Raw genomic sequence first — 72,089 nt, forward strand, 5'->3', positions numbered from 1 at the left:
GTTTATCACTAAAGGGGCAAGAAATGTTTTTCTTTATGTATTATTCAACTGCTCACCACATATGTATACCTATTTAATAACACATATATTCTATATCACATACACAAAACATTACACAAAGCTCTTCTACCTCTGCAGCCGCGGCACTTTCACACTCACACACACAAAAAGAAAAAAAGAAAAAGAAAGATATGTCTGACCAGCAGAACATCTAATCCCCAGAGACTTCAACAGCGCTTAGCTTTATGTTTTACGTCGACTCATTTATACTTTTCTAATTTCATCAAAATTTTCACTTTGGCCAGACTTTTAAAATTTTACTTTGGCCACACTTTTAACAAATTCTTTTTAATCAGATTCTCTCATCATGCATGGGGATGGTAGCTCAGGAGGTAGAGCTGGTGGTCTAGTGATCCAAAGGTTGCTGGTTCGATCCCAGGCTCCTCCTGCTAGCATGCTGTAGTGTCCTTGAGCAAGACACTTAACCCCTAATTGCTCCTGATGGCTGCGTCCGTCGGTGTTTGAACAATTGTAAGTCGCTTTGGATAAAAGCGTCTGCTAAATGACTAAATGTAAATGTAATGCATGTTCACTAGTTCTCCAGAGCAGGTTCTGCCCTGTTTTTCCTCACTTTTCTTTACAAACTTTATTTTTTCATCTTTTGAGCCTTTAACTTGTAACTGTTTTTATTTCACTTTATCCTTTTCATCTTACTTTAGCTCAAACTTTATTTTTCATCTTTAGCCTTTAACTTGTAACTCTTTTTATTTGCTTTTATCTTTTTCATCTCACTTTAGGCTTTTAACTTTTATCTCTTTTTCACTTTTCATCTTACTTTAGGCTTTTAACTTTTATCTCTTTTTTCACTTTACTTTCTTCTTTTTCATCTTTATTCATATAATTTTATTTTGAGTCAATTCCCCTGGCCATGGTTATTTCCTCTTGTTTTTTCCTACCTAGATTTGACTATATTATATCTTCATTCGGCCAACTTTCACACAGCATTTAATGTACACGTCTTACTGTTTAACAAGATACGGGCCCTGTCTTCGTTTATCTTGCATGGTTATTTAAATAACTTTTGGCTACTAGTTCTGCCATTCTACAATTACTTTTTATTTCTACTTTCTCAACATCTTTTAAGCCTTTAACTTTTACTTTTAACTTCATTTTTCATTTCTCTCGTCCCTATTCTCTATTTCAAGTTTTAACTTTTAGCTTTTATTTCTCTCCTCTCTATTCTCTATTTCAACTCTTAACTTTTATTTCTCTCGTCTCTATTCTCTATTTCAACTTTTAACCTTTAACTTTTATTTCTCTCGTCTCTATTCTCTATTTCAACTTAATTCTCTTTTTCTTCACTTATTATTCTCTTATTCCCCTTATTTACGTCTTTTACATCTTAATTAACCCCAATTTAGATGGAAACTCACTTCACACATCAACACATCATCTCCATCACCGCATAATCTCAGTGTAGCCTCCCTGCCAAAAACATAACTGCTCCTAGCCCACATAACAGCTCAATTTTGTGAGAGGTCACTCACCCTGAGAGCGGCAGTTCGCTGGAGCAGGCAGCATCGGCAGATGAGGCCCAACAGATCCTGATTCGTGACGCCACTTTGTAGTTTAGTTTCTTGATGGGTGTGATGTGCTGAAGAATGAAGGAGTGACCGCTGACACTGACTTGAATAAAATAATAGTTTTATTACACAAATCAGCATCAAACCAGACTTGCCATGGATGTCCTGGGAGAGACCCGAGCCGGATGTAATCTCTGCCAAGTGACGCTCTGCATTCGCTTTTAAAGCTATACAAAGATAACATACCACATCTGGTTCCAATCCATAGGTGCCGCTCAGCCTATATCCTGTCCTAAATGTAAACCTTTCCTCCTCTGGTCGAGCTGGAAGAATCAACAAAATTCCTCTCCCATAGGACCTCTCAATAGACCCATTGTTGTTTTCGTTCTTCGTATGACATCGAAGCAATAAATCTAATAGTAACATAGTTAATATTATGACCGCACTATATCTCAGCTTTGGGAGCTCAGTGACCTATTCACCTCAAACCTTCCAGACACCTCACTTCTCCACAGCTTGCTGAGCTTGTGGGCCTGATCTATATATTGTCACTCGCTTGCCTTCGGCCAATAGACAAGCTTGTCTATTGCAGGTGGGGACTTCCAGATCGCATATCCTCAGATAATGGGAAAGAGTTTGTGGATAGAACAGTAAAATTAATTCTGCAAAAATTGGGAATCAAACAACGACTAGGAGCTGTTTATCATCTGCAAAGCCAAGGTGTTTGTGAAAAAATGAATGGTGTGCTGAAAAATCGTATTGTTAAAATCTGTCAGCACACAAGTCTGAATTGGGTAGAGACACTTCCGTTGGCATTAATGGTGTGTCGTTCAAGTGGGCTCCGTGATATACGCATGACACCCCATGAGTTGACTACGGGTGGACGAATGCCAACACCATGTTTGAGCACAAGTGGAAAGGGTCCAAGCTTAGCCCTTTTAGAACATGAAATGCGAGTGTATGTTGGCTATATGGCTGCACTGCATAAGAGAATAAAAACATATGTATCTGACAGGCAAAAACAAGAGGTGCTAGCACTAGTAGAGAAATATCCATTTTGAATATCTGATTCCGTCATAGACTCAATACTATTTTTGACTGGGAAAATGTATGGACAAAGGGGGGGAAAGGAAAATGTTAATCATATATTGGAATAATGTTAAAGTATAATGCAAAAGTGAAATTATTATACTGCATTTGATGTTTGTGCAAGATACTGGCTGGTTCTTTCAGAACCAGTCAGAGGGTGGCTGTGTCCAGAGATCCCAACAGCGTAATGGACTTGAACACTCAAACATGGACATTCAAAAATGGAGGATGAAAATGGACGGCGGACCCTGAATGAGGACATCATGATCAGGGGTGTCGAGTAAAATATCATTAAAAGTTGGTGTTTAAAAGCAACAGTTCATACATACATACGTATGTGTCATGCATGTTTTTATAATATAGGAGTTTGTTTATTACAATGTAACCTGTATTATTGATGAATATTCTGTAGTCTACACTAGATTTTCTGCAAGACTTATTACTTTGATTTAGTATTGTTTTCTTTGGAGGTTTCTGTAACAGAGTGAAGTGAATACATTGGGAACTCAGGTGTTTTCTTTTTTTGCGGTCTTGAGGGACATTGGTGTGAGGTAGGGAAAGGTCCACTGTTTTCCTGTTGCTCAGCACTTTTTTTCACTGGGAGTCTCACAGGATTGGGTTTGCGTGAAAACTTCACATGCGTGCTGCAATCATGACTACAGATCTGGTTATTGCTGTTAAAGGTTGTCTTGCCAGCATATTTATATCTACAGTACTTATACTGCAGTACATTTTCTGTCTGGAATTCAAGACCTCATAATTATTTCATGATGTGTGTGTGTGTGTGTGTATATATGTATATATATATATATATATATATATATATGAGGACCAAGCGCAGGAAGATAAGAAAATGTGTCATGATCATGTCTTGGAGCATGTCTTTGTGAATATAATGTGGTGTAGAAGTGATGGACATTAACATTTTGCATTTATTCACACACATTTTGTGTGTGTGGAGGCTCATATAAAACCCTTTCTACATACATACAACTCATTTGACCCATATTTGTATTACAGCATGTATGTGTGCAGGTTCACCAATGGGCTTGGTAAGGGGAATTAACCATGGTGTACACAGTACCTCTAGGACATGGAAAAAGGGCTGATGTAAGGGTTCTTAAAGGGGCAAATTCCTGTTATGAACAGGGATAAGGGATAAGAAGTAAGCTAGAGATAATAAATATAGCTGCAGGCAGCAATACAATCTTACAAGGTGGCTGTCTACTACCTATATCCACGAAGTCCTGCCCCACCGCCTGTGGAAGGAAATCAGCATGGAGCAACAACACAGTTCCATTCAAATGGATTTAACACTTCATATCCCTCAGAGGCATTCCATCAACTTTCTCGTATTAGATCTACAAGGCCTTATTTAAAGTTTGTTCCGATTTTCGTGGGCGGGCTTCTAGCTTGTGGGGGATACTGAAGCCAAGCACACAAGTCCACATGTATGTAACATTAGCAAAATATTACTTTTGTCATCAAATATTACAATAACGCTGATAATGTATTCATATTTGTATTCAGAATAAATGCTGTTGTTGAAAATGCATTTACGGATCCAACTGCTAGCCTATTAGCTTACTATAATTTCCCATCCAATTTACTTTCAGCACTAATGGGAGGCTCATGATTAATTCCTCAGTGTTCTATCATGCTGATCAAGTCAACAATCAAATGAAAATAATTTTGTCATGAGTGCTGTGAAGATGAAAATGTCATAATCTTACTTGCCCAAGAGAGAGCTATAAAACCTACACCAGGCTATCTAATCTTATTCAATCTAAGTTTAGTTTTAAATGCCTTTACTCTGTGAGGGAAATACAGCACGTCGACTGGCTGCTGTCTAGCAATTTTTAGGATATTTTTTGTTTGAGGTTGAAAATCAAGATGATATAAAACAATACATCCGCCGACCAACAGGAGCGTTGGCTCACAGAACTCGGGGCCTCAGGAGGGTCTCGAGAGAGGTCGGCAGCTGGACCCTCTTAATGAAATTAGGAATAACTGACAGCGATAACACTGAAGAGACTAGAAACAGGAACTAGTGCCATTTTACGTATTATATTACTTTAATGGCATAACGGGACAAATGTTCAGGTTTGTGTCAATTAAGTTTAGAAAGACACCATCCCACTAGGCACAATTTGTCATGGTTTGTTGCAAGATTATAGGTGTTAATACCCCATAATATATTACATGTAATATTTCATGACAAGCAACAACGGAATATGAAAACTGAACATTCCTTTAAGGTTTGAAAACATTTATTGATAATATTAAAAATAAACATTTTGTTAACGGTGTTCTAGCATTTGCCAGTTTTGATGTGCAGTAACTAGCTGTGCATAATTTTGATTAAAATATTAAAAAAAAACGCTATTCTTAGGGAAACGTGTTCCGCTCGCATTCGCCATGTGGTGTAATGCAGTGTCGTCATTGGTTGATGCAATGGAGAGAAATTCTGAGCGCTTGTTTTGATGTAGCTGATCTCCCCGATGAGAATGTTGCAGAATCTTCGTCTCGTCGAAATGTGATGGCATATGCGTGCTAATAAGAGATGGCGATTCTAAAACATTTAATCTCGGGGCCCTAAGATGCAGCGTGCCGGTTCAGGATGCTGCTGCTATGGTGATCGCTTCTGACTTGCCACTGCTCTGTTCTACGCAGGAAACATGGAGGGAGCCATCCCTGGAGAACACACACACACACACACCATTATTGCAAATAACTTTTTTTAGGCCATTAGAAAGCAAGAATAAAATATTGGGCAAAATTGGACAATTTGTGACAATATTGAACAGTGCGCAGATCATGAAACATGTCATCAGTCTCAAAATAGATACTAGAGCTTTGCTAAATTCATTTATTTACAATCATTCAATGTAAATATTTTTTCAAACAAACAGCAAAGCACCTTTTCATGGTCAGCACTGTGTCAATGTCATGCCTTTCCTCTTTGGGTTCCAGGTCCCTGAGGATGATCTGCAGAACACAGTGAAAGGCAAGTTTACACCCACTCCAAGTGGTTTCACTCAACAGATAAAACAAAAAGCTTTGTTTAGATATTTCAGACAGAATTACCATCATACGAGTCAGAAAAATGAATCTGGTTAAATGTTCCAACACAAATCAAACCCACACTATGGCAAGCCATTTTAACATTTAATCCATCACATGCTCTACTTTCATGATATAATATCACTGTCGCGTGAACTTTTTACATTTTCCAGAAATTTCACCTGAAAGCCAAATATTCCTAACTTTTTGTGAGTTGAGTGAAAACCTCCTTCCATCAGCAAGGGCATTGAAGATGAAACGTGGCTGGGTCTTTCAGCATGACAATGATCCCAAACACACCGCCCGGGCAACGAAGGAGTGGCATTGTAAGAAGCATTTCAAGGTCCTGGAGTGGCCTAGCAGGTCTCCAGATCTCAACCCCATAGAAAATCTTTGGAGGGAGTTGAAAGTGCGTGTTGCCCAGCGACGGCCCCAAAACATCACTGCTCTGTGTGTGTGTGTGTATATACACACACACACACACACACACACACACACACACACACACACACACACACACACACACACACACACACACACACACACACACACACACACACACACACACACACACACACACACACACACACACACCAGCTGGCATTTCATACCTACGTATTTTGGCAAAGAATTGCATGGTTGGTACACAAAATGTGTGCAGGTTGGCAGGTCTGTAACTGTTGGCATACATACAATAGCAACTAGTAACTAAAACATAAGAACTAGTCACCTTTAAAAAGTGACTAGTTCCTCCTAAGGATTTAATGTTAAAATGGCTTGCCATAACTACACTGCGATTTTCCACAAACTTATTTTTAGTGCCGATCTCGCCATTGCTTTAAACAAATGGACACAATTGGAATGATTTAGTAATTTACTCATCGTGTTTACCATGGCCAGTTTCTCTGGCTGCTGAGCAGCTCTCTGGTAGAGCTCCAGGCACAGTGACGACAGCCGGCCCTGGCCCCTCAGGGTGTGATGGCGGCGGGCAGGGAGCGGGGTGCCCGACGGAAGGAGGACATTGAACACCTCGGTCCCCGATTGGTCTACCTCCTAGTTTGGCCAATCAGATCGTAGTGAGAACAAAGTGATGCATATTGCATATTCAGCATTTGCTCACTGTCCAGATGTTTTGTATGTGTGAAAAGAGTTCACTTAAAGGACAGTGTTGCCATTTTGTAAGGCAGGCTTTGTTAGATACGGCCTGCTAATAAGGCAGGCCGTATTAGAAATTTTAGAATTTATTATAAAGCTGCTGTAATTTGGACAAACTTAAATTAACAATTTGTTTTACCTTCACCAGGATGTCTGAGGCACAAGCTTCCACTGTGAGCGTTTCATCCTCGAGGGATGGTTCGTCCCTGCCAACCAATAAACCCGCCTCTAGGGCGGCACCCACAGCAATAACTTCGTCGGGCGGAGCCGAGGAAAGCAGCTCCACGTCTGGGAAGAGCTCACCAATCAGCTGATGGAGGCGGGGGATCCTGGCCGAGCCGCCGCAAAGGACCACCTAGAAATCAGGAGTTTCAAAACGACAGTTCCCTATAACAATGGAATTTCTATTAGGTTGATAAAAGGGGAAGGGCTGAATGATTTGTAAAAATCATCGAATTGCGACGTTTTTAGTGTGCAATTTTTTATTTTTAGTATGCAATTTTTTAAAGTTCCTTATCTTCTGTATTATTCACTAAACACAAGCATAAATCATTCTATAGCAATAGTACTCAACCTTTTCGAGCTCGGGAGCAAAAATATATTTTCGCAAGAGCCAAATTTCTGAAACGTTCCTTTCCTCCATCAAGTCATGATGCATTTTAAAATAAGGCTACTCGTAATATATAATTAATGAATGAAAAGTATGATGTATGCAATAATTGCAATGTATTCTTATATTGCATTGCACTGCTGCCTCACAGCAAGAAGGTCCTGGGTTAGACTCCCGCCTGGGGCGCTGTTGGCACTGTGCTCCGGGTGGGTTATCTCCCAAATAGGAGCCTTTCTGTGTGGAGTTTGCATGTTCTCCCCATGCTCACATGGGGTTTCCACCACCTAACGTCAGTCCGGACCACCACCAAAAACATGCACACATCATCGTCTAACCAGCGATGGACACTCATCACCAGGTCCCCGGGTGCGTCCACGAATGCTGCCCACTGCTCCTGGCTGTGCCCCCGGAGGAAGGACAAGCCAAGGATGGGTTAATTGCAGAGGCCTCATTTCACCGGTCATCATCCAAAGCATGTGCACGTGTGTGTGTGTGTGCGTGCAAGCCGTGCTTGTTTTTTTGATCAACAATATATTTCCGAGGGCTTTATTGTCAGATCAGATCATGATCAGAACCAACCGAATGGGACATTGACGAGCACCACTACTGTTTGGTTCCCAGCCAAAAGTTAGAAGGTGAGATGCACGGGAGAGTAGAGGAATACGGAGGATTTCAAGCGGAGAGCTCCAATTTCCAAGTACCAAGGGGGGATATTTCAATTGGCAGCTCGGGCATGGCACCGAAATCTGCGCTGCAATTGGATGCCGATCGTACAGGAACCGGTGCAGTACCGTGTTTTGGTACCCAAACTTATAAACACCCCGTGCATGATTGAGAGCGGGCAGGGAGAGGAGGGGCTACTGGTCCCTTGGGTGAGTGTGTGTGTGTGTGTGAGAGTGAGTAGAAAGAAGGGGGTCAGCACTTCAATGAGTTATGCGCAGCTCTTTAATTGGTATCACACGTCTTTGATCTTATAATCAGTCATTCAGCCTATTTAAATGGAGAAAAGTTGTCACTCTGCTGTTTGGTATCATTGTTGCACCACACTGAACATGGACCAGAGAACGCAAAGGAGAGAGTTGTCTAAGGAGATCAGAAAGAAAATTATAGAAAAGCATGTTAAAGGAAAAGGCTATGAGACCATCTCCAAGCAGCTTGATGTTCCTGTGACTAGTTGCAAATATTATTAAGAAGTTTAAGGTCCATGGGACTGTAGTCAACCTCCCTGGACGCGACCGCAAGAGGAAAATCGACTCCAGATGGAACAGAAGGATAGTGGGAATGGTTGAAAAAGAGCCAAGGACAACTTCCAAAAAGGTACAAGCTGAACTCCAAGGTCAAGGTACATTGTGTCTTATCACCCCATCTGTCGCTTTTTGAGCGACAGTGCGCTTCATGGAAGAAGACCCACTTTTGAAAGGAAAACATAAAAAAGCCAAACTAGAATTTGCTCAAATGCATATTGACAAGCTACAATGCTTCGAGGAGAATGTCCTTTGGACAGATGAGTCAAGACTGGAGCTTTTTGGCAAGTCACATCAGCTCAATGTTCACAGATGAAAAAAATCAAGCTTTCAAAGAAACAAACACCATACCTACTGTGAAACATGAAGGAGGCTCGGTTATGTTTTGGGGCTGCTTTGCTACGTCTGGCACAGGATTTCATTGTGCAGGGCACAATGAAATCTCAAGACTATCAAGGCATTCTGGAGCGAAAAGTACTGCCCAGTGTCTTAAAGCTCTGTCTCAGTCGCAGGTCATAGGTCCTCCAATAGGATAATGACCAAAAACACAGCTAAAAGCACCCAAGAATGGACAAGAACAAAACATTGGACTATTCTAAAGTGGCCTTCTATGAGCCCTGATCTGAATACTATCGAACATCTACGGAAAGAGCTGAAACATGCAGTCTGGAGAAGGCACCCAAACGAGACACAGCTGGAGCAGTTTGCTCAGGAAGAGTGGGTCAAAGTACCTGTTGACAGGTGCAGAAGTCTCACTGAGAGCTACAGAAATCACTTGATTGCAGTCCTTGCCTCTAAAGGTTGTGCAACAAAATATTAGGTTATGGGTCCCATCATTTTTGTCCATGCCATTTTCATTTGTTTTATTATGTAAAATATTCTGTTGAATCAAAAATCAAAAGCATGTGTTTAAAGGGAAATTCCATTCCGATTTCTGCAGACAACACTTTAAAGCCTCGAATAGTCATAAAAGAAACGAATGCGGCTTACGAGTCGCAGGATGAGTATAACTGCTTTAGATTGTGTAACAAAAAATATATATATTTTATTTATGTTTTAATCGCAGCCATTGTGATCTGAAAATTGCGTTCTATTACATTGCGATTTTGGTTTGAATTTTCAGTCCTACAACAGAAGTTACATACCAATCTTACTTATTCTGAGTCTCTTTGGAAAAAAACGTCTGCTCAACGACCTAATGCCATTTTCAATAAATAAATCCATGCTTTAGGGAGAACAACGAAATACAATTATAAAGCAGGACAAAAAAAGTGTGTGTGTGTGTATATATATATATATATATATATATATATCCCCTACCTTGTTTATGTCACTGGCAGAAAGTCCAACATGTTCCAATAGGACTTTGATTGGCCGGATGCTCTTGTTGAAGAGAGGGGAGCAGAGTAGCTCAAAGCGAGCTCTGAGAGAGAGATATATTAGCTTATAGTCTTTCAGTGGATTTGTATTACTGTGAAAATAACTAATTGTCATACTGGGTTCCCATTTTTGTCAAAGGAAATTTCTAAATGATTGTCATTATAAATTCTTTCATACACCCAAGACAAGGGTTAAGATAACTGAATTGAGAATTGTTAACTGTTCTATTGCAATGGGTCTAATCTGTTGGTTATGGTATGTGTATACTGTCCCATTAAATTGGCAATAAAATATAGATATACAGTATAAGAAAGAAAGTAATAAAGTAAATAAAATCCAGCCCCCAGAATGCCCTCTAAATGGAGTCCCAATTAAACTCTTTGAGACCTGGAGACGTTGCAGTCGAAGTCCATGCCGTCGTGCAGGGAGTCCACAAAGCAGTTGGCGGACCCCAGTGTGGACAGGGAGTGCTTGGCCATGTCTGCCCCATTCATCAGCTTCATCATGGCCCTAGCGCTCGAACTCACGTCCTGCTTGAAGGATCTGTGCAGGGACAAAAGGCAGCAAGCTTAAACCCGGGGGATTCCTTATACGGGAGACGAGGTAAGATTCATTCAACTCAGTCGCGGACCTTGCATTTATTTATTTTTATTATATTTTTTTTTTTAAACGGTGCTGTCAGCATGCTGGGCATACAACACAGCGTATGTGTATGCCATTGCAGCTAGGACAGAGTTAATCTGCGAGTAAAGTTCAACTTCTCAACCTGCAATGCAACTCTTTATTCATTCTTTAATCATCAAGAACCGCTGCAATAACTTTGCACTCTGGATGACCTGTGGGATGACAAGAGCAAAGTTTTTGAGGTTTGGAGATCTTAGTGTTTTGGTCTATAAACAGCTAATCACTACTGGAAGACGAGGATAATCACCATGGGTGAGACAAAAATTGTAGAACCAAGCCACATGCACCTGGAAAAACAAACACAGAAACATCCGACGAAAACATGTATTGGAAAAACAGAATTAATTAAGTCCAGGAAAACTGGAACAGCAATTCAGCACTTGGCCTCTTCCCATCATAGTTATGGTCGTAAATGAGAGGGGAAAGGAGAGGGATGTAACCAGGAGGGTGTTGGGGGTGTATTCAAAGCAGGTGCTGGTGGTGTGTGTATGCCTCAAGAGATCACCTGTGTGTGTGTCTGTGGAGTGTCCACCGGTGAGTGTACAGGAATTGTCCCAATAGGTTCTGGTGTATAAGGTCGGAATTATATCGTAGCACATCCAATCAACTGAAAAAGCCCCGAAGCCACTCCTGAAGCCCGCGCCCGTACAGACATCCCAAAGGCCGCAGGAAATTCCCAACACCCCGCCCTGCAGCCACAGAAGACCTCCCAGCCCACAGAGAAGCCGGAAGCCCGCGGAGCAATACCCACGCCCGGCCCTGAGGAGCATAATCCAGTCCTGGAGTGCGCGTGAAGACCCTGCACCCCTGAGGCGCACACATACAACCCATTTCCATGTGCAGGCATAAGACGCAGCTGCAGGAGCAGAAACCAGGCCGCAGACACTAAGCACTGACTGCAGGCCTGGAGCCAGGCCCGGCGCTGACAGACCGACCCCCACACCCCCCCCGAGCCACCTAGCCCACAGGCAAGCCAGTGGGGCCCCCACACCCACCCGTGCCCCGCGCAAGGATGAGGCCCGCTCTAACACAACCAGTCAGACGCCTGTGAGCCCCGAGCGCCCATCCACGTAGCCAAGTGTGTACAACTCAGCGCAGGGCAACTTTATGTCAGCCCCCAACACAGACTCCTGCAGACTGCCAGATATGTGGGCCTTCCATCACATCTGGCAGCCACGCGGCGCACCCCCACACCCCAAGAACGGCAAATAGCCTCCTAGGGGACGCAGAAGGCACCCGTCGATGCTCTCCACAGCCTTTGGGGTCGCAGCACACCAGAAATCACCAGGGGCAAGCCCATTTTGGTGGGAGGTAGCCAGCAGGGGGCCCAGCCAGCCGGGGGCCCACCCACCTACTCTAACCCATGAGCGCACCGCCATCCCGGAAAACCCCAGTGCTCAATGTGTGCCGTTTTCGGCAATTGCAGTTAGAATTGCAGGATGTGGGGGTGTGAGTCCTTTAAGCAAGTCGAACCGGAACACTTGCACCCCTCCTGCCCCGCAGACCCTGGTCTGGTTGAGTGTTGTTCAGAGTAAGATTTGTGTGCGAGTGTATGTGTTCTGAGCTAATATGAGTGGTATTCAAATTTAAGGATGGACGTGAAGCACGTCGAGGCAGGAGCGTGATGGGCAAGATCACAGTCGCCCACCACATCCCATATACAGTAGAAGCCACTTGGAGAGGGCAGCTGGAGCATGACAGAGCCTAGGTAAATCAGTGATTGAGGCGTGGCTGACCCACGCAAGAACTGGGACAGGTTCGCACTTGGACCCTGGCTGTAATTTCATCCCCCTTGATGATGTAATTTTGTGCCGGCACCTGGGTACGACTTCAGGCTGCATTTATGGAAAAGCAGTTGCAAGGCTTTCTGTCCACCAGATGAGCAGTGGTTCAAAACATAAAGCAACTCAAGTATGCAAGATAGTCCTGCGTTTATGTAATGAAAAATATACATGTTTTGGAACAGAACATATGTTCTGAACATTAATACAATCACTATATACATTTGATTTTAAAGAACGAATGGTTTGAAAGAATGAATCCATGTTTTGTTTATTTGTAGATGTATTTAATTGAATGAAACGAATGAAGACACTGTGCGTAACTGTGTGTAATAGGTGTCATAATTTACCTAAAAGAAATGTGAAATATTACAACAAATTTAATCGCAATACTTAATCTATCGCAAAACTCGCCAACTTTTTCCATTGTTCTAAGTAATTTCCGGAAGAACCGTCCCTTTTATTGTGTCCACACTGCAGGCACTACTGTAGGGACGATCGTAGTTCTTAGAACTCCGTTTTGAGCAACTCATTCAGCTCCTGCTCCAGGCCAGTGACAGAAGCTTCAGTGATGGGACGGTGGTGATGGGACAAATAAAATAAAAATTGTATTTTTATTGTCAATGTATTTATTTCGTTTTACGAAGTGAATTGAGTTTTCAGTTTGCCCATTATGCCTTCTGACATCTAGCGCAGGAATGAAGGTTATCCATTCCTGTCTGTGTTGGCTGTTTTCTGGACACTTCCCCAGGTCAAGTTCATAGTTCTCATTTCGTCCTCGACGACACCAGGTAGTTTTGGGTCGTCCTCTTTCTTTTCCATCTGGTGTCCTTGGATTGCAACCTTGTCGTGGTCGGGAAGCTTGTGTGTGACTCCTAGAGCTATGCCAGCGGGAGATTTATCTCCTGGTAGGGCCTCCCATGCTGGACAGGTCGGAGGGTAGAGGCGAGACAAAAAGCAATTCACTGATCTTCCAGGTTGGGGGTTGACGACAGGGCTAACAACCCTGTCCCGTAAAACAAACTCTGTTACGGAAATAGCAACTGAAAGAAGTGAATTGAATGAAACAGAAAATCTCTGAGGGAGCGAGCGAGCCCATGCTTTATGAAAGTGGGAACCAATTTTTAAATTATATTGTGTAAATCTAATATGAGTGAAGATTCAGCAACTGGGTTGATTATTTCTCACCAAACTTTTTCCAGAAATAAATTTTACTGGATTGATAAGGTGAAATAAGTGAAAGTTAAAGAGCAAACACAACACGGATTAGTGCTAAAAACCCGCTGGATGATGTCTCAGCCGCGTCACCAGTGCCAGGTTTTCGGGGCGCTCCCCCCAGGTTCTAGTACCCCTCAGGGAGTCCCCTCATTTGCAAAAACACATCGCGTTGTATGTTGAGGTTCCAGATGATAGAATGATGGAAAAATGCAATTCCCCTGTTGGCTACCCCCACAAATCTGACTTTTAGGGTAGCTACTAGCTCTCTCTCTCTCTGTTTTCACCATACTAGTTTGAATGACACCCAGACAGAAGTTGGATTTAAAATTCATAATTAAATATGGTAAATGGACTGCATCTTATATATCGCTTTTCCAATCTTGTGACCACACGAAGCTCTTCACAATACGTGCCTCACATTCACCCATTCAAACACACATTCATATATCGATGGCAGTGGCAACTGTGCAAAGCGCACACCAGCTCAACAAGAGCCGTTCAGTGTCTTGCTCAAGGGCACTTCGGCGCGCTGCTGGGGATCGAACCAGGAACCCTCTGATTACTGGATGACCCGCTCTCCCGCCTGATCAAAATATGATCAATATATACTTACACCGCCTCTAATATAAGGCTGCTTCCAATAAAGACCTGGTACCCACTGCAGTTGAGATAAATAAAGGTCCCGGTCACTATGACGAATTACTAAGTTTGTTTCCTTTTGCAGACCTGCCGATCTTGGAAAAATATTTTGAGTAGCACAATAGTGTAACAGGGAGTCTCAGTGGCATTTGGGTCACTGCAGCTAAATGACGCCATCAGTAATTCACACCGTAGCCGTCTTGTAGCGAACGTATGAACAAACGACGTAACAAACTAACGTTTGTGAGCTACTACGGCTAACAATACATACAAATTGATCTTATTAGGATATATCCCTTGAAATGCATCATCTTGTAAAGTTACCTAACATGTTTACCAGCTAGAGATGCACCGATTACACCAATTTTTCTAAAAATCTGACCTGCCGATTCTGATTGAGGGCTATTCAGAATTTCATTAAATTGAATGTTTATAATAAAAAATTGACTATTAAATACCTTTTACATTGTCGTCCAATCATTTTGAGTTTATATCCGTGGTGGGAGAAATCAAATTTTCTTATCATTTGGTCTCTCATTAGGTATATCTGCTGTCCATCAATGACAAATACATCACCTGATCTGATCACTCTCACATGATAGGACAGCTGCACTGACTACCGCTGCAATTTTCAGTTACCATAATAGTGAGATTTCGACACTTCATTATTGTTCATTATTCACTATGGAAAGTTAATAGAAAATGGAACTGTCACTCAGTTCCAATAAAATAGAATATGGGACTGTCACCAAGTTTCAGTATAATGCAACCTGTAACTGGAAACAACATATAACTAACATGGAAATGTTGAGTTCAATCTTCAAATTAAAGTCCTTTACTTTTAAGTGCAAATAAACCTTTCTATGTATATGGTACTTGCCAGTCCAAAATGCAGTCTAACCTTTCATCACAAGCAGAGCTTGTTCACTAGGAACAACCAGAGCAGATGCTCCTCTGTAGTGACGACGATAGAAACGCAGTCTGCACAATGTTGGAATATGGTCAGGCGATGAATAATTTCTATAATCTTATTTGTTTACCTTGAAGTACCACCCAACAGCCGACATTTTCTTTCGCTCTTTTTTTTGAGCATCAACTATGCAACTACATTACATGGTATCAGGTTTGAGTATCGAAACATTTTTGCGTGTAAATTCCACTGGCACAAAATTGGATATATCTGGCACTGATCGGCCGGTCACCGGTCAAGCAAGCTGAAAACCAGCCGATTCCTGCCACTGGCCAATCGGTGAGTCTCACGTTTTACATGCTGAAATTATGGTCACGTTTTTTGTGCTTGATTACTCCCCCACTTCCCATCTTACCTCAGCAATGCAGCATTACGGCTCGTGGAGAATAAAGTACCGTTGCAGATGAGTGGAAGTTGAGTGAGTGAGAGGGAGGGGAGGGGTTACAGAACCACAAGGTTGTAGCATCTAGTCCAATCTGAGGGATGTACTTTAAATACTGAATAAATGTACGGTACTGTTTAGTATTGATTGATTGTTTTCCAAAATTAAATTACAATAATATATATATATATATTTTTTTTGCGCAGTTTCAGCTGGCATTTCATTCATTCATGTATTTTGGCCAAGAATTGCGTGGTTTTTACACAAATGCATGCAGGTTAAAGGTAAACAAATCTGACAGATTGGTGGAGATATCAATACCAATGCATCTAATGTTGCACTTTGTGATGGGTGAGTCTCACGTTTTACATGCTGAAATTATGGTCACGTTTTTTGTGCTTGATTACTCCCCCACTTCCCATCTTACCTCAGCAATGCAGCATTACGGCTCGTGGAGAATAAAGTACCGTTGCAGATGAGTGGAAGTTGAGTGAGTGAGAGGGAGGGGAGGGGTTACAGAACCACAAGGTTGTAGCATCTAGTCCAATCTGAGGGATGTACTTTAAATACTGAATAAATGTACGGTACTGTTTAGTATTGATTGATTGTTTTCCAAAATTAAATTACAATAATATATATATATATTTTTTTTTGCGTAGTTTCAGCTGGCATTTCATTCATTCATGTATTTTGGCCAAGAATTGCGTGGTTTTTACACAAATGCATGCAGGTTGGCAGGTCTAATTTTGATAAAGTTAGCGCCATCTCATGGTGACACTTCAATTGAAAAAATGGGCATGCATGGTGATTGGCTGGAAACTGGCTAAAACTTGGTTGCAAAGGAATGGAAGAGGCCTTTCAAGTGTTTATTTTTGGTAGAACATTCATTTTCACTGCTGCTATCCTACCAATTAGGGAGATGGGTAGGTTGTTCCATCGAGTGAGGTCTTCTTCAATGGATTTGAGCAATGGAGTAAAGTTAAAGGTAAACAAATCTGACAGATTGGTGGAGATATCAATACCAATGCATCTAATGTTGCACTTTGTGATCGGTGAGTCTCACGTTTTACATGCTGAAATTATGGTCACGTTTTTTGTGCTTGATTACTCCCCCACTTCCCATCTTACCTCAGCAATGCAGCATTACGGCTCGTGGAGAATAAAGTACCGTTGCAGATGAGTGGAAGTTGAGTGAGTGAGAGGGAGGGGAGGGGTTACAGAACCACAAGGTTGTAGCATCTAGTCCAATCTGAGGGATGTACTTTAAATACTGAATAAATGTACGGTACTGTTTAGTATTGATTGATTGTTTTCCAAAATTAAATTACAATAATATATATATTTTTTTTTTTTGCGTAGTTTCAGCTGGCATTTCATTCATTCATGTATTTTGGCCAAGAATTGCGTGGTTTTTACACAAATGCATGCAGGTTGGCAGGTCTAATTTTGATAAAGTTAGCGCCATCTCATGGTGACACTTCAATTGAAAAAATGGGCATGCATGGTGATTGGCTGGAAACTGGCTAAAACTTGGTTGCAAAGGAATGGAAGAGGCCTTTCAAGTGGCTCCTACTGTAGCTCGCACCTCACCTGTCCCGAAAACCCTAGGCCTATTGTGTGGTGTATATACTAAGTATGAGTTTTGGCACTGGAAGAGATAGGCGAAGCACAACGAGATCAATGCAGGGGTGCAGCAGGCCGGGCAGCGGCCACGCTGCTGCCACCCCCCACACCCACCCCGACCATGCCCCTGCATGCCCGGAGTCCGGTCCCCACCAAGGAAGACCTCATGGAGGTAACCTCATCAGGTCCCCACCTGGGTCACAGGATCAGATGGAACATCTAACCAGCCCTGGCACGACGGACCGCCACCCCCCATGAAACACAGGACACGCAAGCCCCACCATCCTGCCCTGGCGGGCAATCCCAGCGGTGCACCGACCACCGGGCCAAGACCGAACCTGCAACAGGTCCCCGACCCAAGTCCCAAACCCATTTGTATTGGGTGATAGGAGCTCTGTGCAAAATCTTATATTGGATGAGTTGCATTTTGGAATTGCAGGTCATAGAAAAGATGTTGTTGCAAATAACAAATAAAGCTTCCACAGGTTGATATCGGTGGAAACAGCAAGGTCTCTTTCCCATGGTAGGTAAAGATGAAGTGTCAACTGTTTTTAATAAAAGTTTGTAAATTCTGAAATAGGGATTTTTTTAAATTACCTATATGGGTAAGATGTTCAATCATCGGAGGTGGTTTTAGGATGTTCATTAATTTGATTTGAACTTTTAGAGACTGCTGTAATTTAAAGAATTGCAGGAAACTGTGACCACCGATATAAAACCTTTGGGTTAACGTTGGGAAGGATACAAGCAAATTGTTTCACAAATATGTTCAAGATGAGTAATTCCATGTCTTTGCCAAGACCTGAAGATTATTGGTCTGTTTTTAAACCAGAAAATAAAGGTTGTGCCAGATTGGAGTGAGTTTGTTTGGAGACAGAGTGTGACCATTGAGTCTGTTGAATCTCTACCAGGCTGACAGAGTCGTTGCAATGAATGGGCTTTAAAAGCAATTATGTTTTTTTATTAAATTCAGTAAGGAATGGGAGATCAAATATTGATAAATCCTGAAATTCTGTTTGTTCAATGTCTCGCCATCCATGGCCCAATTGTTGCTCTGGTTGAAACCATTTAATTATAAACTGAAGATGGCTCGCTAAACTGTAGTATCTGAAGTTTGGGGCTGCTTGGCCTCCATAGGCCTCCATAGTCTTTGTTTTTCTGTGTCGTTGCCAGTTTAATTCTTGGTTTCTTGTAATTCAAATATAATATGATTGAGTCTAGAATATGAACCAATTTACTCTTGGTTGGACTGAGATCATTGAAAATATATTGTTTATTTTTGGTAGAACATTCATTTTCACTGCTGCTATCCTACCAATTAGGGAGATGGGTAGGTTGTTCCATCGAGTGAGGTCTTCTTCAATGGATTTGAGCAATGGAGTAAAGTTAAAGGTAAACAAATCTGACAGATTGGTGGAGATATCAATACCAATGCATCTAATGTTGCACTTTGTGATGGTTAAGGGAAGTTTCTGGGTTACAGCATTCTCTTCCCTACTGAGTGGCAAAACCATGGTTTTAGTCCAGTTTATTGAATAGTCTGAGATGGCTGAAAATGTAGAGATAAGATTGAACACTTCTAGGGATGATAGTAGGTTCTGTAAATATCAGGCATGCAAACTGTTGAGGGGTGAAAAAGGTGAGAAGGATGCATGAGTGGAGAAAAACAGACCCACTTCGGGGTTCCGGGGGTAATGTTCTTGGGGTGTTTCTTATTTGAAATGTAAGTTACAAAATGCTCATTTGTGATTACTTTTAGGATTTCTTTAGGGTTGACTTGATCACAAGTTAAAAGAATTACAAGACTGTGTCAAATTAAGTAGAAATTATGAATTTATTAAGTGCAAAAGGCAGCCCTACTAGGTACATAACTCATTAAAAACTAGATACTCTTCAAGAACAATATTGCTAAACTACACAATTCCGGGAAATTGTGTGGGTGCTTGCCGGCACACACCGCCAACTCAGTGCATGTCTTTGAGTTGCATGACGTGAAGTGCAGTGTGCAGTGAACGTAGTGGTCAGTTGCCAACAGAGCTGGTTCTGACCTCCATGGCGCCCTACGCAAAATTCTATGTGCCTAATTCACCCTGAGGGTCTGTGTCAACGGAGAGGGTCCCTCTCACGAAGTTGATGTCACTATACTGAACACAATGAAATTATACTAATCAAAAAACCTTTTACTTACATTGTCATCATCACTTTCCAAATGATATGGAGGATTGGGGCGCTTTAGAACTTAACTTGCGTTATCTCCAATAGTTCACAACATAATAATAATAACTGGGATTTATAAGTGCCTTTCACAAACCCAAGGACGCTTTACAAAGGAAAACAAAAAACAAAACCAGGTTGATAAATTGAAATAAATAAAGAACAGGAAAAAAAGGAGGCCTCATTGAACAGGTAGGTTTTGAGGAGGTTTTTGAAGGTGGCCAGAGATGGAGCATTTCAAATGTCAGTGAGGAGAGTTCCAGAAGGTGGAGGCTGCCACACTGAAGGCTCTGTCCCCAAAGGTTCAGAGCCTTGTGCGAGTGGTGGAGGGCAGACCCATGTCCGGGGACCGCAGACGGGGCGTAGGTGGTCTGTTAGGTACTGCGGGACAAGGGCGTGGACGGATTTGTAGGTTAGTAGTAGGGTTTTGTAGGAAATAGGGGTTTTGACAGGGAGCCAGTGGAGTTGGATGAGGGTGGAGGTGATGTGCTCCCAGGGCTTGGTGCAGGTGAGAACTCTAGCAGCAGACTTTTGAACATACTGGAGCCTGTCCAGGACTTTACTCAGAACCCCAGACAGGACTCCATTGCAGGAGTCCAGACGGGAGTTGATGAAAGCATGGATAAGTGTTTCTGCCGCAGACTCAAACAGTGATCGGCGAGTCTGGAGATATTATTGAGGTGGCAGAAGGCAGATTTGGTTATGGATTTGATGTGTAAGTGAAATGAAAGGGTTGAATCCAGGATGACACCTAGGTTGCGTACTTCAGGGGATGGGAAAATAGAGCCGCCACCCACAACCAGGAGCAGATCTCCAACCTTTCGGAGCAGTGCCTTGGAATCCACAACCATGAGTTCAGTTTTGTTATTGTTGAGTTTGTGCAGGTTTGATGACACCCAGACTTTGATGTCGTGAAGGCAGTTGAGAAGAGACTGAGGGGGAGCCAGGTGGATGGTTTTGTGCTGAGGTATAACTGGGTGTCATCGGCGTAGGTGTGGCTGCATAGACCGTGGGGGCGTATGAGCTGACCCAGGAGGAGCATGTAGATGGTGAAGAGGAGGGGCCCAAGCACGGGGCCTTGAGGCCTTGAGTTTCCAATAGTGACAAACTGCTTCCTGTTGGTGAGATAGGATTGGAACCAGGAGAGTGCTGCACTAGAGGGGCCAAGATAGCCGGATAGATGGTTAAGGAGGATAGTGTGAGAGACTGTGTCGAAGGCAGCTGAGAGGTCGAGGAGGATGAGGATACTGATGTAGCCTGCGTCAGCAGCAATGAGGTTTGTTTGTGATTTTAATGATGGCGGTCTCCGTGCTGTGGTGAGTTCTGAATCCAGATTGAAGGTGTTTGTAAAGCTCATGGTTGGAAATGTGCTGTTGGAGTTGGGTGGCGACTGCTCATTCCAGGATTTTACTTAGGAACGGAAGGTTGGAGATAGGGCGGTAGTGGTTGGGGTTGTCAGATGCCACATGCTGTTTGAAGGCCTCAAGGTGGACAATGAGGCAATATCTTCTGTAGAGGCTCTCCAGCTGACGGTCACCGGCCTTCATGGTGCGGAGTTCAGAGGTGTACCAGGGGACAGGTCGAGTGAAGGAGACAGTGCGGGTTTTGAGGGGGGCAAGAGAACGGAGGCTGAGGGAGAGGGCAGAGTTGTAATGGGCAACCAGGCCATCCACCGTGGTGTCAGGGGGATCTAGGGCCAGGTGGGTCACGAGGGTGTTGATCAGGGCTGGTGTACTCAATGACTTGAGGTTCCTGAACATGATGGTGCGTTTAACACATTGCCTGGGCGGGGGGACAGGAACAGTGAACTGGCAGCACGGTGGTCAGAAACAGCTAGGTCCAGACACTGAAGATGGGAGGGAGAGGTGCCAGTGGTGCACACCAGATTGAGCCTGTGGCCTTTGGCGTGGGTGGGACCTTGAACGTGCTGTGTAATTAAAACAGTCCAACAGTGACAGGAAATCTGTGGCAAAAGTGCAGCTGGTGGAGTCCATGTGGATGTTGAAGTCACCGAGCAGAAGGGTAGATTAAGACAGACAGAGAAAGCAGTTCAGACATGAAGATGGTGGGAGGCTTTAGGGGGGCGCAATATTAAATATGTATTCCATTTTGATACAATACGATTTTGTCTCCTGGCCCCCATCTGAGAAGACCTGTATTTTAACAGCAGATATAATAGCCAGGACTTCTACTCTGTGAGGTAAGTGCTGGAGGTACGTAAGTTCAGGTAAGTTTCCATTTAGGAGGATTTAAATGTATATTTCATACAACACAGTCAATTAATTCTATGATATAATTATAGAACCAGAATCGCGATTGTGGCGCCGCCCCTTGCGGCTGCCTGCGTGAGCACCTTGTGTCGATTACGCACATTTCAGTATTTTTACAGCTTATAAAGCTTATTGTGCGTAATCACCGGGTGTCATGACATTTCACTGCATATATGTATGACCGTATGTATATGTATGTGACAAATAACCTCTTGAACTTGAACTAGATGAGGACAACCTGGAGGTGTGCAGTAAAAGAATGCAACACATTCAAAAGAGGTGGTGTTTGGCACAGAGAGTTCTTTGACCAGGATGTCTGCTCGGTGTATTACAGCCAGCCCACCAGTGTATTACAGCCAGACTTACAGCCAGACTTATGGAGCAGGGCTTCTGCATGCTTGGTTGAGTGTTATAAAGTCCTGTTCAACTTGCCAAGTTTCTGTTAAACAGAGAAAGTAAATTTTCCGTTCATGTCGTAAATGAGTAGTGATTTAGTGCTGAGAGATTGCGCATTCTGTATTACAAATGTTGCAGTTTAAAGGAAGGCGAGGCAGGCAAGTTGGGAGGAACGAGCCTGTCAACACAGACCAGCGGCTGCAGAACAGAGTGCACATGGGATTTGATTTATGATGAGATTGCCTCCACCGATTCACAGAATTACAGCGAGCAGCCCTGTGGACATAGCGAGGGTGGGGCAGGAGTCGATGGATTTAATGTCGGCGAGGCAGTTTTGAGTGGACAGGAGAGATTCATGAGTTCCAATGCGGAGTATTTTAGGAGCACCATCTCAGCAACAGGTGAGGACCATCTCAGCAACAGGTGAGTGCCTATCTCGGCTAGCGGCGCAAGCTAGCAGGGAGGGCTAGCAGCGAGGTGACACGGCTGGGAGCTGACAAGACGGCAAGCCGTTGATCCAGTTTCAGGAGAAAAACAAAAACAAATAGCCTCAGGTAGTTGCAGCAGTGGGCTAAAACTGAAGAAGCGCGAGCCAAGGGTTCAGGGAGAAGAGAAACAAATACAGACACGCAGGTGAGCGGCAACAAAACATGCTAGCGTCATCTGGACACAATGCAACAGTCACTAATCTGACTTTTTCCAGGGCTAGGAAATGTACGTTACCTTCAAACATTGAAGCCTTAAAATCGGGATAAACAAGGCTGCATTTCTAGACCGCATTTGAAGGAGCCTCCGGAATGGGACAGCACTTTGTCAAGCCGGTGTGATGCATTCGGTCTAAAAATGCAGCCTACAAGGCTGCAGCCCCTAAAATGGGACACAGCTTGTATGTCCATGTCCGTGCCCTCGTATTTCTTGAAGCCAGGTGACAGCAGGGCGCCTGCGCATTTTGAGAGATCTACATACGGATGGATTGAAGCCCCGCCCCCCACCCCCCCTAAATATTTTCTCATTGGATCTCCACGAATCACGTTGGTGGCTAATTTTGGTTTCAAAATGGCAAATTTCGACCAAAGGTGACAAGTTTGCATGCCTGAAATATGACAAAATATTGTCTGCATACAAACTGATTTTGTGAAGAGTTTCCTGTTTGTATGCCAACGATATTACTGTTTTGACAGATGGCCATCACGAGGGGTTTAATAAAGATGGTGAATAGTAAAGGGTAGAGTAGACATCCTTGTCTTTTGCAACGTTGTAGAGTGACACGCTGTGAAGTGTAACAATTGGTAATGACAGAAGCAGAGAGTTCTGATCCACTGAATGAGTGACTCTCCAAAGCCAAATTTGTTGATGGTGGAAAAGAGATATGTCCAATTAACTCTTTCAAATGTTTTTATTTTTTTATTTTATTTTTTATTTCTTTTTTATTCCTTAAAAATAATAAGTAAATATAAAATAAATGTATGGCTGCTGCCCAGCCTACAACACCCCTGCGTTGATCTAGTTGTGCTTCGCGAATCTCTCCCGGTGCCAGAACTCAAACTCAGTACATACACCACACAATAGGCCTAGAGCTTGCGGGACTTGTGGGGTGCGAGCTATGTGGGTAGGGAGTGTGATCTTGCCCGTCACGCTCCTGGCCCACATAAATTGTATTTGTCCCATTTTAATACTGTATTCTTAATGATCATGAAATTGAATTTAAAATAAAACTAAATTAAAAATAAACATTTTGCCTTTGAGAACTCTTGGTCTTTCAGGCTTATCACAATGATATGGATCATTTTCCTGTAGCAAATCAGTAGCCTGATCATGAATCAGTGGGGACTGGGATTGGGTGAACATTTGTTCAGCGGGTACGAGTGACTGGATGACTTGATACTCTGCTGTCAGTTCAAGTTGAGCAGCTCAGTCTCATGAGCTTGTGAGTCAGTTAGATTACCTCTGATTGGTTGAGTGCTTCTTCTGAGCAAGCCCTCAGGAACAGCTCCAGACATTGAAGCCAATTTGACAGTGATCAAACCGTGTAATTACAAACAGGTAAAATAGGGTGTTTCATTATCAGAATTTGATCCATTTGGTCCGATAACATTTGGAGAGTCTAGAAGAGCCGCACGATTCAATTATTTTATCCCATTCAAGTTACCGGAGGGCTAAACCGGAAGTTAGCTGGCGGACGTCTCTGGTGCACATGCTCTATGGGCACTGGGGCCAGTGGGGGGTTCCCTAAGCTCTGGGTGATTGACTTGGTGACCAAGGATGTAATCCACCAAATCACACTTTGGCAAGGCTCCAGACTGTGACCGATTGGTCGCAAAATGTGAACATTTTCTTTTCAAGGTGCGAGTGATCCCCCCCCCCCAAGGCAGCACCGGTGCGGCTGCGCAATGGATGATTAGAAAGGCAGATTAGATCAAATCGCATAAGTTGATTCATTTATTTGGCAGCAGTAGAACTAACATCAGTGAAACAAGTGTCAGCTCTACTAGCGTCAATGTGCAGCAGCAAAACAATGCCACTAAGCTAATATTTTAGCTATCGTGCTACTTTCACGTGCTGTCAGAAATGCTATAGTGCTGCCATCGAGTGCTATCTGAAATATCTGTTTACAAGTCGAACAGAAGAGGGAGCAAATATGACAAGGAAAGACATCAGCCGATTAATCGTCTATTGGCTTTTTCGTTACTAATAATTATCGTTATTATATCGGCCTCTAAAAATCCACTATCGGCGAACCTCTACTTCCAATCATCAAAATATAAATAAATTAAAATAAAAAGTTTTACTTTGAGCCTCAGTGAAGTGGCGTAGAATAGAGTGTCGAGTGCAGTTGGGTTGATTACCTCTTAAACTCTGCAGCGAGGTGCTGCGCCAGGGCTTGCGTGAAGTTCTCCCCGCCGATACTGTGGTCCGTGTGCGTGTCGAGAACCCGGAACATTCCCCCATTCACCTGGAGCGCCGTAACACTTAGGGACGTCCCGCCCAGCTTATAAACCAGGACATGGCTGTTGTAAAGAAGTTCCAATCAGTCAGTCAAGCAGTGGTTCGATACTAACTCACTGCAATTAACACAGAATTACGCAAGTCAGTCAGACAAATACCTCAATATACAGTATCTCCAAAAATACCTCTTGCCAGAGGGGCAATCCTGCCCAATGTTGTAGGCCAGCAGAGCAGCAGAAGGTTCATGGATTAGCCTCAGCACGTTGAAACCTGCGGCCTCAGCCGCCCCTCTGCAACACCGATAAAAAGGCAGCGACATTGTCGGTTAGAGGACATGTCATGATTCCTGAGGTTCAGGGCTATAAACAAGAGTCCACATTTTCCTCCACTTATTTTTATCAAAATATAGCATATTCAATATCTCTTCAATATAGAACCTGCTTGGATAATGACCCTTTTGTTACATTAACAAATCACATGTAAGAATGTCTAGAAGAGCCGCACGATTCAATTATTTTATCCCATTCAAGTTACCGGACGGCTAAACTGGAAGTTAGCTGGGTCACGAGGGTGTTGATCAGGACTGGTGTACTCAATGAACTTGAACCGTTGATAGCCTGACTACAGGTTATGCTATCAATTAAAATAAAAAACGAAAACTCCCTGGATATGATATTTTTGCGATTATAAAATATGTAATTTCCAACAGCTTAGAATAATAATCATATGAATACATCTGTGAATGGCTCACTTTCATGTCAAAAATGATATTGACAAATGGAATTTCATAGTCATCAATTATTGCAGGCAACAGAATGTCACCAATCCCCATTGCCGCCATGGCAGGTCAGATTTTGTAGCCCACTTATCATAATGAAGAAAATTGTTTACATTTCTGAACGAGTCTAGATGTACAGCATGGGCTACCTTAAAGCACTCTTCTGAGCCTCAGTGAATTCAAAGGGCACAGTGATTACAGCATCAGTGACGTCAGAATCCAGGGCTGACTGAGCTGTTACTATGAAAACAAAAAAAGGAAAAAAAATTAGCTTGCCATTCACCTGAGAAATCCTGTAAAGCAAGGATTACTGCAGTTATTTCATCAAACAAACCCCCAAAAAATACCTCTCATTTTTTCTAAAATTAGCTTTGCAACCTCTTCAGGGACGATGTATTTGGTTTGCTCCTGTGTTGTGATCTCATAGTGGGGCTTGTCTCCCTTATTCACCAACTGTACAAAGCAAACACTGGATTAGCACACACACAGCACCACAAATGAATTCTGTTCCAAAATGTACAAGGGACTAGCATGTCTCAAGAAGACTCTTGACTAAAATACTCACTGGACATTTACTCTCCACTTTGTGAGCACAAGTCTCTTGATCTTCAAAACTGGCCAATCAGTTGGGAAAAATGTACTTGAATTAATAAATCTGTTAACTGATGAAATAAAATGTAAACAATAAACAAAATACACATCAGTTAAACGGTACAATCTGATTTCTAACTGACTGACTTCTTACAAAAACAGATGAGACTACAAAATAGGTATTCAAAAACACGTGGTATGAAATCACTTACAGTCTCCCCAAGACCTGTTTAACTTTGACAACAGTGTTTGCTGCATTGCGAACGCGTCCTTGTTTTGCTGCAATGCCTACAATCTGAATGGAAATAAAACAAAAACATTACCACAACAGTAGAGAAAAAAAATAAACCAATATTTTCAATACCAGTTTCCAGCCAAATTATACGTTTGTGAAAAACATCTCCAACGATATCCACATACATTTTAAAATATGTATCCGACCATAAAGTAAGGAATCTGTCTGTCTGTATGTCTTTCAATTATCTTGACAACCGTTCATCCAATCTTCTCCACACTTAGCAGGTGTATTGCTGGGGACCCAATGACATGCAGTATCGAATTTGTTGCAATTTGGACAGCCAACAAGTGTAAAGCCACACACATAGGCTCCACTACCTTACTGTACTATATGTAGCATACTGTACCGCATACTGTCACTGTTCAGGGTTGTTCGTGATGCCGTATTGCTGCGCCGTACTGTTGTATACTATGCTGTATTATCCAAAACACTACCTCACTTCATTCATATGCCACTTTAATGCACATATCTGTATATACATAACTGCCTATGCCATATGCATAAGCAAATTCCCTGTATTCCATCTTATTTCATTGTATTGTATTTTATTCTATATATTTTTATTTTATAAGTATTCCACTTACTGTATTACGTTTTAGGAGTCAGTGACCCACACACAGCAGCAAAAGCCGCTGTCTCGCGCATTTCTAAATTCGCCAGGAGCAGCCAAATAAGTTGAAGAAACCTTTCTTGAAGGAAAATTTGATTTTTCCAGAGTGTTGTGTTTTTATCTCTCAATGTATTTTCAAAGCTGAGTTCGATTTATAAATAGTAGAAAAATGTTAAACCGTGGAGTTAAATATTCCCATTCAATAACATGGGGAAACACAGTTCACTTAACCGAGACACTGAATAGCGCTGAACAACACTGCTCGATCATTTCCTTTAAAGCGACCGTCCAGGTGAAGATCATTGCTCCATATTCCATGTGATGTGAAGTCACAATGTGAAACCGTTTTGATAGAATTCAACCTTTAAATCGTACGTGTTTTACACACACAGGGAGCTACGACGTCAGAGTCACTTCCGTAAACAAGCCGAGGATCCGGTTTCACTTGTGTGTGAAAACTTTAATTTCCCTGCGTTGTTATTGATTCAAGAAGAGGGTGGAGGAAGATCTAACTCATATCACAGACCTTAATCCGACCAGTACGATAGATCCAACTCACTTTAAGCAGCGCGCACTGGACTTCATTTTCCGCGATGATAGTCAGTTCTCTGACAACGACGCTGAATCTGATATTACTCCGGAAGAAGTTGATGACGTGATGAAGTCCGTTGAGGTTGGTGATTTAAAATGAAATAACTCCACTCCTTCCACATGTTTATTCTTACTGTTAAATAAAAGCTTTTTTCAAAACAAAAACACGTTCAACGTTCCCTCAAAACACAAGAACAAAGCAGTGATTGGTCCATTCAGCAGTACGTTTAGTAGCCATGTGGCTTTGGCTACCCCATTTGCATTCTGGGAGCTGGCTGAATGAAGTAAGTCTCGGTGAAACTTTCAAGGTGATTATCTCAGAATCAGTTTGCCACACCCTTGTCATTAACAAGTCAACAGTCACCGTGGCACGGTGGCGCAGTGCATTGCACTGCTGCCTCACAGCAAGAATATATATCCCAAATAGGAGCCTTTCTGTGTGGAGTTTGCATGTTCTCCCCGTGCTCACATGGCTTTTCCTCCACCTGACATCAGTAAGGACCCCCACCAAAAACATGCACACATCGCCATCGTCTGACCAGCGATGGATACCAGGTCCCTGGGTGCGTCGACGAATGCTGCCCACTGCTCCTGGCTGCCCGCCCCGGAGGAAGGACAAGCCAGGATAGGAAAAATGCAGAGGCCATATTTCACTAGCCACCACCCAAAAAGCATGTGTGTGTTGTTGTAGTGCAGTGTGTCATGTCACGAATAAAGATTCTTCTTCATAAAAAACAAGTCATAGCTTTAAAAATATTTGATTGATTTTGACAAGTGACACCTTGTTTGGAAGCTCTGATTCTCCACTTTCAAATGATGTGGGGGAAAAAAAAGTTGAAAGCCACCAAATGACCCTAAAGTCTGTGGTGGGTTACATATTTAAATAAACAAGCGAACAGCGAGCAACTCAGCTCTGTGCAGCAGCAGGGTGGGGCTTCAGGGCTCTGCTACTCAGCTCTGTGCAGCAGCAGGGTGGGGCTTCAGGGCTCTGCCACTCAGCTCTGTGCAGCAGCAGGGTGGGGCTTCAGGGCTCTGCCCTCAGCTCTGTCTGCCCCACTGTCTGGAGCAGTGGGGCAGGGGTTCAGGGCTACACGACTCAGTTGCTTACACTGTCTGCTGTGTAGGCCCAATATGTAGTCAGTTTATCCAAAAGCACGACTTGGGTGTGTTTTTCCCGCAAGAAATAGTGTATTTCCCCGGCCTTTTAACACATCTTTAACTATTGAATTTAAAAAATAAAAACCTTCAATCACAACAGAATATTGACTAGTTGATTTAACTCCAAGCCTTGTAATGTTGAATCTGAAAATTAAAACATTTGAAAAATATGCATTGTTTCAGCAGAAATTTTATTTTTTATAAAAATGTTGCGCCTATACATCCATACATATTTATGTATGGATGTATAGGCGATGTGCAATGTGTCGAAATATGTGCAAAACGCTCTTTACTGTTTTTTACTCCTATTTATGTTGTCTCTACTTGTTTCTACTTTCTAATATTTTCTATAATGTTTATAGTGCTTACCCTAATATGCTCTATTTTCTACTGTCACTTTTTGCTGCTGTAACAGTGCAAATTTCCCCGTTGTGGGACTAATAAACGTTTATCTTATCTTATACACAGAACGCCCCTCCGTGTGCTCAGGGATAGCTTCATGCTCATTACATAAAAAATAAGTTTAAAACAAAAAAAAAATAAAAAATAAAAACAGCTGCATCATTCTGGAGGAGTCTCTGTCTGGACTCTACAGGTGTTCAGCCTCTTGAGGGTCTGATTAGTATAGAATGTCAGCACTGCAAGTTGGCTGCACAAACAACCACAGCAGCAAGCTGTATTGAATTCATGTTTGTTTTGGTGTCAAAATATCGTGAGATATTTTGCCTCTCACAAGGATCTTGCGGGAATACACATTGTCACGAATGTTGCAGTACCAACCTCTGTTCTGCATCTTTATATTTGTTCTCCTCAAAAGACAGCAGTTATGTGTGTGTGCAGAAGAGACTGAAAATCTGCAAATTTAAGTTGTTAAATGTGCGCTGCTCAATCTTTTCATTTTCGTTCACGACAAACAAAAACCAAATGATGTGGGCAAGGCTTTACCTGCTCATTGTCTCTGTAGGCTACCACAGCTGGAGTGACTCGGTCACCTGCATCATTGGCAACTACATCTGCCCGCCCATCCTAAGAAATTGGAAAGGGCGAGATCACAATTTAAGAAAAATCATTTATTATTTGTCTCACAGATGCAGCTGCACTCAACACAGGCATGCAGGGAGTGGTGATGACCACAAACACACGCAGGGAGTGGTGGTTGGAGAAATTCAGCCTCTGCTGTTTCTCTCATCCCAGCCGTCCTTCCTCCAGGAGCAGTGGGCAGCCTACACAACGTCAGCGCTCGGGGATCACATCAAGGTGTGAATCCATGTTGTGGTCAGGAACAGGGCAGGAAAGTGTTCTGCATGTTTATAATTGGGGTCCTTTTTTATGTGGAGAAGAGCCATGTGGATGAATGTGCAAACTCCACACAGAAAGGCCCTGAAGGGGGAGATAACACACCGGAGCATAGTGCCAACAGCCCCCCAGGCAGGGATCAAACCCAGGACCTTCTTGCTGTGAGGTAGCACTGTGCCACCATTTTAGAACGTTTAATCCAAAGTTTGAAAAGGTGTCTGCAGAGTAGGTAGGCTGAATTCCATTTATGCTGTACCTCATTTCAATCTTCACGTTTCCCTGGATTTTTAGTCAACAGTCACTCAAATATAAATAGGGATCTTATTTGCCGATTATCCAACTTATCCATCCAACTCGTCTAGTAATCTAAAGGTTGCTGGTTCGATCCCAGGCTCCTCCTGCTAGCATGCTGTAGTGTCCGTGAGCAAGACATTTAATCCCTAATTACTCCTGATGGCTGCGTCCATCGGTGTTTGAATAATTGTAAGTCGCTTTGGATAAAAGCGTCTGATCAATGTAATGTAATATATGACATATCGGTGGATTACAGTCACATTTTACATTGCAGATCCATTTCTAAATTAAACCAGATACAAGTGCAGTATAGCTGTAAGGAATCAGAATAAAAGTTTCGTATTTCTTTTGTATGAGATTATATATATATATACACATATATATATATATATATATATATATATATATATATATATATATATATATATATATGTGTGTGTGTGCAAAATGTTGTTAGTGAATTATGTCAAAATATCTTAAAACTAGTCAACATCAACAAAAACAAGAACAGTCAGTCATAGCTAAGATAGTTAGTCATAGCTAACACCGATCCCATTTTTGCATAGAACTATTAAGATTTAAGAACAGATCTGTGCGGCAGCAGTGTCAGCGAATGAGGCCCAATTATGTAATCACAAAATGTTAACAAGGTGAAGACGCTGCCACCATTGTGACAGGCTGTGATATTCGGACTTAATTTCATGTATGTATGCAAACCTGCACAATATTCTATTTTTTCCGTCGTGTGAATTGTTGATAGAGGTTTATTTCTGATTATTTATCTTTAGGTTTTTCGTATATTGTGAAATTACACCTATAATTACTGTATCTTGGCTATTGCTTTGATGTGAGGTGCTGCAACACCGCACTTTTAACTGCGCGTAAAAAAAAAAAAAAAAAAAAAAAAAAAAGTATTTATCTGTCCGTCTGTAGATCTATCCGTTTATCCGTTTATCTATCAATCGATCCATCCATCCATCCATCCATCCATGGATTCATGCATTCATCCATTCATCCGCCCAAAAAGGGAGCCAACATGAAACACCTACAATGTAGTGGTGGCCTGTCTCGGGCCTGCGACGAACCACGTGGGCTAATACGGCAACTCATATCCCATATTGAAATTGATCAAAAGGACAAAGAGAATCCCAGTTATGAATCGAAACAAACCTTAAATATCGCAACACAGGCACAAGTGTAGCCGAAATGTACTCCGATAGCAGCCATGCTTCGAAGACATCAACCGCAAAGCGAGGTGGCAGCAGCGGAGGCGGCAGTGGAAGTACTTCCTCAAACCTGGTCCAATCAGAGTGGCGCTTTCACCCTGTCAGCCAATCAGATGTTTGGAATGCATTTCATGAGCGAATGCTGCATTCCATTGTAATAGAAACCCGTGAACCCTCGACTCGGAGAAGTGTGCAGGAGCTGTAATTTGAATCGGATTCGAATTTGGAATCGTGGGCCAAAGTGGTCGGCCCGAGTTGACCGAGATAATCTACTGTTACCGTGAAAAAAGTTCACCTCAGCATAGTTTTGTTTTTATTCCAAAACACAACAAATGCCGACGTAAACTTCTCTGTAGTATGTAGGTTGTGTTAACGTTCAGTAGCTTGCACAATTCAGAATATTTCCAAACAACACAAATCTACTGGTGTGTCCTCAAGAAAAGTAATGGAACACAGTTAGACCGGAGTGGAACTAGCAGTTGGGAATTACGCATTTCCAGTGTCACCGGAACGCAGCATCAGTGGTTTTTTTTTTGACAACTTTATTTGTAAGCTATAGAAAAGTACAGTGACAAACTCAAGGTGTACAATTTAGATAAGGTTTTCTGTCCAGAACAGAATCACACTTCTTATCAAGGGACGTTGTCATTTATACACAGGTCACGTATAACTTTGTTGACAATAGAAAAGAGAGAGAAAAAAAAGTAAAACACCAAAACAACCAGGGTTGAGATGTTAAAATGACATAATAACAAACGTATAATAGAAATGTTGCTGCAGGCAGCAATACACAGGGTCCAGTTTTTTTGTTTTAGATAGGTATTACAGTTTTCTCTCTTTTATGTGAAATGCATCACAATTTACGGAGCATACAAACATGGAAATGGGGTTACGTTGTTATAGTGTAGTGTAGTTATGTAGAATTTGTAGAATTTTGTGACGGACCTTTAGAGTGACCTGTATGCAATAGGTCAATTCAAAATAATTTTTCTAAATAGCTGAGTTTATAGTTTTAATATTGTTTGTAAGTTCCAAAGCAGATTAATTTGTAAATTAGCACAACAAATGACAAAACAAGTTATTGAATTGTTGTATTAAAAAGTTGGCCAAAATCAATTAAATTAACAAATATCACAGTATTTATAAAGATCACATGTCAAATACAGAATTAATATTAATAAAATGGCAATCTTAAGGGAAAATTAGACGGAAACTCACTTCACACATCAACACATCATCTCCATCTCCGCATAATCTCAGTGCAGCCAAAAACACAACCGCTCCAGACCACATAACAGCTAAATTTTGTGAGAGGTCACTCACCCCGAGAGCGGCAGTTCGCTGGAGCAGGCAGATGAGGCCCAACAGATCCTGATTCGTGACGCCACTTTGCAGTTTCTTGATGAATGTGATGTGTTGATGAATGAAGGAGTGACCGCTGACGCTGACTTGATTAAAATATAGTTTTATTACACAAATCAGCATCAAACCAGACTTGCCTAGGACGTCCAGGAGAGACCCAAGCCGGATGGAATCGCTCCCAAGCGACGCTCTGCACTCGCTTTTAAGCTGTACAGAGATAACATACCATATCTGGTCCCAACCCATAGGTGCCCGCTCAGCCTCTGTCTTGCCATAAATCTAAACATTTCTTCCTCTGGTCAAGCTGGAGGAATCAACAAAATTCCTCTCCCATAGGGCCTCTGAATAGACCCGTTGTTATTTTCGTTCTCCGTATGACATGGAAGCAATACATCTAATAGTAACATAGTTAATATTATTACTGCACTATATCTCAGCCTTGGGAGCTCAGTGATCTATTCACCTCAAACCTTCCAGACACCTCATCATCAACTTTCTGGCTTGTCGTTACAGTTTGTTAAGTTTAGGTATGGGAAAATGTTTATCCATGATGTTTATTACGAAAAATATTTTTTATTTTATTTTAAACTATGTCTTGTCATTGTTATATCTTACCTTTTAGCATTGAAGTACATCCGTGGTCTCAGTGACAATAGATAGCGTTGTGTCTCGTATATGTAAATTAGATGTAGTCATGTCGATTTAGAATAGCAGTCTAATTTACATATTTTTTGTAAAGTTTAGTTTTTTACTTGGATTACATTTTCACTAAGTTATGTTTCCATGAAATTCCATGAAATCCCAAAAACTGTATTGTTGTGGTATTTCTGTGGGTAATTACCATTGCACGGCTTTTATTTTTCCAATGCCTCACTGGATCTTGAAGGCATCACTCAGTCACACGTTTCCTTGTTTTTGAGTGGATGTGCTGACAAATTTTTAACGATTACTTTTTATTTTATTTTTCATTAATCAAAGCAAAGTAATTTGGACCGCGGATTTGAAATATCAATCAAACAGATCTGACATCTACCAGGTAAGACGTTATGTAAATCGACATGTATATTGATAGTTTGGTACGCAACACTCCAGAGTGATACCGCACACTGGACACGGTCCTACTGGACACTCTGAATCAGAATTTGCACATTCATAGTAAATAATATAATGACATCATTAAGCGTCTTACTGTAAAACTCATCATCATCACTGTAGAATGAGACATATGACCTGTCAGTTAAGCAAGAGCAACTGAATATTTTGGGTCAAAGTTGTTTGGTTTTTCATTAATATTTGCTCTGTATGTGGATCGATTTGGATCAAATTTAAACCACAAGATCCTTGTTATATAGCGGTTTAAACAACACCTCAACTGTATTCGTAGCTTACGCCAAAGTATGTCTTCCAGATAAGTTTTCACCGGGTTGGACATTTTTTGGCGTCAGATGTACTGGCTCGTCTCTGTAAAATCTATCGACTTTTTTTTTTTCTCTAATATCTGCTGTGTATTTGGATCAATTTGGATGTTACTTCAACCACGAGGTGTTTGCAATAGCGCAGTTCAAACAAGACGTGCCGTTTTTGTGTGTTATGCTGAAGTTGGTGTTACAAATAGTTTTAGGCTTCAAAATTCCGAGGGCTGCTGAACAATAACAATAGGACTCTATCCCTATGAGCTGGACCCCTAATTAGAGAAAGTTGAATCGTAAAAATAATAATTAATTAAATAAAAGTAAGGAACTGAGCAAGGGGCTAGAATAAATTTTATTCAGATATAAGCATACAGAATTTCCTGGCATGGCAACTTTTTACCATTTTCTCCGGGGCATCTCTCTGTTGAAGCGAGGCGGCTTCATCCCCTCTGGCGCTCTCCAGCGGCGCTCGTGGATAGGGCGATGACACGTCAAGAGGGGCATCGTTGTCATATTGGAATGCGCAATATATTTAGCTACTTTGTGTTGTTGTTGGGCGCCAATAATATCTATCTGTAGTCCTTTGATTTCAAGTATCTGTTGAGTTAGACTAAATTAATTATTAGTATTAGTGAAATGATGATAGACAGAGTCAGTGTTATTGTCGTAAGCTACATAACTACTAGGTGAGTCATATGTAGCCCAATTCTGTTCCTTTTAATTGAATCAATGATTGCATTAATAATTGTACATGTACTACCTAAAACGGTTAATTAACATGAATCATTATTATTTGACAGTCATTTCTTAATTGCTCTATCAATTGGCATAGCTATATTATATAACGCAGAGTCAGAGTGATCTACACCAATGCAGCAAGTAAATGGCTCAGCATAAGTTATTTGGAATGTTGTATTACATACTTTGTGTTGTTGGCAATTCTGTTATTGCAATATAATCTCTTCCTAAAACATTATCATTTATTTTACCAGACAAAATATGTTGATAAAGATTATTTCCTTTAAATTAAACATCGTCTCAGTCATTTTGTGTCCATGTGCATACATTCTGAAACTTTTTTTTTTTTAATTGCTGTTAAACTAATAGCAGTACACTGTTTGTTCCTTGAGTCTCACAATTGTGAATCATCTTAGTGAAATGAGCCTCTTAGCACTGACATGTATTGCTAATTTACATTTATATTTAAAATGTTGTCATTAACCTTAACTTAATTTATTGATGTCGCTAAATTTCTTTTTTTTTTTTTTGCTGTTCTACATTTAGAAGTTTTATCATTTTTTTCCCTTTATTTTCTTTGCAGAGATTGAGGAACGGATATCACATAATGGTATTTTTGTTTCTCATTATAAGCATATTTATTGCACATATGAGCCCAATCTTCTGTATAGTGACATTTAACACATGTAACAACTTAATAATAACATTCATTGGTATGTATCAAGTAAATTCCAGTTTCTATTTTAAATTGGTTCTTTGTTGTGCAATATTTCAACCATTTGTTATGACTATATGTGAAAATATGTCTACCTAGTATATTTGCTGCTGCTTGTATTTCAAATTCAGTAGCCCAACTTCCAACATTTTTCATTTGTGAAATTGTAAATAATTTTCAAGAGATAACCAGTCATGTCTTAAATAATTACTGTACAAATTGCAGTTTTCTTTCATGGGTTTCCCTATCATAAGTCTAATTTTCTTGTGATTTCCTTCATTTCCACTTCTTGAAAATTATAATGTTCTTAAGAAGCAGTTATCATCAGAGACAATGGATTTTGTTTCACAAGGGTCACATATTGTTATGGCTTTCTGTATTTTAAAATTCTTATTTGAATGTGAAATGTTACATTTTAAACAAAGTTTATTTGGTTGATATATTGTCAAAGGTAGATATTGAAAGTTTGTATTGTCAGATTCAATGACTATAATTACATCCTTTGAATTTAAATGTAATTCAGTGATATTCAGTGAAGTATTCCTACATTTTTGTTATTTTTTTGGTGATTTATAGTGTATATGAACTTGTGATTGAATTATAATTTGTTTGTTGTGATTCTTCATTGTATTTATTTTCGGTGCTACTATTTATAGATTTTTTTTTTAGATTTTTCGAACATTTTCAGTAAGGTCAGCAGTGACAGTAAACTCATTAGGTTTTTTTTATTGATTAACTTGTTAGTTATGATGTGTTTCTGATGGAATTCACGTCTTTCGTACTAATTTTCACTTACTCTGTGTTGTTGTGTGTCAATTACATCTGTTTGTCGTCCGTTGATATCAAACATTGGTTGTGATTGGCAAAATTAATTATTACTATTACAGAAATGACGATAGATTACATTTTGTTTTAGTAAGCTCCAGAACTACTGGGTGAGTCATACTCATTCAGACCTATTACAATCCTTGCATGTGAATCAACAATTGCAATTCCCTGTACACACATGACTGTGTGGCCAGGTCTAGCTCCAACACCATCATCAAGTTTGCTGACGACACTGTTGTCGTGGGCCTGATCACCGACTGCAATGAGAAGGCCTACCGCGAGGAGGTGGCTGACCTGTCACTCTGGTGCCAGGACAACAGCCTACACCTGAACGTCAGCAAAACTAAGGAGCTGATTGTGGACATTAGGCGAGGATTACAACTGAGGACGCACGCGCCCTTGGTGATTAATGGGACTTCTGTTGACAGGGTGAGCAGCTTCAAATACCTGTCCACATCACAGAGGACTTAATATGGACTTTACAAACAGACACTCTGGTGAGAAAGGGGAGGCAGCGCCTTTACCACCTCAGGCAGCTGAGGAAATTCCGGGTCTCGGTGAGTCCTTTTACTCTGGAGCAGTGGAGAGCATCCTGGCAGGCAACATCACGGCCTGGTTTGGGAACTGTACTGCTCAGGACAGGCGGGCCCTGCAGAGGGTGGTGCATTCAGTTGAACGTACCATTGGAACTGCCCTCCCCCCCCTTGCAGGACTTATACATCAGGAGGTGTAGTTGCAGAGCCCGCAGGATCATGAAGGATCCTCATCAGCCTAACAATGGACTGTTCCAGCTGCTGCGGTCAGGCAAGCGCCTCCGCAGTCACACAGCAAGAACAGAGAGATTGAGACGGAGTTCTTTCCCTCAAGCCATTAGAACTGTCAATGCTGACCTCACCAGGGGTCCTCACTGAGTCACACACATAGGCTCCACTACCTTAATGTACTATATGTAGCATACTGTACCGCATACTGTGTCACTGTTCAGGGTTGTTCGTGATGCCGTATTGCTGTGCCGTACTGTTGTATACTGTGCTGTATTATCCCAAACACTACCTCACTTCATTCACATGCCAATTGAATGCACATATCTGTATATACATAATTGCCTATTCCACAGAATTATCTATTCCATTTTATTTCATTTAATTTTATCGTATTTTATTTTATATATTTTTATTTAATTCTATAAGTATTCCACTTACTGTATTACATTTTAGGAGTCAGTTAGTTCGTCTATTAGAAATACATTTTTCCTAGGACATATTGTGTGTTATCACCAGGTGCGTTGCATTACATTTCACTGCATATATGTATGAAAGTATGTATATGTATGTGACGAATAAACCTCTTGAATCTTGCATACCATGATCACTTTTTGATAATTGCACATGTATTACTGGAGATAGTTAATAAACTTGCATCATCATTATTTAACAGTGATTTCTTTAGTGCTCTATCAATTGGCAAAGCTGTAGAAGAACAATCTTTAATTGTCACACAGCACACCACAGTACAACACATGCACACACACAGACATGCACATGCTTTGGATGGTGGCCGGTGAAATGAGGCCTCTGCGTTTAATCCATCCTGGCTTGTCCTTCCTCCGGGGGCACAGTCTGGAGCAGTGGGCAGCATTCGTGGACGCGCCCGGGGACCTGGTGATGAGTGTCCATCGCTGGTCAGACGATGATGTGTGCGTGTGTTACACTTCAACGTTTTTTCCATGAGCACATTTGTCAATAGATTTTTCTTTTTAAATAGTCACTGACTGCAGAGGTGTCTTCTGGCCCAGGGCCAGGGAATGAGCGTGAGGAGGCAGGCAGAGCCGAAGCAGCACCAGTTGGCGCGTATTTGTTCAACGTTCAAACAAAATGTGGCACGTGGGTCAAAAGGACAACTTAAAGGCTTGCAGGCGAATAAAGAAAACATCCGTTAGATCCACGCTTAGGTGCGCTCCTGCCGTGACGTGTCTTGCGGCTTGGGTAACATGCTCGTCAAGGATCGGACGAAGCCGCAGAGTCCCTCCGTTGATTCGCCTGTGTTAGGCCCACGGCCTCCCAGCACCACTAGAGGCCGCCCTTGCCCCATCTGCAGCTCCCTCCTCGAGCCCAATTGCACACACCTGGAATCAATTACCTGCATCACTCTCACAGTATTTAGTCTCAGCTTCCCAGTCATTCCTTGCCAGACCATCAACTAGCTTACCCGAGTTGTACAGCTACTGGCTCCCTTCCAAGTTCCAAGTTCCTAGCTCCTTGTGCTTGTTTCTAGTTCCTAGTTTATGTCTTGTTGTCTCGTGTTCCCCTTACCTGCTAGTCTCCTCTCGTCGACCCAGTCTGTCTTTCCAAATCCAGCCAGCCCGGTTTACCTGCCTGGAGTCAGGGGGGCCCCGTGAGTCTCTCCTACGATCTGTTCACCCGCGAAATGAGGAGAGTCTTCGAGGCCAGAAGACTCCTCTTCCTCCGCCAGGGTTCCCGTAGCGTCGCCTCCCTCGTTGTCAAGTTCCGGACTCTAGCCGCAGCGGCTGGAATGACGGAGCCCTGCAGGACGTGTTTCAGCGCACCCTGAATGACGAGTTGTGGGACGAGTTGGCGCGGCGGGACGAGCCCACGGACCTGGACCAACTAGTGGAGACCGCCATCCGCCTGGACAACCGGCTACGGGAGCGCCAGCGCGAGAGGGAGGAGGCGAGACCCAGCCCGCGCCTCCCGCCTGGGCGGCCATGCCCCGGTCTCCAGTGCCCGCTACTCTTGGGCGCCTCAGCAGTCCCCCGACTCTCTCTGATGCCGAGCCATTGCAACTTGGTTGCTCCCGGATCTCCCCCGAGGAGCGAGCATGCCGCATACAGACCGGCTGGGACACCTCCGAGCCACCTGCCCAGTCCGGCCACGAGAGGGCAATCCTCGGTAGAGTTACGTTCCGGTCGCTGCAGCTCCAAGCCTCTCTCCCGTCCTCTGCTCCCAGTTACCCTTTCGTGGGGGGATATAACACTCTCTTCCTCCGCTGTGATAGATTCCAGGGCGGATGCGAGTTTTCTCGACCAGGGACTAGCACGCCAGCTACGGCTGACACCCGTCCCTCTCCCTGCACCACTCGAGGTCAAGGGCCTGAACGGGTCACATCTGACCCGGATTATCCACCAGACAGTCCCACTCAAGCTGCTACTCTCCGGCAACCACCGTGAGTCCTTGAGGTTCTTCCTCATAGATTCTCCACTGAACCCCGTGGTTCTGGGGTACCCCTGGCTCCAGACCCACAACCCTCAGATGGACTGGCGCTCGGGCAGCGTGAGCTCCTGAAGCACACACTGCCATGCTCACTGCCTCCGCTCGGCCTCAACCCCACGGCCAGACGCGCCGCTGGGGGACCCCCAAGAGCCCTAACCTGTCCTCAGTTCCATCGCAATATCTGGACCTGGCCCCGTTCTTCAGCAAGCAGGGGGCGCTATCCTTACCACCTCATCGCCCCTACGACTGCGCAATCAACCTCCTGCCAGGGGCCCCCCTTCCCTGCAGTCACCTGTATAATGTCTCCCGGCCCGAACAGGAGGCCATTGAAACTTACATCCGCGACTCTCTCGCTGCCGGTATTATTCGCCCCTCGTCTTCTCCGCTAGGCGCAGGGTTCTTCTTTGTTGCTAAGAAGGACAAGACCCTCTGTCCTTGCATTGACTTCAGGGGACTTAACAACATCACTATCAAAGACACGTACCAATTGCCCCTGATGGATTCAGTCTTCGTTCCCATCCAGGGTGCCACCCACTTTTCCAAGCTCGACATCCACAACTCTTACCACCTGGTCCGCATCCGTGAAGGGGACGAGTGAAAGACCGCATTCAACAACCTGCTCGGACACTTCGAGTATCTAGTAATGCCCTTTGGCCTGTCAAATGCCCCAGCGTTCTTCCAGGCCCTAATTAACGATATCCTCCGGGACGTGCTCAACTCATTTGTCTTTGTGTACCTCGACGACATCTTGATTTTCTCCAAATCCCTCTCTGACCACGTAGAACATGTATGCCTGGTGCTGCAGCGCCTCCTGGAGAACCGTCTGTTTGTTAAGGCCGAGAAGTGTGTCTTCCATGTTCCGTCCATTTCCTTCCTGGGATTCATCATTGGCAAAGGGAGGCTGGAGATGGACCCCAAGAAGGTGGCCACCGTGCTGGAGTGGCCAACCCCAGCAAATAGGAAGCAGCTCCAACGGTTCCTAGGGTTTGCAAACTTCTACCGGGCTTCATCCGTAACTTCAGCCGCATCGCTGCTCCCCTCTCAGCCCTTACCTCCACAGCAGTGGCCTTCAAGTGGACCCCCGCGGCCGAGGCCGCATTCCTCGACCTCAGGAGGCGCTTTTCGTCTGCCCCAGTCTTAGCCCAGCCTGACGCCAACCTCCAGTTCGTGGTAGAGGTGGACGCTTCAGACACGGGTGTAGGAGCAGTACTTTCTCAGCGCTCTCCAACCGACGGTAAGCTCACCCCACCCGAGCGCAACTATGACGTGGGTAACCGGGAACTCCTGGTCGTCAAACTAGCCCTGGAGGAGTGGCGCCACTGGCTTGAGGGAGCAATCCACCCCTTCGTCGTCTGGACCGATCATAAGAACTTGGCCTATATCCGGACGGCGAAATGGCGAAACTCCCGGCAGGCCAGGTGGGTGTTGTTTTTCGGCCGGTTTAACTTCTCTCTATCCTACCGCCCAGGAACCAAGAACACCAAACCTGAAGCCCTGTCCCGTGTGTTCGCGTCAGAGAAGAAGACAAGGGATCCAGAACCCATCCTTCCACCCCTGTGCCTTGCCGCCACACACACCTGGGAGATCGAGTCCCTCATCACCCAAGCGCAGGAACACCAGCCCAACCCAAGTACTGGACCCCCTAAAAGCCTGTTCGTCCCTGACTCCGCACGCTCCCAGGTTCTGCAGCGGTCCTTCGTCTCGGCCTGTCCCACCTGGGCCCGGTCCAAGACCTCCATCCGACCCCGCTCCGGCCCCCTCCGCCCATTACCCATCCCGACTCGTCCTTGGTCCCACATTGCCCTGGACTTCATCACCGGTCTTTCACCATCCCGGGGCAACACTACCATGCTCACGGTGGTGGACCGCTTTTCTAAGGCGGCCCACTTCCTCGCCCTGCCCAAACTACCATCGGCAGGGGAGACCGCAGACCTGCTGGTGGCCGAGGTGTTCCGCCGCCATGGCATCCCGGCAGACGTGGTGTCAGACAGAGGACCCCAGTTCACCTCCCAGGTCTGGCGCACCTTCTGCTCGGCCCTGGGGGCACAGGTCAGTCTCTCCTCCGGTTTCCACCCCCAGACCAACCAGACGGAGTAACCAGGCGAACCAGGAGGTGGAGGCCATGCTCCGCTGCCTGACAACCACCAGCCCCACCTCCTGGAGCGACCAGCTGCCATGGGCCGACCAGCTGCCCACAACACCCTGGTATACGCCTCCTCCGGCCTGTCGCCCTTCCAATGCTCTCTGGGCTACCAACCCCCGCTGTTCCCTGCCCAGGAGGTTGAGATCGCCGTACCCTCCGTCCAGGCCCACATTGGTCGCTGCCGGAGGACGTGGAGGAGGGCCTGCTCTGCACTACTGCAGGCCTCTGCCAGGTCCCAGCGGCAGGCGAACCAGCACCGTGCGCCCGCACCCACATACGTCGCCGGACAGATGGTATGGCTCTCCACAAAGGACTTGCCCCTCAAGGTGGACTCCCGAAAACTCGCTCCCCGTTATGTTGGCCCCTTCCCCATTGTGTCAATCATCAACCCCTGTGCCGTACACCTTCGTCTCCCTCCCTCCAACCGTGTCCACCCTACCTTCCATGTATCCCAGCTTAAGCCGGTGGTTTCCAGCCCTCTCTCCCTCCCCGCCGAGGCCCCACCATCCCCTCGCATCATCGACGTTCACCCAGCCTACACAGTGCGGCGCCTGCTGGATGTGCGGAGCCGGGGGAGGGGCTTCCAGTACCTCGTGGACTGGGAGGGGTACGGTCCGGAGAAATGCTCCTGGGTCCCCCGGAGACAGATCCTGGATGCCTCCCTCATCCGTGATTTCAATCAAACTCGCCCTTCCGGTTCCAGGTGTCCGCCAAGGGGCGTCCGTAGAGGGGGGGGTACTGTTAGGCCCACGGCCTCCCAGCGCCACTAGAGTCCGCCCTTGCCCCATCTGCAGCTCCCTACTCGAGCCCAATTGCACACACCTGGGATCAATTACCTGCATCACTATCACAGTATTTAGTCTCAGCTTCCTAGTCATTCCTTGCCAGACCGTCAACTAGCTTACCCGAGTTGTACAGCTTCTGGCTCCCTTCCAAGTTCCAAGCTCCTAGTGCTTGTTTCTAGTTCCTAGTTTATGTCTTGTTGTCTCGTGTTCCCCTTACCTGCTTGTCTCCTCTCGTTGACCCAGTCTCTCTCCAAATCCAGCCAGCCCGGTTTTCCTGCCTGTCTCCGCTCGTCGACCAAGGCTGCCCATCCTTCTCTATCCAGCCTGGTTCCCCATCTCTCCACCCAGATCCTGGACACCTTCTCCTGGTCATCATCGTCCCTGCCCAGCCCTGCTCCATCCCTACCTGACCGGGTCCCCCTGGCCAGCACCACCGTCCAGGCTAAACATCCTTTGCCTGCCTTCCATCTCCTTGTGTCGTGCGTTTGGGTCTCTCACAGCAGCTGAGTGGCCCCAGGATAGGAGCCTGCCTGTCTGCATCGTTGGCTTGACAATGCCCCCTTGGCCAGCCACACTGACCTTGACGACTGGATATTTGGATATTTGGCGGCTTCTTTATTGTCTTCAATTTTGGGATATTTTTCGACATCTGTAACTGTCACAAAAAACACTTTTGTAATTACTTTTCATAACAATAACAATAAATATATTTAATTAAAAAAATATATAATACATGTTAGTTGTAATAACCATTTCATTGTTCTGTTGATAATTTAATGAAGATAATTTGAAAATTAAGTTTAATAGATTAATTGTCTACATTTTAATGCATACAACATTTATGGGGGGATATATTTTGTCATTGTTCTCTTATATCCAGAGTATCAGTGATGGTAGATGGCGTTGTGTGTCGTGTACGTCAATTTTGACATATTCACTTTGATTTTACGATAACAGTCAAATTTAGGTAATTTATTTGTTGAGTTTTTTCCTTGGATTACATTTCCATGAAATTCCAAAAATGTTTTAGTCACACATTTCAGTTGTTTCAACTGGACGCGTTAATGACTTTATTTGGACTTTTTATTGTATTTTTCATTAATCCGGCAAAGTAATGGGGACCACGGATCTAAAATATCAATCTAACATATCTACTGACATCTACCAGGTAAGAAGCTGTATAAATACACACGTAAATCAATAGTTGGTAACATCGAACAAGTACAGTGTGAGTCTACAACGCACACTGGACATAGTCCGACTGGACATTCTCAATGGGAATCTTTACATTTATCGGAAATAGTCTGATGACGTCATAAAACGCCTTACCCTAAATCTCATCTGCTCCGTATGTGGATCATTTAGATTAAATCTAAACCACGAGATCCTTGTGACTTAACTGTTTAAACGACACCTTATTCATGTTCGTAGGTTTTGTCGAAGTATGTGATCCACATACTTTTAACCGGGTTGGACTTATTTCGACGTAAAATGCATTGGACTGCGTCTGAAATTGATCAAATTTGGTTGTGTTTTTGCTAATATCAGCTCTGTGTGTATGTCAATATGGATGAAACTTCAGTCACAAGATGTTTCAAACAACACTTCAACCGTGTCTGTGCAAATTTTTCTCCGAACAAGAACAGATAATAAGAAAATATAATTCACAAAAAAACACACAAAAAAACCCACAAGGCTTCTCAAAACAACGTAGTTGAACTTAACTTTCCAAAAGAAAGAAAATATCAAACCAAAGCTAGGTCCTGGGATATTTTGACCCGAGAACTTGTTGCTTCAGCAGGACTCACCAAGCTCTGCCTCGAGAAGGAGCTTCTATCCCAGGCTTTTGAACTGGAAGCTCCTCTTATAGGGTATAGTTTTGGCATGGCCCCATGACACTGAAGATTTAAAACCAATTTTAAACTCAGCAGAGTAATGTACAATCACTGAAAAGCAGTCTGAAGCACTTGCACCTCCTATACTACGGAGGAAGCATGCGTATAAATGTCATCAGCATAGAAGTGCATTTTTGTTTGAATGTCCTTACCCAGGTCATTTATAAAAATAGAGAACAAAATGGAACCAGAGTGACACCTTTAGTTATCTCAATAAAAACTGTTTTGTATCCTACCGCATGGAGACACTGAGTTTGATCTACAAAATAATTTCTGAACTATTTAAAGAGTCCGAGGACCAAAACCAGCATTCCTAACTTTGTCCAGCAGCAATTTGTGGTCCACTGAACCAAACGCCTTTGATGGATCCACAAATAAGTCAGCGCAATGTTATTTTCTGTCCAAGGCATCAATAAGATCACAACCATACCAGCAGTAGTGGTACTGTGGCCAGCTCAAAAAACAGATTTAAAATCATTTAAAATGTTAAATAAAAACTGTTTTAACAGTAAACTAACTGGGATTCAAAGATCTTAGTCAGGACTGAGAGTTTGGATCGGATGGTAGTTTTTTTCAGCTCTGAGGGGTCTAAACCTTTAAGTAGGGGGAGAACATAGGCAGTGAGGTGTCTTGGAGGGTGTGGTTTCCCAAGACAGCCCCATCGTATAAGATAATTACTAAGAGACGGTGCCAGGGGTCCCAAGAGAGAGAGCCCATTGCCAGGGGGCCCGGAGATAAGGGAGGTGGAATGTGACCTGTGACCTATGTAGGGGGGCCAAGTGGTCAACATTGTCTTTGGGCAAGCATAAAAGAAGCCGCCCGAGTTACATTCGACAGAGAATACTTCCGGCTTTGTTCTCTCCCAGGCTGTCCATGGCAAGTCTGGTCTGATGCTGTTCTTTTGTAATAAATCTATTATTTTACTCAAGTCAGCCTCAGCGGTCTCTCCTTCTTCATCAACACATCAAATTCATCAAGAAACTACAGCAGCTTTCCATTTTCGGATTTTGGATTAAACCACCAGTTGTGTGTTCATTTGCAAGTTGGGGAGTTTGGTCATTTACTACTTAATAACCAAACTGTAAAGATCATATATACCGGTCACCAATCTGTCTTTCAAACTTTCCGCCGAATAAATTAAAACAGTGGTATTGATAGGGGTGGGCATTGGGGGCTTCAATTTTATTTATATATTTATGTTTTATGAATAGCCCCAAATCTAAAAGAAAAACACTGGCTAAATCTATTATTTTACTCAAGTCAGCGTCAGCGGTCTCTACTTCTTCACCAACACATCAAATTCATCAAGAAACTACAAAGTGGCATCACGAACAGGATCTGCTGGGCCTCACTTGCCAAGGCTGCCTGCTCCAGCAAATTACGCTGTGTGTGGTTCTTGAAGCAGAAGTGTTTTTAGGCTGCACGGAGCAGATCATGTGGATATGGAGATGATGTGTCGATGTGTGAAGTGAGTTTCCGTCTAAATTGAGGTTTATTATTATTGAAATAGAGAATAGAGACGAGAGAAATAAAAGTTGAAGTTAAAAGTAAAAGATAAAGGCTTAAGAATGTGGAAAAAGTAGAAGTAAAAAGTAATTAGTAGTAGAATGGCAGAACTAGTAGCCAAAAGTTATTTAAATAACCATGCATGATCAATGGAGACAGGGCCATATCTCCTTAAAAAATAAGACATGTGTACATTAAATGCTGCGTGAAAGTTGGCCGAATGAAAATATAATATAGTCAAATCTAGGTTAAGTTCAACAAATATTGGAAAAACAATTACATGAATTACAAATAACGGAGAAGAAATTACAGAAGAAATAGCCTCAATAGCCAGACAATTTGAGGTATGGACTACGGCTAAGAAAAGGAAAGAGACCTAACAAAATGTGTCCAGTGATAATTCGAGGACCAAATTTAGAGTACAAGCCTTGGCAGAATACAAACATGTCTAACCTACTTGAAAAGTTACCCACTCTTCAAGATGGAGCACATCCGTTGATCTCAAAGCTGGAAGAGGTTTTGGTGGGAAGACGGCCTGCCATGGGAGATATTAAGAGACTTCTGGCTGGCCTTATTGGAGTCCCAGCGATGGAGGAGATCCTGCAGGCCTTAACAGATACGTGGCAACTGCAGTGTATGACCCAGATTTGTTTGCTGCAAGCAGAGGTCAAATGTGGAGAGCATTGAGAGATGCATTTCCAACAAACGTACACCCGGACAACATCTTTGTTGAGTCATTGGGCCCACAAGAAAACACAAGCGCTTATGTGTCAAGGGTTCATCAAGTGTGGAGAAATATCACAGGAAATGATCCACATTTGAATCAAATGGAAAATTCAATTCTCCAAGCCAAAATACAGAAGGGGCTACCTCTTCAAGTGAGGAGCAAATTAGCAGAAGTGGTTGGCCTTGGAAGCATGACCAAAGGTGTTTCTACGGATCACATAGCACATCAAGTGGAGCTATATCGGAAAAAGGAGCATGACCAGAAAGAACAGGACCAGGGGACTCTCAGAAAACTCAACCAAATACAGTTGGTGGATAAGGAGAATGAGGATAAGAAGGCCAAATAGAAGGTTTATAGATGAGCAGAACAGAAAGAATTGTTGGTAGATAATGCACTGCGGTGCCCCCTAACGGGAGCAGCCGAAAGAAGAGGATTCTTGGTGGTGGAATGAGGAAGTAAAGGAGCAGCTATGAAGATAAACACTGATGATTATCTTGATAAAGAGCGTGACATTGAGAAAAGTGTGCCACATATGACTTTGATGGTGGCTGAAGGATTTGAGCAGAAGCATATAGGAGAAAGGATGGAAGAAGCTGCAGTATTGTCAAGAAAAGTAGCTTATTGGGGTCAAACAATAACCCATGGACACAGAAGCATCATGTTCGGATAAGGAAATTGCTGCATGCAATGATGAAGCCAAAGGAAATAGCTGTAGCCAAGTGTGCAGCACACAAATTGGACACGTCAAGAGTTAAGGTAACAAAGCAGCGGATGAGGCTGCTAAAGCAATTACAGGAGCAAACAAAGCAGGCAAAGTTCTTCTTGTCACCCATGAAGTGGATTTGGAAGATAAAATCACGCTCAGAGATGTGATCTCGATGCAAGAAGGTGTGGAGGTAGCTCTAGTGTTTGAATAATTGTAAGTCGCTTTGGATAAAAGCGTCTGCTAAATGTAATGTAATGTAATACTGTAATACTGTAAGAAGTGGCGTCAGCTATAGATAAACAATTATGGTTGGACCGAGGGGCCACACAAGAGTCTACTGGTCTGTGGAGAAATCATGAAGGACTGATGGTAGCACCCCCAGACCTACTAGGTCTGATGATTCAGGAAGCACATGGGTTAGCCCATGTTGCAAGGGGGGAGATAAGAAGAAAAATCACAAAAGTGTATGGTTATTGGGCACCGTACTTGCTTGAGCAAATTGAGATGTCATAGGCAGATGCACAATCTGTCTGAAAAACAATGTTCGGAGGGGTGTGAAGTGTCCACCCGGTCACATTTCAACTCTTGACAGGTCCCATGCGTGAGTTGGTTGTGGATTTTTTTGACATGATAAGACTAGTAGGAAGTAAAAGATACATAGATTTTCACGGGGGACTGAGGCATGTCCAACAAAGCGTAAAGATGCTCAGTCAGTTGCCAAGCCAAGTTCTTGTGTCGTGACGCCATAAGCAGGTGGGGACTTCCAGATCGCATATCTTCAGATAATTGGAAAGAGTTTGTGGATAAAACAGGAAAATTCATTCTGCAAAAATTGGGAATTAAACAACATCTAGGAGCTGTTTGTCATCCACAAAGCCAAGGTGATTGTGAAAAATTGAATGATGTGCTGAAAAATCGCATTGTTAAAATCTGTCAGCATACAGGTCTGAACACTGGAAGAGAAATATCTATTCTGAATATCTGATGGTCATCATATATTGGAATAATGTTAAAGTATAATGCAAAAGTGAAATTATTATACTGTATTTGATGTGTGTGCAGATGATGTGTGTAGATACTGGCGTGTGAATTTTTCTTTCAGGACCATTGGAGGTTGGCTGTGTCCAGAGATCCTAACAGCCTATTGGACTTGAACACTCAAACATGGACATTCAAAAATGGAGGATGAAAATCGATGGCGGACCCTGAATGAGGACATCATGATCAGGAGGGTTGAGTGAAATATCATTAAAGGTTGATGGTTTTAAAAAGCAACAGTTCAATACAGATATATGTGTTATGCAGGTTTTTATAATATTGGAGTTTGTTTATTACAATGTAACCTGTATTATTGATGAAAAGTCTGTACTCGTCAGTAGATATTTTTAGCAAGACATATTACTTTGGTTTAGTATTGTTTTTTTTTTATGTTTTCTGTAACAGGGTGAAATGGATATATTGGGACCTCAGGTGTTTTAATCTTTTGTGGGGTTTTGAGGGACATTGATAATAGGCAGGAACAGGTTCACTGGAGGGTTCGATGGGTCGACCAGCCTGACTTTGGACAACATTTTAGATTTATTTCTGAGGTTCTGAGTGTATGCATTTATATGTAACATCCTGTACAGTGGTCTAAACCCTTCTTCTTTGTGGTTAATTGATTTGGAGTACAATAGGTAGTTGCCTGGGGCAGAGGGACCGTGAGAGAATTTTCCTGTCTTGATTGTTTGTTGAAAGAACTAAGAAAGGAAGCTGCCAGATGGGTTTGTCGCTCGTTTGACACTCCACAAATTTATTGTATTGCTACGACTAAGCATGGTCAGAAGGGTATAATATAATCAGTCTGTTTGTTAGTAGGTGAGTTCTATTAGGACAATTAACGTCGTAACTTCAATGACTCTTCTCTTTGTCGAGACTTTGTGTAGTCTCGAAGGGGGGAAATATGAGGTGTCTTGGAGGGTGTGGCATCCCAAGACAGCCCAACGTATAAGATAATTACTAAGAGACGATGCCAGGGGTCCCAAGAGAGAGAGCCCATTGCCAGGGGGCCCGGAGATAACGGAGGTGGAATGTGACCTGTGACCTATGTAGGGGGACCAAGTGGTCAACATTGTCTTTGGGCAAGCATAAAAGCCGCCGCCGAGTTACATTAGACAGAGAATACTTCCGGCTTTGTTCTCTCCCAGGCTGTCCATGGCGAGTCTGGTCTGATGCTGTTCTTTTGTAATAAATCTATTATTTTACTCAAGTCAGCCTCAGCGGTCTCTCCTTCTTCATCAACACATCAAATTCATCAAGAAACTACAGCAGCTTTCCATTTTCGGATTTTGGATTAAACCACCAGTCGTGTTTTCATTTGCAAGTTGGGGGGTTTGGTCATATACTACTTAATAACCAAACTGTAAACCGGTCACCAATCTGTCTTTCAAACTTTCCGCCGAATAAATAAAAACAGTGGTATTGGTAGGGCTGGCTCTGTGCCCTGATCGCTCCCATTCGGTACCGACAATGGTACCAACTATGTGCACGGCGCCCCTGACTGACTGATTTGATTTTACATGTAATTTATTTTCTTTTACTCTGTTTCTTTATGGAATGAAACAAGCACCGTGCGTAACATCCCACCCATTGACAATTTGCTGAGTGGCAAAATGACTAGAGTCTGGTTGGGCTAAGCCCCTGATGTATTTGCATCCTCGAAATACCCCTGCATTAAAAGACAAGTTCCATATCTTTTAACCCATGCCTGACACATAACCATGTTTTCCTTGTGTGCATTTCTTGCACATTTTCTTCAGTAATATCACATTTTATTTTAGACTATTCTCTATAAGTACCAGTACGTTTTTTAGTTACAAAGCTGCCTTTGCATGGAATTGTTGGGATCTAGAAAACGGATCCCTCCCAGGTTGGTTGATGTGTGGAGCTTCCTCAATAAGACAGAGTTGAGTGTGAGGCAAAATGGTCGTTGATGGGTTGGAGCGTCAATCAGAAGACGTAAGACGAATTTAGGAGTTGGTCAAATTTATTGTCAGGCCGATATATCTGCAGGGTCAGTTCGATAAGTCTTGACGACGAAGAGACCAACCAAAAAGACAATGACAACAAAGACGACAACCCTTATAAAGTCTCCCCTAAGCAAGTTGTCACAAAAGGATATATGGATCACAAAGAACTGTGTATGTGCAAAACAGCATGAGCAATCATGTGCGACTGGTCACAAAGCCAGAGGCGCCATTTTAGGCAAGCGGCATATTATTTCTAACAGGCGCCATTTTAAGCGCAATACTACATCCAACAATCCCCCTTTTAACCTCATCAAACATGAGGTCACTCTAAAACAGTTAACAAAAAGTGTAAAGGGGAAGAAGGTAAATAAAACATAAAAGTTTCCAACATAGACCGGTCGACCCATCGGATCCTACAGCTGGACCTTTCCTTACCTAATAGAATCTTACCCTAACACGAGAAATAAAATATAAAACATTGAACTTCTTCCCAGATAACATTTAAAACAAACAATAAACAATTCTAACAATACATGGCACCAGGAGTGATTGGCAGGGAAAACCCCATTTGTCTTAGCGGGAAAACAAACCAACATCCGTGTTATTGAACGTGGGGATGGCATTCACTTACCACCTGGACCATTTACAATAAAAGAGCAAACAAAAAGTACAGAGTAAACAAAAAGTACAGAGTAATTTCTTAGGAGCAGTATCTCCCTGGGTGTGATACTGGATCTCGCAGTTTTTTAGCTCTTAACCTCATGCGAGGTGTGCTTACTCCGCTGTTTTGATCTTTCTCTCTTGAACCCTGGTCAACTAAATGCAGTCATTGTGGACAAGCAAAGCAACGCATTGGTTAATCAAAAAAATACACTTAGACAGTTAACAGTGACCTCTTAGTTGACACAGAAGACGAGCAGTGCCGCAACATTGAAGACCAGGCCCGCCACGAAGACAGGAACGTAGATGACCAGCTCCAAGGACTGCATCAGGTGGTCCACCACTTCGAAGGAGCAGTTTGCCGCCATGGTGCCTTATCACAATGTTGCCTTATCACCTCAGCCCTGTCTAGGCGAATGCACGGCCCCAGGAGGGACACCACCTGTGTAGGAGGTACGAAGCAAACAACACAATTGCAATGTATACACCCTTCCCGGGGATTATTTCCCCGCGGAGTCATTGTCCACATCATTTGGACTTGCTGCGTTGCCCAGGGCCACCCCCGTCTCCACGAGGGAGCGCGCGCGGGGGGGGGGGTCTCAGCTGGTGCGCACTGCGTGAGGTGATACCAGGTGTTGCCTTTCCCGTCCAACCGGACAGAGTGGGTGTTACAGCAAGACCCAGTTGGAGACTCTTACAGCCTTACCCGACGGTGGGTTGATTTGCTTCTCCAGCGTGGTCCTGTATCTTGTTTTTATGAGGAGGGAGAGGCTTCCAGAACAGTTAGGATACCATAGTACAATGCGTGATCCACGCGGGTGAGGTCCCAGCGGCAGTAAAGGGAGAGTTAAGGGTGAGGTCCAGGGGCGTCCCCCTTAGACCCACCGTGGCCGGACTCTCGAACCTCCTTCCTGTGCATAATTCAAATGAGGAGAAACCTGTGCCGCTGTTGGTGGATGCCCTTATTGGCATGAGAGCTATCGGAAGGGCTTCTACCCAAGTTAGCTTTGAGTCCATGCAAATCTTGGCCTTAATCGTTCTATTTGCCCTATCTACCTGCTTATCTAGGGGTCGGTCTAGGAACAAGAAGACTATATAGGAGGTAGGAGAATTTCTTTAACTTTAGACAATTTAAGGTTGTTCAGAGAGGAGGGAGAGGATCCATATGATCCACCATAATTATTTTTATTATTCCAATTATTATTATTATTATTAATTATTATTATTATTGTTGTACCAATTCTAATTATTTTTCAGAAGGCTGCTTTCATTAATGCTTTTGCTACTGCATCAGGACTAGTCTATCTCCCCCTTTACTTCTTGTTGGCGATGCGCCGCTTCCTGGTGGCCAGCATGTCGTTGAAGGGGTCTCTGCTGATGCTGGCCTTGATGGACTTTATCCACTCCTCCTTCTCCTCGGGCGTGGGCCCCGATATCCTGTACACCACGTGGTTGCCCTCGACGACGCATCCGTCCGCCTCCGTCTTGCAGGCCTTGATCACCTGGCCCTTGTAGTTGGGGTTGTACAGCTCGAAGCAGTTTGGTTTCCTGGGCTCCTCCATCTCGCTGATACTCAGGTTCTGCAGGGGAATGATCCCCCTTGGCTCCTTGTCTGTGGTGTATTCAAAGTAGTAGAGGCAGTTGTCGGTCAGGATGAACCACTGTCTCTTCCAGGTCTTCACCCGTCCTCCGAGCTTGAGCAGCCATCCCTCCCGGTCCAGGTTGAAGAAGGTCTGCGTCAGGTCGTTGCCATCCTCCTCCGGGATCTTAAAGGGCTCGCTCTTGATGCTCTCGTACAGATTCCGCAGCAGCTCTTCCGGAAGGTCACCGACCTCGTTGATGCCTCTGTTCATGGAGATGAAGCGCTCCACGGGAGGCTTGTCTCTGACCTTGGGGTTGTGGAGGCTGGTGTTCAGCATAATGATGGCGAACGACAGCACGTAGCAGGTGTCTGTGGACTGGAAGTCACCAGGATTGCATTGGCAGTACCTGGAGGCGAAGGCCTCCATCATGCGATTAATCTTCTGGGCCTCACCAGGAAGTCTGAAGCTCCACAGGAACTGCCTTAAGGCTTGTACAAGATTGAGGTTGGCAAACTCGTGAAGCTCCACGAATGCCTGAAGGACCTTGATGTTGAAGTCATCCCGCTCTCCCAGGTAATCCCCGATGACGGTTTTGTTGAGGCCCTCGCCTTTGTAGAGGAACTGCGCGATGTCCAGTATCTCAAATTTGTCGTGTGGGTCCTCGGCCGCGGAGGCCTCACAGTGTTTGTGTCATTTATGGGCATCGTTACACGCGAGTTGTAAACCGTGACAGATTGCCATTCTTTTTCCCGCATCTTTGTTATCTTTTTTCGCTTGTTCATATACAGTGGAAAATGCCTCGCGCAATGCGTGCATTTCGGTCTCTATATCATCGTCCGGGGGTAATATATTTTTGTCCCGTAACTCATTTTTTAATGAAGTCAATTGGAATTCTTTTTTAGCTCTTTCCTTCGGACTAAGTCCTCCCAAATATAGTCCCCTTATTACTTCCCATTTTTCTCCGAATGTTTCCATGGTCATATTTTACGAACTTACTGATCAAATTTACAAACGTCCTTAAAAAAAGGCTCATATATGTTTTGGCTTATGTTTTGGCTTATTTACTAAAAATTATGCCGGGAAATGGTCGGCTTACCTAGAAAAAAATCTAAATTTTGGATTGAATCATTTACCTAAAATTTAATGCCAAGCCTTATTCCTAAAATGCATGTTTGTCCTATAATTTTATGCCGATTTTTTATTTAAAACATCTGTTCCTTATCCAGACATCGATAATTTGATATAGTCAATCTGCACAGCTTTTGTTACAAAGGTTTGTGCTTCCCTTGCTTTTATGAGGATCCTCTCGGTGTCTGGATGGGTCCGGATGTTGTCTAGGGGTTTCTTTTGTTTATAACAAATTGTAATTATGATATTGTCGTCGTTTTTGACAATATTATTAATTTCAGTTGGTGAAACCTCCTGTTTGTTCTAATCACGTCAGGGTCACCAATTTGTTGAATTTGTTGGAGAAAAATATTCTCCTCGAAGGATCACCAAGTCAGAGAAAAGCTTTCTAGCTTGTTTTAATCAATTACTTTATTCTTTGATCAATTCAAGTATGATAACCATTACAACCTGTTTCAATCAATTACTTTATTCCTTTGATCAATTCAAGTATAACAATTACCTTCCAGGTTCTCCAAGGCCTGGTTGGCCTTCCCAAGCACCAATTGATATTATTAAACTTAACCTCTTTATCCACGCCACAAAAACCAGGGATCTCCTTTTTAATCCAAATTTTACAGTCCTATGCCCGCTTTATTTAATCCAAATTTTGAGTTGGAGAGACCCCAAATTTTCTGCAATGCGGACAGAAAGGCCAAGTTCCTCGTTTCAGGAACTTTATACATTTACATCACATCTATCTCAATCTTTTCTTTTCATTTTCTCCCGGACCCTTTATCTACTTCGGACTCTAAATTTGGATATGTCCAATTTGCACAGATTCGATGTAACAGGCCCTTGCTTACCTTTAGATGTGGTACCAGAGTCGTTTGTAGGCAGAGCCTGGGCGGCTTTCTGTGCGTCAATCTCTAGAATCTCCGACACATCCCGGACGAGCCCGCAAACCTGTTGGGATCTAGAAAACAGATCAATCCCAGGTTGGTTGATGTGTGGAGCTTCCTCAATAACACGGAGATGGGTGTGAGGCAAAATGGTCGTTGATGGGTTGGAGCGTCAATCAGAAGACGTAAGACGGATTTAGGAGTTGGTCAAATTAATTGTCAGGCCGATATAGCTGCAGGGTCAGTTCGATAAGTCTCGACGACGAGGAGACCAACCAAAAAGACAATGACAACAAAGACGACAACCCTTATAAAGTCTCCCCTAAGCAAGTTGTCACAAAAGGATAAATGGATCACAAAGAACTGTGTATGTGCAAAACAGCATGAACAATCATGCACGCAACAGGAAAAGTACTGGAAACAATATGTGTGCGACTGGTCACAAAGAACTGTTTTCCCAACCAGAGGCGCCATTTTAGGCAAGCGCCATATTATTTCTAACAGGCGCCATTTTAAGCGCCATACTACATCCAACAGAATGCATAAGCGTATCCAACAGTTGGACCCCCCACTAGTGGCTGTCAGATGAACTGAGTCTGACTTTCGCATCCCAAAATATTTCAGGGACAACGGGAGAACAAGTTTTTTTGGGCCAATACAACAGCAAGTATTTTGCTCAGATGGATGTTTACCATGTTCCATGAGTGACATTTTAAAACTTGTTGTTGTATACTGCGAACAAAAGTACACACGTTCACATAAAAATAGATTTATTGATAGTGAATATGGTGACATCCAACATTAATGTTATTTTGAAACACGTGACTTGGTGACTTAGTTTTAAGCCCAGTTCCAATAAAAAAAACGTGACCGAAGTCCCTTCTGGTCGTATTATTGGACCGAAAACTTGAGCCATTATTTGAATAATTTTAATGCATTACGATTCTTGCCAGTGCTGGAGTACCACAAAACTCGTGTCTCTCTTCTCTCTTTAGATTTGTGCTCCTCAAAGACAGCAGTTGTTTTGTGAGTGTGCAGAAGAGACTGAAAATCTGCAAGTGTCGTCTAACGTGCTGCTGCTCAATCTTTTCATTGTCATTCACTCCATTTGTGGACGAGACTTACCAATCAGCTGGGTAGGACACAGTGTGGCAGTCCAACTCCAGCTTGCACTCCAAAGGCTTGATTTTACATTTATTTAAAAATCCCTCTGCTCTTTACCTTTTGGCCAAATGCCCTCGTGTGTACCACACACACACACACACACACACACACACACACACACACACACACGCACACACACACGCACGCACACAATTCCACAGTGCTATTCCCTCTGCACGGTAAGATTTAAGAGACTCGTGAAACAAAAGGTTACAGACCTGAACGATCCAATGTCAAGGATTACTCCTGAGGTGAATTCTCCACTAATAAAGCCACCATTGTGTCCCACCTAGCTCTCGAATTAGCAGTGGGATGTTTGCACACTTAACCGGGCTTGACAGAGCCACCACTAGAACCCTGTTTCGAAAGACTTAATGGAATAGCAATGGCATGTGTGACATCTCTACAGGAGGTCTGGAGATATTTATGGCGTTAGACGTCGCTATAAGGCGTAGGTTGAGAATCTATTAAAATTTAGTTCTCAGCGATAAGACTGATCATTTTAGCATGTTGCCAGTCCCCCTGGTTCCAAGATTTCTGTTCAAGTTAGTTTCAGAAACATAGCATGCATTTTCACAATCAGTAGATTTTTTTATATGGGTTACAGTAAGTAAAACTGGCTCATTAAACAATCTCTAAAATGCAGTATGTAATTTGACTTGTGTCTGAGCATGACTATGTGTCTGAGATGATGTCAGGAGGGCTCTGATGGGTGTGAACACCAGGAAAGGTGCGGGCCCAGATGGCATATCTGGGCGAGTACTGAAGACATGTGCTCACCAGCTAGCCGAGGTGCTCCCGACAATATTCAACATCTCCCTGGCTGAATTAATGGTCCCGTCCTGTTTCAAGAGGTCCACCGTCGTTCCTGTCCCGAAGATCGCCTCTCCTGCCTGCCTGAATGACTACCGTCAGGTGGTCATGGAGTGTTTTGAGAGGCTGATTAAGGATTATATCTGCGCCTCCCTCCCCTGTACCTTGGACCCACCGCAGTTCGCGTACCAGCAGAACAGATCCATGGATGACGCGGTTTCCCAGATCTGCACACCATGCTCATGCACCTGGATGGCCGGAAGGGGGCCTATGCGAGATTGCTGTTCATCGATTATAGTTCAGCTTTCAATACCATTGTCCCCACCAGACTGGCTATCAAGCTGCAGGAGCTTGGACTGAACACTCCGCTGTGTGCCTGGATTCTGGACTTCCTCACAGCCCCAGGCCCGAGGTGGTTAGGGTGGGGAAGCACATGTCCAGCTCCCTCACCCTGAACACAGGATAGCCCCAGGGCTGCATCCTCAGCCCCCAACTGTACTACCTGTACACACATGACTGTGTGGCCAGGTCCAGCTCCAACACCATCATCAAGTTTGCTGACGACACTGTTGTGGTGGGTCTGATCAACGAAGGCGATGAGAAGGCCTACCGCGGGGAGGTGGCTGACCTGTCACTCTGGTGCCAGGACAACAGCCTCCACCTGAACATCAGCAAAACTAAGGAGCTGATTGTGGACTTAACAGAGGATTTAACATGGACTTTACAAACAGACACTCTGGTGAGAAAGGTGAGGCAGCGTCTTTACCACCTCAGGCAGCTGAGGAAATTCTGGGTCTCGGTGAGGATCCTGAAGTCCTTCTACTCTGGAGCAGTGGAGAGCATCCTGACAGGCAACATCACTGCCTGGTTTGGGAACTGTACTGCTCAGGACAGGCGGGCCCTACAGAGGGTGGCGCGTTCAGCTCAACGTACCACTGGAACTATCCTCCCCTCCCTGCAGGACTTATACACCAGGGGGTGTTGTAGCAGAGCCCGCAGGATCATGAAGGATCCTCATCACCCCAACAACGGACTGTTCCAGCTGCTGCGGTCAGGCAAGCACCTCCGCAGTCACACAGCAAGAATTGAGAGACTGAAACGGAGTTTCTTCCCACAAGCCATAAGAACTGTCTACGCTGAACTCACCAGGGGTCCTCACTGAGTCACACACATAGGCTCCACTACCTTACTGTACTTCATGTTGCATACTGTACTGCATACTGTATCACTGTTCTGGGTTACTGCATACTGTGCTGTATTGCTGTTCTGTTCGGTGTTACTGTATTGCTGTGCTGTACTGTTGTATACTGGACTGTATATCTCCACACACACTACCTCACTTTATTCACATGCCACTTTAATGCACATATCTTTAATGCACATATACAGTACATAATAGCCTGTCCCATATACATAAGTCTATTACCTTTATTTCTATTTTGTACCTCCACTCTGCATTACCTTTGCGTTCTTATTTTAATTCTATATTATTCAACTTACTTACTGCATTGCGTTTTAGGAATCAGTTAGTTAGTCAAGTACAAATTTTTAGGTAGCTATTGTGTTCAGTCCAGAACATATTCTGCGTAATCACCGGGTGCGTTGCATTGATATTTCACTGCATATACAGTATGTATGGAAGTATGTATATGTATGTGACGAATAAACCTCTTGAATCTTGATTTTTTTATGGTACATCTGAATTTTTTTTTACATCACTCTCACTCCATTCCTCTCCATGGCAAAAAGGGGAAGTGGGTGTAACGCAGGATACCTTGACTTACGAGTTTAATTCCTTCGGTGACAGAGCTCGTAATTCAATCTGCTCGTATAGCAAATCAATTTTCCCCATTGAAATAAATTGAAATGCCATTAATCTGTTCCAGCCCCCAAAAAACCACCCCAATTTTCTTTTGGTACGTGTTTTTAAATCAGAAAAATGTATTTATAAATAACAAATATTGTATAAAAACATAATAAAACATAATAAAAGAGAATGTCAAAGAGAATCGCTCATGTTTTTCTATGATTTCATGCTTTAATTCAATCGACATCATCCGCTTCTTCTTCTAAGCACTTACTTTCTTAGGATCCAGGTTAGAATTTTTTTTTTTGGCAAAATAACTGCATAAAAAGCACAATACGCGAGCACAAAACACAAAAGAGATGCTTCCACGGTCAGGTGACCACATGAAGTGGAGGAGTGAGACGTGGGATGCTGGCCGGATTTGCTCGCCACACCAACTAGTGGTGGTGTACCTGAAGCTCACTCCTCGTAACTCACATTTTTGCTCGCAAATCAATACAAAAAAATCAACGGAACGACAGCTCGTGACTCGGAAACTCGTATGTGTTTGCACTCGTAAATCAAGGTACCATAATGTATACATTATTTAACAGCAATGTTCAAGATGTTCTATTTTAAATTTTGACGGTCTTCATATTTCTGTATATATATATATATATATTTTACTGTGATGTTTACATGTTTCTCTTACATTCTTTAGGTTATCTTCACATAACAGGCAGGGTTTAGTTTCAATGTATATCTATTCTCAGCTATTTCACTTATTTAGTGTGTGTGTATTCTTCCCATGTTGTTAATGAAAAAAAACCTTTTAATTGTATATTGTATAAAAAATACATTGCTACTGGTAAAACAAAACATGTTACGAGTAACAACATGAAAATGCACGAGTCACCAATTAATAAGTACTAGTACTCAATTAATGATGACTAGAAAAATTTAAATAGATACTGGCAACAATGCGAATAGATACTAGTCTGAGGCAAATATGTAATATCTGAAACACGGAGCCCATATGGTTCAATGACAAAATTGTCAAAATTGTTAATAGAAACAATGGAATAGTTACTGGTATCAATTGGAATAGATACCAGTATCTAATAAATAAGCACAAGTACCTAATACATACTGATTAGTAAAACTAAACTTGTTATGAGTAACTTTCAAAAAACAGCACCCAAAGATGTATAGTAGAACACAATAATGTTAAGAAAAAAGACAGGGACAGTACCTCCGTTTCACCAATTTATTTTGGCCATCAAACGAAACATGCTAACGTTTTGGCCTAGTTGGCCTCAGAGCATACATGTAGAAGTAGCAGTGTCATGTGATCTGTATAGGACTTCATAATCACCTGTGACTAGGAGGGGCAGTCACTCAATACATATACTCCTCAAGTCTTCTTAAAGAGACAGTGGATGGTAAAGGTCACATGACGCAGATCAGTTGAAACGCTTACATTTGTTCATATTGATGCTAATACAATTTTTTAGGAAAGGTCAAAATAAAATTCTAAATTCCGCAATTCTTAACCAAAAACAAAATAATACTGCTACCGATTTTAACAGCAGGTAGTAGCCAGCAGCAACCCAACACTAGAAAGCCAGGCTTCCCATCGAAAACCACATACAAAGTGTCCAGAAGCCCAGGGGGAAAAACACAACCACCACTCTGAATGTAGTAGTAGAATCATGTGATCTATGTAGGGCTTCATTCAGTTACTCGTCGCTGTTGGACTAACAACTAGTAACTAAAGTATGACTACTAGTAACTTCAATAAGTGACTAGTTTGTCCTATGGGGTCTATGTTAAAACTGCTTGCCATTCATGTGTAGAAATGTGTGTGTTTGTGTGGAGGGGGGCGTGTATGAGGAGGTGAGGGAGGGAGGAATACTCCAGTCTTTCATTCCAGCCCTCCCGTTCACAGTGGAGGGTGACGCTATTCGCCCAGTTCTGGATCTAGATGCCAGATGGTGTCTCTCTGAGCTCAGCGTGTAATTGGCCTTTTACTCACCAGGGCGTGTAAAAACGATTTAAAAACGAGAGTTAGAAGCTTGATTCGTTTGTTGTTTGTCGCGGGAAATATCGACGAAAGTAAACTTCGACACCAGTCGCAAACAAGCGGCAGAACCACGGGATTATAAAAAGGGATTATCGAAAGGTTTCTTATTTCTCTCGCGGACTTTTGCTTCTTCTCCCCGTCGTCACGATGTAACTGTAGGAACTTTTCAACGACGAGAGACGAGTTTCCTTTCTTTTTTTTTTCTTCTTTTTTTTGTGGCCCAATTTTCTTTCTCCAAAGGAAAAAAGCAATACCAAGAAAAGTGCCAATACGCCTGCGCAGTGAAAAAGAGGTAAGCGACTCCGGTGTCGAGCATATGCTCAAGTTTACCTCGGACGCTGTCTGAATGTTTGTTTGTTTGTTTATTTATTTTGTTTGTTTGTTTGTTTGTTTGTTTGTTTGAAGAAGAGTCTGTTGGAAGAAATGTATGTTAAATGTTTAAATATGAACTACAAGGCTGTAGGCACATACTATTAATAAATATGTGACCTATAAAATCCAGTCACCCTGTGCTTACTTTTTTGAAACAGCAACAATTATAAGAGCGATACTTTCGCTCAAAAAAACTTTCGCTTTTTTTTTGAATTTTAGCTGCCCAGATTTCGGCAGGTCTAGTCGATCGGCGGAACAATCAGTCAATCAATGATTGACCAAGCAAGTTATGAAGGAAGTTGCATTTTACGGAAGTCCAAATACTGGACTGACTGCTTTGAATGCACCTTCTCCAGCTACTCGTTTACACGCATTCACTCCACCAAGAGCATATTGACTCGATCGGGTTGTATTACTGTTGCATACTGTCACATTCTATGTAAAGAGTTTGAATGTATACAAATGTTTTCCTTTCCCGCGAGTAATCTAGTTTAACGGCGTCTCGGCCTACTCCCTGTTATAACTGTTGGTTTAGAATAATCTGTTACTATGCACGCAACAGTGTGTGATTCTGCACACCTCCAGCAAAATTAATTATAGTTCAACTTCACCATTATTTAATTTACAAGATGTTGGTACCATTATAGCAGGGGTTCTCAACCTTTTTTTTTAACCAAGGACCCCTTATATGAAAAATAAACCGAGGATCCCCTCACGGATGCCCCCTCTTTGAAAATCCCTGCATTAGAGAATGTACAATATTGTCTGTTTAGCTGTTCATAGCTTCACTGTTAACTCCCTAACTGTATTATTGACAGCTAGGGAAGTCATGTCTTAACAGTACACTACAGAGCTTCTCAGATTCAGATATTGTGACCAAATACATTCAAATTGGGGCCCCGTGCTAATGTATATTGAATTGAGGGTTCTCAATATGAAAACGTTTGAGAATCACTGGCCTAATCTGTAACTGGAACCAGAGAAAAAAACTTTTGTATGGCTATGCATTTTGTGTGGCTATTATTTAGCCTGTAACTACAGCATAGTTACTGTCCGTCCGTTCAAAGCTCATTGTTGGTAAAATGTTTAAGGCTGAGATGATTCAAGTAGTATAGCTTTAGCAAATTATGGTAAAATGTTTTATAAAACAATAACGTGGACCCTTCTTTGGAATAATTCTACATTGGCTCCAGAACTTGCTTATGTGAGAGAGCTACTGTAACCTGTGTTTATAAATGCAAATCATTTAACCATTGTGACGCTCAAGGGCTGCCTAATTTGTGGACCTACTGGGGGATTTAGGAGTCCAACTTGGCCTTGCTGTACAGTGATTATTCACATTATTTAGACTACTGTAATTTCAAAAGTCTGGCCTCATTCGAACGTTTGGCAAATGAGATGGCTTCCTCTCTTACATAGGAAACTGGTTTGGTAGGCTATGATTCAGGGCACTTAGCTGTACTGCCCAAGGGTGCGATGACTTGTTCTCTGACAATGCCTGGCTTATAGGACTGCAACTTCTCATCAGCTAAGGGCTACGGTATGAATTCACTGAGCTTATATAATTAGGCCATCACAACCCACATAATGTGGGTACAAGGAAGTTCCTGAAAGTCTTCGTCTGGTGGGTGAGTAACCTGTTGAATACTCCTGCACAACAGTGTGTCAGGTAGGGCTGCCCCCTGGAAGTCGAAGAGTGGAATTATCAGTCTGAAACCCGTCAATCGACTGAGGTTCTTCAAGTCGATCAGTTTTTTTTCAGTCAGTGTTAGAAGCTTAAAAATGCACAGGCAGAAAATTTCAATAGGGAATCATAAATATATTTTTATGTGTGAAACATCCGGGCATGGATGCGAACACGGCTGTCCGAGTGCCATGATTGCCGTGCCCGGTTACTCCAAATATATCAACTAAAAACAGTGAGGATGGGGTACTGAGGAACAGGGCACCACTTGTAGACTGGTTAAGATTATTTTCTGCGCATAAGGCATGGACCATTGCATCCCAGGGATGAAAATTTATAATTTTCTAAATTGATAGTTGTTAACCTAAACAATCGTCGATTTATTGATAATGTAAAAGCTAATGACCTCACAAGGTGGTGGCGCCATTGTACGTGGGGACCTCGCAACGTCGTGCACCTTGGAGATTTTGTGAATTGGCGCAAGAAGAGTTTCTTCTCATTTAATTTCACGACTCCCTGAGCTGGTTCGCTCATACAGGATCTTTAAGACCTGTCTTTGCACGAGTTAAATATCTGAATTTTTTGTCGTCTTCTGCAACAGAATGAGCCAGATGTTGCGTAGCAGATCAAGTCTGGTACAGATATGGACGCTAATAAAATGACTAAACATCACTAAAATTATAATATATATATATACAGACATCGTCGGTCCATCAGAGGGAAACAGGTGCGCAGTATGCCCCTCAATTGCCTCCCCCCTTGAAAAAGAGCAGAAAAGCTGCTGTTGACATGACTCACCTCATCTTATCTGAAACTCATACAACAACCATTCACCATTCACCAAATCTCTTCAACTGAACTCTGATATAGAGAGAAATATTGGTATCAGTCTTGTCAGTAACATTTTCTGAAGAGAAGTGGAGGTCATAGCGAGATATTTGGAAGGGTGATTTTAAAATTGTCTAACAATATCTAATGCATATGGTACAGATGCGGAGATATGATAATGTTAGGGGCTTTGATACTGTGAGAATGTGTTCTTACTTTGAGAAAACGCTCTATCTGTAAACAATTGCAAAACACAAGGTGGTCATCAAGTCACATTGAGTTTCTGTTTCATGCTGTTGGAACTCATTGCTATATCTGACTTTGCTGAAATTAAACAGTGAATAAATCTATTATTGAATATAATAAATGTGCAGGCTTTCCAAAACCAGTTATCACTATTTTTGTTACTGGAATGTCGGTATTTCTATCAATATTGGCCAAAACGCAAGAGTAAATTATAATGATACCTTTGATTTGTAATCACCTTTCAAAGACACTAAACAAAAACAAAAAACTGAGCAGTCTTACTTAGTCAAAATATGCTCCGCATCACCAGTGGGGTTCCAGTGGCGGTCCTGGCTCCTTATCTGCTCTTTTTATCACGGTGGCACGGTGGCGCATTGCACTGCTCCCACAGCAAGAAGGTCCTGGGTTCGATTCCCGCCTGGGGCGCTGTTGGCACCGTGCTCCGGCGGTTATCTCCCAAAACAGGAGCCTTTCTGTGTGGAGTTTGCATGTTCTCCCCGTGCTCACATGGGGTTTCCTCCACCTCACGTCAGTAAGGACCCCCACCAAAAACATGCACCCATCATTGTCTGACCAGCAATGGACATTTATCACCTGGTCCCCGGGCGCGTCCACGTATGCTGCCCACTGCTCCTGGCTGTGCCCCCAGAGGAAGGACAAGCCAGGATGGGTCAAAAGCAGAGAATCCATTTCACCGGCCACCATCAAAGCATGTGCGTGTGTGTGTGTGCAAGCATGTGTTGTAGTGTGGTGTGTTGCGTGATAAATAAAGACTGTTTCTTCTTTCTTTCTTCTTCTTCTTATCTCTGGAACCACATGCCCCCTGTAATATTGTACATGATTCCACGCATGTCACGATGGAGGAAAGATGAGGGTGGTGTACATTTTGTTGTAAATTTTGGCGTAAACTTCGCCATTTGCTTTGCACCTGTAGTATTGTCTGATAATAATAACACAGCATTTAATCCATTGTTTTTAGGTCTGAAAGGGACCACTACTTGAGCTCCTTTCACTTGTAGGGAATGCCATGAAACTTAAATTGCCATTACTGCACACATGATGACTTGATCATCTCGTTGCATTCTTGCACATTCAATTTACAGTACAGTAGCCAAGACAATTTGTGGGTGTTAAATATGAATGAATCCGCTTTAAATTTATACCAAAATACGATTGAATCATCCACAAAATGGTGCCAGGCAAGTCTGTCACTGATATGTGTAATATATAATGTGACTATCTGTAGGGCGATTGGCTGTCAGACCGAATCTTGTTGTATTTACAACCAGTTTATGGACTGTTGGATTACATTTCTGTACAAGCCATTCAACTGGTCTGCTGGGCCCACGCAGGTTAAAGAGAACACTGACATGTTGGGGGAGAATGTGGGGGAAGGGTGAAAAATTCAATTTCCAATCACATCCTAGGATGATAATTGCTTGTCAATGACCGTCAAAAATCAGCATTGCAATATATGGCAGTCTTAATCAATGCCTGAATACATTGTGCATATCACACCGCCGCAAGATATTTTTTGTTGTACAGAAAATAAATTTGTGATATCCTAGGACAACAAGATGTATTTTTGCATCATTGCCTGGGTGGTGTTCCATCCCAAGAAATTCTTCTCTGAACATGACCATTTGTTGACAAGACAGTGCTTAGACCACAGAGTTTCTGATATCTGATAATTGTGGGTTTTTCTCTGGGAAAGCCATATTTAAATCTCTCCGGTCATAATATCTGGTGAAAATAATTCCCAAAAAAAACAACAAAGCGATAAAACAATAACGATAATTACCGCAATATTTTTCTCCCTCTGTCGAAATAAAATCGACTAAATAATATAATTTTGATCAAATTAAAATCTGCAGATCTGTTCATTTCCGTGTTTGGCAAGTTGCAATGGAAAGCCAATCAGTTTGGACGATCTAAAACTGACCTTTTTCACATCTCACCAATTTGTTTGTCGATATAGAAAAAGATCCGCCCACACGTTGCACTTGTAAACACAGTACACACGGAGCCGAGGCAGAGCACAGTGTCAGAGAAGCAGAAAGATGATGTATCGTTAACAATAGGGACACATACATCCATAGTTTGGCATTTTTTTGGATATTTAAGTTACGACCCAAATTAGACAGTAAATATCCATTTTGTAAAATATGTTGACTAGACATCCAGACGAAGAAGATACACCGCACTTTATTATATATTTAGACATGTCATATTTTATTTGTTTTGGATTTTATCAAAATTGTATTGAAGTGAAATGTTAATGAAAGAAGCTGCACTTGTTACTTAAAAAATTTGTAATATTTATTTTTAAAATAGTTTAACTGATGGGACTCATTTTGAATATTTCTCTTTTTTTGTTTTGCCTTTTTATGCCTTCATGATTTCATTCTTTATATAGCCTGCCTATCAAGTGTTTTTAAGCCCAATAAACAGATAATATTTGACTGGAATCCTTCCCATTTGTCCAGAACATTGAAATCTTCCAGGACACGTGGACCGGCAACAATTTTTTTCTAACGGAAACTGCTAGACCAATTGCAGGGCCAGGTGGCATTCCATCTTACTGCATACCTCCCTGAAATTGCGCAATCGATGCCTGAGAAAACGCCCATGAGAGGCCAATCAAAGCCTGAATAAACAAACAGACCAGGAAAGTGTGTGTGTGTGTGTGTGTGTGTGTGTGTGTGTGTGTGTGTGTGTGTGTGTGTGTGTGTGTGTGTGTGTGTGTGTGTGTGTGTGTGTGTGTGTGTGTGTGTGTGTGTGTGTGTGTGTGTGTGTGTGTGTGTGTGTGTGTGGTTTACATTGTTTTCTGGCAGCTTTGTGTGTGGGCTGAACTTGATGGTGGGTCGAATTGAGTTTTCCTGTTATGTATCAGCTGCAAGCATCCAGGACTGAATCAATTTTGTCATTTCTATTTGCAAAATGTGCCTTTTATCAGGCACATTTTTTATTTTCATGAATTTTTCATCATTATTATTATTATTTTTTTGAGTGAATGGGCATCGAGGTAGCGGATTGCCTGTGCAAGATCTATTCATGAGGTGGTTAAGAGAAGGATTCATGACCGTGTCCTCGGCGCACCTACACTGTGTGCACCTTTGGAACGTGAAGCGTATTTGATTTCATCAAATAAAATAAAACGCGACGATTCAGACATGTTGCTCTGAGGCTGCAAGCAAACTTCATGGGTGAGGACACAAACACGTAATGTGTTTGGCTGTTTTCGACTCCTACAGTTTTTTGTTACAACTGGCTCGAATGCTGCAAAATAAGGAGGGACACAACACTGCATTTAACACTGGGTTAGATGCGAATAGAATGTGTTTATTTACAAAAAGGGCAAAAGAGATAAAATATCAAATGGAAAGCCCCGCCGATGTCAAGCAGTTAAGACGATACAGATGCTCACACATGGATGGAGTTAACACCTTGGACCATGCGACTGCGCCCCCAGAGAAACCTGCACATATATAATAAATTGGCTGATGATGTCAGAGAGAACCTTGGTGTATCTGTAATGCATGAATGTTCTGCTACTTTCTGTCGGTTTTTCGCTAAATCCTGCTCCAAATGTAGAACAACTTGAACCACGAGATGTTTGAGACATCCTGGTTGTTCATGAGGTAAGTGATTGTCGTGTTCCAGACACTTTTAGCCTCAAACATGCCGAGGAGGAAGAACAGAATGATGATGATGATGATGATAATAAAGATAGTTATAGAAATATGGTTATTGGGGGTCCAGCTCGGAACAATTTGATGTCTTACTGCATGTACTGCAGTGGAAGTTAATTTCAGGACAGGCTATGTGAGGACAAACCTTGCGCTGCTATATTTGGCCAGCTGTTTCATTATCTTGTGTTTTTTTTTTTTTTTAATTTCTTCTTCTTTTAAGGGGGGATAATGGGAAAGGTCAGGATTTGAAGGAGCCTTATCTGTCAGACTTTTTTTTTTTAAGCTTTTTTCAGCGTTGTGGATTTTCTCTTTTTTTTTTTTTTTTTCAAATTTAGATCTCTAGATACCCTCATCACTAATCATTATTTCAGCCACCCTATGATTTTAGAACTTGCACAGCCATGTGCCAGCCATGTGTGTAATATTTTATTAAATTTTTTTTATGAAACTGTTTGTCTACCAGTTCTCTCGGGCAGCACACCACATGAAAATCCTCTTAAGTCTACCAAGGCATCGGGGTTAATTTATGAAGGGTTGATGTTTGTCGTTTTATGTGGAGAGCACATGTCATAATGTTGGGGACAAAAAATTCTGTCCAGGTCAAATTGGAATTTTCATCATGCAAATTATTTGTAGACTTAAGATATTTTATCATGAGAAAATTGCATAGCAAACATCTAAATGATAAAATTTCTCTGTGCAAAGAAATTTCATAGTTCAAACTTATTTTTTTTTTTTAGTTTAAAGTAGTCTTAAGTAAGATAAATATCTCTGACCCATATCACATCCAATATATTCCGTCAGGCTGACATTTCAAATATAAGTAGAAGCCCAGACACACAAGTAAACAAGTGGAACACAAAGGCCTGTGCTCTTTTCAGTAATCAAATTACCTGGTAATAGCAGCATGCAGCATACATTCCCTCATCTTTGGAGGACAACATGAGCTTGCTTTTGTTCTCATCTGTTCATCTTTTTTTTTCTTTACCTGCTAGTTGCTGGCTACTTTATTTACCATTGGCTCAAACAAACTAGTGATAGGCTGTTAGTAGTGTGTTTCTGTACAAATAAGGAAACGCGTGCCTATATAATGTATAGAATAAAATCTCCAGGACATTATCATCTTTATTGAGCTATGCTTGAGTATTTAATATTTGCTAAAACTTCATCTTGCATGTCTCCCGAAATTCTAGCCTGGGGTAAAATTCAAGGGTTGTTTTCACTCTGTTTTTCTGGAAAGCTGAACAGGGAATGAGAAAGCATTTTTAGTAACTGTGAAGGGCGGAGTTTGCGGGTAGCGCCAAGTGTGACGATGAGTAAAATGCTTACTGTTTCCACTGTGTATGCTCGTCCAGCCAACGCCCTATAGGCTGAACTTAAGTAACTGCCATTGCAAGGTGTAAATGCATTACGTTGCCCCTGGTGATCCAGGAGGGTATTATTACTGTAATGGGTTAGTTTGCTGGACTCGGATCCTGTGGCAACTGCATCCTCTTGTTATTCACCTGCTGTTTGTGTGTTCAGGATTGGGTGGGCAGGTAGATCAGGATCACATCTGGCCTGGGGTGAGAAGTCTTCATCTTCTTTTTTTGTTAGTCTATTTGTCTATATATTGCTTTCCTATTTTCTTCTTTTTTTTGCGTGTGTGTGTGTGTTGTTTTTCGTTTATGAGAACGCATTATTTATAATTACCGCAATATTTTGACTATTTTTCACTCACGTCAACAATGAATTAGTTACTTGCTAACTGATTTGCTACATTTACAGTCTCAACAACACACTTTAAAAACTAAAGTTATAGACGACTACCCATTAAAGTCTTGTTAGCTACAAATTTACTGCCTAGGAGCTTGAGGGTTAGAGGATCAGATGCTTGCTTTATTTTCCCCTTCTGATATGTGATCCAGAATTTTTTGCTGGGCTATCAGTCTATCAGTGCCATGTTTACTTTATGATTTGTCTAGCCCTGGTAAAGGTTTGTAGTATGTCTGAAACCCTAGTATGTTCAAATAGCAGAATACATACTACATCCACTGAAATATCAAAGTTTGCACACACTAGGCACTACACCGGCAGTCGTATCCTACAATGTACTGTGAGTGCACGACGCCAGTAAAAGTTATTTTGCAGTGTCGTTATCAACCCTCAATCTACTGAAAGCTAGTGGCACCTGTTTGTTTTTACTCACCGGACGATAATACGAACATGTAGTATGGAGTTTGCCATTTTGTAGGGTTGGAGTTTCTGTTGGACTGTTTATGTTGACTGTCATTTGTGTGTGCTGTCTGCAGCCCTCTTTTATCTGCTGCCACTTGCAGGTGAAGGGGCGTTCTACACACACACACACCCAGCCATGAACACAGCTACACCTTAGAGTGCAGTGATTCCCACACATAGGCTTAACTTGGGTGCGCTGCCCAGGTATCTAAATGGCTGCCAAAATATATTTGGTGACGGACCAATTTTAGCATTTTTAATTTTAATTATTTTATCCGTCAGACAACGATGACATGATTGATTAACTGGTGGATATGTTCTCTGTATTACATTAGACACGGACACAGCACTCTGGTTTGAAAGTTTGTATCGGATCGAGAGACAGGAGCAATGGTGGCTCAGGAGGTTGCTTCAAGATTCAGGGGGTTTATTTGTCACATATACTGTATATATACATATGTTCACACATTTATGCAGTGAAATGTCTTTGCAATGCACCCGGAGGTTATTCACAATAAGTTCTAAACCAAACATAATAGCTAACCAACTGAAAGTAACGGATTCCTAAAACGTAATGCAGTTAGTGAATAGAATAAAATACAATAAGACTCAAAACGGTAATACAGAGTGGGGGTACAAAATAGAAGTAAAGGGAATAGAGTTATGTATATGGGATAGGCTATTTGTGTAAACAGTATACAGTAAAGGAGCATTCAAATAAAGTGTGTGTGGAGACATACAGTATAGTATACAACAGTACGACACAACAATACAATAAAACAGGACAGCAATACAGCGCAGTATGCAGTAACCCAGAACAGTGATACAGTATGCAGTACAGTATGCTGCATACATTACAGTAAGGCATGTGTGTCTCAGTGAGGACTGCTGGTGAGTTTTGCATTGACAGTCCTTATGGCTTGCGGAAAGAAACTCAGTCTCTCTGTCCTCGCTGTGTGGTTGCGGAGGTGCTTGCCTGACCGCAGCAGCTGGAGCAGTCTGTTGTTGGGGTGGTGAGGATCCTTCATGATTCTGCGGGCTCTGCTACTACTCTCCTTCGCTGGCTAGCTAGCAGTGTTGTTGACAGACTCAAAACGTGGTAAAAAATAATTCAGTTCGTTGGTTAGAGAGACGTCCACACTCGTGTCTGGGGAGGAGCTGCTGTTGTAGTTCTTAATAGTCTGCAGCCCCTGCCACAAGCGTCTAGTGTACCGTTGCTCCATCTGTCACTCCAGTCTGTCCCTGTACGTCCGTTTAGCATCCTTCATGCCCTCTGCAGATTGTACAACGCCGTTTTGTAATTGTCCCAATTGCTGGATACAAGACCGTGGTTGTAAGCAGCCGTGCGAGCATTGAGAGCGCAGAGGATTTATCAACCCACGATTTCGGGTCAGGAAATCTCCGAACTTTCAGTGTGGGGACGATGCTGTCCACTACCGTAGCTATGAAGCTCTTAACTACTAACATAATCTCATTGACGTCACTGGAACTTGATTGGAACATGTCCCAGTCTACGTCAGACGGAGCGTCCTGAAGTGCGGCCTCTTATTGGTCCGACCACCGCTTTATGTCCCTCGTCACTCGCGTTCCATACACAATGCAAAGGAATTATAGCAATTGCAGCGTGGTCCGATTTCCCGAAAGGGAAAGGGAGCGAGGCGGTCTTGTATCCGTTGTTGTACGGTGTGATGGTCCAAAAGGTCTTTCTACCCTGGTGGCACATGTGATGTGTTGGTGGAAATTAGGCAGAACTTTTTTTTAGGTCCGCCCTGTTAAAGTCCCCAGCCACCACCACAGCCGCGTCGGGA

The 72,089-nt window shown here is 42.8% G+C and overlaps 3 protein-coding genes across 3 annotated transcripts in view; 1 reads left to right on the forward strand and 2 right to left on the reverse strand.

Moving 5' to 3' along the window:
* Nucleotides 1–4,806: 4,806 nt before the first annotated feature.
* On the reverse strand, nt 4,807–32,132 carry hspa14 (heat shock protein 14). The gene is made up of 14 exons (XM_080022229.1): nt 32,034–32,132; nt 30,219–30,299; nt 26,829–26,911; nt 26,591–26,639; nt 26,373–26,478; nt 26,175–26,265; nt 25,433–25,537; nt 25,148–25,309; nt 10,512–10,667; nt 10,065–10,167; nt 7,030–7,245; nt 6,627–6,788; nt 5,593–5,660; nt 4,807–5,366 (listed from the first exon to the last, which is right to left on the reverse strand). Exons 1-14 carry the CDS (start codon nt 32,088–32,090, stop codon nt 5,288–5,290), a joined length of 1,518 nt encoding a protein of 505 aa, XP_079878355.1. The 5' UTR covers nt 32,091–32,132; the 3' UTR covers nt 4,807–5,287.
* A 20,985-nt stretch (nt 32,133–53,117) lies between these two features.
* On the reverse strand, nt 53,118–53,816 carry LOC307246482 (cytohesin-3-like; the record flags this gene model as incomplete). The annotated part of the gene is made up of 1 exon (XM_080022410.1): nt 53,118–53,816. The coding sequence occupies one exon, from the start codon at nt 53,814–53,816 to the stop codon at nt 53,118–53,120; it is 699 nt and encodes a 232-aa protein (XP_079878536.1).
* A 7,304-nt stretch (nt 53,817–61,120) lies between these two features.
* Nucleotides 61,121–72,089, forward strand: part of LOC307246692 (plexin-B2-like) — a 102,526-nt gene continuing 91,557 nt past the window's right edge. Inside the window, exon 1 of the mRNA XM_080022678.1 lies at nt 61,121–61,534. The gene's annotated coding sequence lies outside the window, so the exon portion shown is untranslated. The remainder of the gene's footprint in view (nt 61,535–72,089) is intronic.

The sequence above is a fragment of the Zeus faber genome, assembly GCF_960531495.2.
Source record: "Zeus faber genome assembly, chromosome: 21".
NCBI classification, from domain to species: domain Eukaryota; kingdom Metazoa; phylum Chordata; class Actinopteri; order Zeiformes; family Zeidae; genus Zeus; species Zeus faber.

Bases quoted from the DNA above. Each gene is read 5' to 3' on its own strand.
- hspa14 (XM_080022229.1), bottom strand. From the start codon at position 32,090: ATGGCTGCTATCGGAGTACATTTCGGCTACACTTGTGCCTGTGTTGCG. The intron at 26,912-30,218 runs GTAAAGCCTTGC...ATTTCCATTCAG, and splicing joins CCTACAGAGACAATGAGCAG to ATTGTAGGCATTGCAGCAAA. The intron at 26,640-26,828 runs GTAAGTGATTTC...CTGATTGGCCAG, and splicing joins AAACAGGTCTTGGGGAGACT to TTTTGAAGATCAAGAGACTT.